The 72,089-nt window shown below is 45.2% G+C and overlaps 1 long non-coding RNA gene and 1 pseudogene across 3 annotated transcripts; both read left to right on the top strand.

Moving 5' to 3' along the window:
- Positions 1-17,410: 17,410 nt before the first annotated feature.
- LOC123105317 (uncharacterized) lies at positions 17,411-25,210 on the top strand. 3 transcript variants are annotated; one of them, XR_006450792.1, is made up of 7 exons: positions 17,411-17,968; positions 18,068-18,113; positions 18,200-18,262; positions 18,442-18,527; positions 23,749-23,902; positions 24,412-24,529; positions 24,650-25,210. It is a non-coding gene; the product is annotated as an uncharacterized lncRNA (long non-coding RNA). The 3 variants fall into 3 exon arrangements; XR_006450791.1 differs by having other exon boundaries at positions 18,200-18,302; XR_006450790.1 differs by having other exon boundaries at positions 18,200-18,527.
- A 1,179-nt stretch (positions 25,211-26,389) lies between these two features.
- On the top strand, positions 26,390-27,228 carry LOC123107950 (dehydrin Rab15-like; annotated as a pseudogene).
- The last annotated feature ends 44,861 nt before the right edge of the window (positions 27,229-72,089 follow it).

Genomic DNA, 72,089 nt, shown 5'->3' with positions numbered 1-72,089 from the left:
ATATCAAAAGTGTTCCGGGTGAAATCGGGATTTTACCGGAGTACCGGGAGGTTACCGGAACCCCCCGGGAGCTATATGGGCCTTAGTGGGCTTTAGTGGAAAGGAGAAAGGGGCAGCCCAAGGTGGCTATGTGCCTCCCCCCTTCCCCTAGTCCTATTAGGACTAGGAGAGGTGGCCGGCCCCCCCTCTCTCTTTCCCCCCTCAAGGAGTCCTATTCCAACTAGGATTGGGGGGGGGGGGGAATCCTACTCCCAGAGGGAGTAGGACTCTCCTGGCGTGCCCTATGTGCCCGGACAGCCTCCTCCCCTTTGGTCCTTTATATACTGAGGTAGAGGCACCCTAGAAAACACAAGTTGATCCACGTGATCTATTCCTTAGCCGTGTGCGGTGCCCCAGCCACCATAGTCCTCGATAATACTGTAGCGGAGTTTAGGCGAAGCCCTGCTGCTGTAGTACATCAAGATCGTCACCACGCCGTCGTGCTGACGGAACTCTTCCCCGACACTTTGCTGGATCGGAGTCCGGGATCGTCATCGAGCTGAATGTGTGCTCGAACTCGGAGGTGCCGTAGTTTCGGTGCTTGATCGGTTGGATCGTGAAGACGTACGACTACTTCCTCTATGTTGTGTCAACGCTTCCACAGTCGGTCTGCGTGGGTACGTAGACAACACTCTCTCCTCTCGTTGCTATGCATCACATGATCTTGCGTGTGCGTAGGAAATTTTTGAAATTACTACGAAACCCAACAGTGGCATCCGAGCCTAGGTTATTTATGTTGATGTTATATGCACGAATAGAACACAAGTGAGTTGTGGGCGATATAAGTCATACTGCCTACCAGCATGTCATACTTTGGTTCGGCGGCATTGTTGGACGAGACGACCCGAACCAACCTTACGCATACGCTTATGCGAGACCGGTTCCCCCGACGTGCTTTGCACACAGGTGGCTTGCGGGCGACTGTCTCTCCAACTTTAGTTGAACCAAGTTTGGCTACGCCCGGTCCTTGTGAAGGTTAAAATGGAGTCTATTTGACAAACTATCGTTGTGGTTTTGATGCGTAGGTGAGATTGGTTCTTGCTTAAGCCCGTAGCAACCACGTAAAACTTGCAACAACAAAGTAGAGGACGTCCAACTTGTTTTTGCAGGGCATGTTGTGATGTGATATGGTCAAGACATGATGCTGAATTTTATTGTATGAGATGATCATGTTTTGTAACCGAGTTATCGGCAACTGGCAGGAGCCATATGGTTGTCGCTTTATTGTATGCAATGCAATCGCGATGTAATGCTTTACTTTATTACTAAGCGGTAGTGATAGTCGTAGAAGCATAAGCTTGGCGAGACGACAATGATGCTACGATGGAGATCAAGGTGTCATGCCGGTGACGATGGTGATCACGATGGTGCTTCGGAGATGGAGATCACAAGCACAAGATGATGATGGCCATATCATATCACTTATATTGATTTCATGTGATGTTTATCCTTTTATGCATCTTATCTTGCTTTGATTGACGGTAGCATTATAAGATGATCTCTCACTAAATTATCAAGAAGTGTTCTCCCTGAGTATGCACCGTTGCGAAAGTTCTTCGTGCTGAGACACCACGTGATGATCGGGTGTGATAGGTTCTACATTCAAATACAACGGGTGCAAAACAGTTGCGCACGCGGAATACTCAGGTTATACTTGACGAGCCAAGCATATACAGATATGGCCTCGGAACACGAAGACCAAAAGGTCGAGCGTGAATCATATGGTAGATATGATCAACATAATGATGTTCACCATTGAAAACTACTCCATCTCACGTGATGATCGGACATGGTTTAGTTGATTTGGATCACGTGATCACTTAGAGGATTAGAGGGATGTCTATCTAAGTGGGAGTTCTTAAGTAATATGATTAATTGAACTTAAATTTATCATGAACTTAGTCCTGGTAGTATTTTGCAAATTATGTTGTAGATCAATAGCTCGCGTTGTTGCTTCCCTGTGTTTATTTTGATATGTTCCTAGAGAAAATTGTGTTGAAAGATGTTAGTAGCAATGATGCGGATTGGATCCGTGATCTGAGGTCTATCCTCATTGCTGCACAGAAGAATTATGTCCTTGATGCACCGCTAGGTGACAGACCTATTGCAGGAGCAAATGCAGACGTTATGAACGTTTGGCTAGCTCAATATGATGACTACTTGATAGTTTAAGTGCACCATGCTTAACGGCTTAGAATCGGGACTTCAAAGACGTTTTGAACGTCATGGACCATATGAGATGTTCCAGGAGTTGAAGTTAATATTTCAAGCAAATACCCGAGTTGAGAGATATGAAGTCTCCAACAAGTTCTATAGCTAAAAGATGGAGGAGAATCGCTCAACTAGTGAGCATGTGCTCAGATTGTCTGGGTACTACAATCGCTTGAATCAAGTGGGAGTTAATCTTCCAGATAAGATAGTGATTGACAGAATTCTCTAGTCACCATCACCAAGTTAGTAGAACTTCGTGATGAACTATGATATGCAAGGGATAACGGAAACGATTCCCAAGCTCTTCGTAATGCGGAAATTGACAAAGGTAGAAATCAAGAAAAACATCAAGTGTTGATGGTAGACAAGACCACTAGTTTCAAGAAAAGGGCAGAGGGAAGAAGGGGAACTTCAAGAAGAACAGCAAGCAAGTTGCTGCTTAAGTGAAGAAGCCCAAGTCTGATCCTAAGCCTGAGACTAAGTGCTTCTACTGCAAAGGGACTGGTCACTGGAAGCGGAACTACCCCAAGTGATTGGCAGATAAGAAGGATGGCAAAGTGAACATAAGTATATTTGATATACATGTTATTGATGTGTACTTTACTAGTGTTTATAGCAACCCCTCAGTATTTGATACTAGTTCAGTTGCTAAGATTAGTAACTCGAAACGGGAGTTGCAGAATAAACAGAGACTAGTTAAAGGTGAAGTGACGATGTGTGTTGGAAGTGGTTCCAAGATTGATATGATCATCATCGCACACCCCTATACTTTCGGGATTAGTGTTGAACCTGAATAAGTGTTATTTGGTGTTTGCGTTAAGCATGAATATGATATGATCATGTTTATTGTAATGGGGTTATTCATTTAAGTAAGAGAATAAATTGTTGTTCTGTTTACATGAATAAAACCTTATATGGTTACACTCCCAATGAAAATAGTTCGTTGGATCTCGATCGTAGTGATACACATAATCATAATATTGAAACCAAAAGATGCAAAGTTAATAATGATAGTGCAACTTATTTGTAGCACTGCCGTTTAGGTCATATTGGCGTAAAGCACATGAAGAAACTCCATGCTGATGGGATTTTGGAATCACTTGATTATGAATCACTTGATGCTTGCGAACCATGCCTTATGGGCAAGATGACTAAAACGCCGTTCTCCGGAACAATGAAGCAAGCAACAGATTTGTTGGAAATCATACATACTGATGTATGTGGTCCGATGAATATTAAGGCTTGCGACAAGTATCATTATTTTCTGATCTTCACAGATGATTTGAGCAGATATGAGTATATCTACTTGATGAAACATAAGTCTGAAACATTTGAAAAGTTCAAAGAATTTCAGAGTGAAGTGAAAAATCATCGTAACAAGAAAATAAAGTTTCTACGATCTGATCGTAGAGAAGAGTATTTGAGTTACGAGTTTGGCCTTCAGTTAAAAACAATGTGAAATAGTTTCACTACTCATGCCACCTGGAACACCACAATGTAATGGTGTGTCCGAACGTCATAACCGTACTTTATTGGATATAGTGCAATCTATGATGTATCTTACCGATCTACCACTATTATTTTGGGGTTATGCATTAGAGACAGCTGCATTCACGTTAAATAGGGCACCATCAAAATCCGTTGAGATGACGCCTTATGAACTGTGGTTTGGCAAGAAACCAGAGTTGTCGTTTCTCAAAGTTTGGGGTTGTGATGCTTATATGAAAAAGTTTCATCCTAATAAACTCAAACCCAAATCGGAGAAATATGTCTTCATAGGATACCCGAAGGAGACTGTTGGGTACACCTTCTATCACAAATCCGAAGGCAAGACTTTTGTTGCTAAATTCGGAGTTTTTCTAGAGAAGGAGTTTCTCTCGAAAGAAGTGAGTGGGAGGAAAGTAGAACTTGATGAGGTAACTACCTGCTCCCTTATTGGAAAGTAGTTCATCACAGAAATCTGTTCCTGTGACTACTACACCAATTAGTGAGAAAGCTAATGATGATGATCATGTAACTTCAGATCAAGTTACTACCAAATCTCGTAGGTAAACCAGAATGAGATCCGCACCAGAGTGGTACGGTAATCCTGTTCTGGAGGTCATGTTCGTAGACCATGACGAACTTGCGAACTATGAGGAAGCGATGATGAGCCTAGATTCCGCGAAATGGTTTGAGGCCATAAAATCTGAGATGGGATCCATGTATGAGAACAAAGTATGGACTTTGGTTGACTTGCCCGATGATCGGCAAGCCATAGAAAATAAATGGATCTTCAAGAGGAAGACGGACGCTGATAGTAGTGTTACTATCTAACAAAAGCTAGAATTGTCGCAAAAGGTTTTTGACAAGTTCAAGGTGTTGACTACGATGAGAGTTTCTCACTCGTATCTATGCTTGAGTCTGTCCGAATCATGTTAGTAATTGCCGCATTTTATGAAATCTGGCAAATAGATAAACAAAACTGCATTCCTTAATGGATTTATTAAAGAAGAGTTGTATATGATGCAACCAGAAGGTTTTGTCAATCCGAAAGGTGCTAACAAATTGTGCAAGCTCCAGCGATCCATCTGTGGACTGGTGCGGGCATCTCAGAGTTGGAATATACGCTTTGATGAGTTGATCAAAGCATATAGTTTTATACATACTTGCGGTGAAGCCTATATTTACAAGAAAGTGAGTGGGAGCACTACAGCATTTTTGATAAGTATATGTGAATGACATATTGTTGATCGGAAATAATCTAGAATTATTCTGTAAAGCATAAAGGAGTGTTTGAACGGAGTTTTTCAAAGAAAGACTCGGTGAAGCTGCTTACATATTGAGCTTCAAGATCTATAGAGATAGATCAAGACGCTTGATAAGTTTTTTCAATGAGTACATACCTTGACAAGATTTTGAAGTAGTTCAAAATGGAGCAGTCAAAGAAAGAGTTCTTGCCTGTATTACAAGGTGTGAAGTTGAGTAAGACTCAAAGCCCGACCACGGCAGAAGATAGAAAGAGAATGAAAGTCATTCCCTATGCCTTGGCCATAGGTTCTATAAAGTATGTCATGCTGTATAGCAGATCTATTGTGTACCCTACACTGATTTGGCAAGGGAGTACAATAGTGATCTAGGAGTAGATCACTGGACAACGGTCAGAATTATCCTTAGTGAAATAAGGCTATGTTTCTCGATTATGGACGTGACAAAAAGGTTCGCCGTAAAGGGTTACGTCGATGCAAGTTTTGACACTGATCTGGATGACTCTAAGTCTCGATCTAGATACATATTGAAAGTGGGAGCAATTAGCTAGAGCAGCTCCATGCAGAGCATTATAGACATAGAAAATTGCAAAATACATAACATATCTGAATGTGAAAGACCGTTGACTAAGATTCTCTCACAAGCAAAACATGATCACACCTTAGTACTCTTTGGGTGTTAATCGCATAGCGATGTGAACTAGATTACCGAATCTAGTAAACCCTTTGGGTGTTGGTCACATGGCGATGTGAACTATGGGTGTTAATCACATGATGATGTGAACTATCGATGTTAATCACATAGTGATGTGATCTAGATTATTGACTCTAGTGCAAGTGGGAGACTGAAGGAAATATGCCCTAGAGGCAATAATAAAGTTATTATTTATTTCCTTATTTCATGATAAATGTTTATTATTCATGCTAGAATTGTATTAACCGGAAACATAATACATGTGTGAATACATAGACAAACAGAGTGTCACTAGTATGCCTCTACTTGACTAGCTCGTTAATCAAAGATGGTTATGTCTCCTAACCATAGACAAAGGAGTTGTTATTTGATTAATGGGATCACATCATTAGTTGAATGATCTGATTAACATGACCCATTCCATTAGCTTAGCACCCGATCGTTTAGTATGTTGCTATTGCTTTCTCATGACTTATACATGTTCCTATGACTATGAGATTATGCAACTCCCGTTTGCCGGAGGAACACTTTGGGTGCTACCAAACGTCACAACGTAACTGGGTGATTATAAAGGAGCATTACAGGTGTCTCCAAAGGTAGATGTTGGGTTGGCGTATTTCGAGATTAGGATTTGTCACTCCAATTGTTGGAGAGGTATCTCTGGGCCCTCTCGGTAATGCACATCACATAAGCCTTGCAAGCATTGCAACTAATGAGTTAGTTGCGGAATGATGTATTACAGAACGAGTAAAGAGACTTGCCGGTAACGAGATTGAACTAGGTATTGGATACCGACGATCGAATCTCGGGCAAGTAACATACTGATGACAAAGGGAACAACGTATGTTGTTATGCAGTCTGACCGATAAAGATCTTCGTAGAATATGTAGGAGCCAGTATGGCATCCAGGTCCCGCTATTGGTTATTGACCGGAGACATGTCTCGGTCATGTCTACATTGTTCTCGAACCCGTAGGGTCCGCACGCTTAAGGTTACGATGACAGTTATATTATGAGTTTATGCATTTTGATGTACCGAAGGTTGTTCGGAGTCCCGGATGTGATCACGGACATGACGAGGAGTCTCGAAATGGTCGAGACATAAAGATTGATATATTGGAAGCCTATGTTTGGATATCGGAAGTATTCCGGGTGAAATCGGGATTTTACCGGAGTACCGGGAGGTTACCGGAACCCCCCGGGAGCTATATGGGCCTTAGTGGGCTTTAGTGGAAAGGAGAAAGGGGCAGCCCAAGGTGGCTGTGCGCCTCCCCCTTCCCCTAGTCCTATTAGGACTAGGAGAGGTGGCCGGCCCCCTCTCTCTCTTTCCCCCCTCAAGGAGTCCTATTCCAACTAGGATTGGGGGGGGGGGGAATCCTACTCCCAGAGGGAGTAGGACTCTCCTGGCGCGCCCTATGTGGCCGGCCAGCCTCCCCCCTTTGGTCCTTTATATACTGAGGTAGAGGCACCCTAGGAAACACAAGTCGATCCACGTGATCTATTCCTTAGCCGTGTGCGGTGCCCCAGCCACCATAGTCCTCAATAATACTGTAGCAGAGTTTAGGCGAAGCCCTGCTGCTGTAGTACATCAAGATCGTCACCACGCTGTCGTGCTGACGGAACTCTTCCCCGACACTTTGCTGGATCAGAGTCCGGGGATCGTCATCGAGCTGAACATGTGCTCGAACTCGGAGGTGCCGTAGTTTCGGTGCTTGATCGGTTGGATCGTGAAGACGTACGACTACTTCCTCTATGTTGTGTCAACGCTTCCGCAGTCGGTCTGCGTGGGTACGTAGACAACACTCTCTCCTCTCGTTGCTATGCATCACACGATCTTGCGTGTGCGTAGGAAATTTTTGAATTACTACGAAACCCAACAGTTCAGACCCGAGTCGACTGCCAGCAGTCGACTGCAGTGTCGGAGACTACACCCAGTGGGTGCACTTAGCGTGCCCCCACCGGTTCAGATCTCATTCGACCGGTCCGCCCGGGTCGAGTGGAAGAAAAGAAAGGAAGGTAGAACTCAGACCCCAGTCGACTGCCAGCAGCTGACTGCGGTCTCGGGGACTACACCCAGTGGGTGCACTTAGCGTGCCCCCACTGGTTCAGATCCCACTCGCCCAGACGGAGTGGAAGAACGCAACTACCAAAGACAACAAAACACCCAGTGGGCGCACTGATTCGATGCAAACAACAGGAGATTATATAGAAGAAAATTTTTCGGGTAGCATATCCTGATAGAACAAGGTCAGTCGAAAAGTCTACTTACCTGGACATTGGCCCGGAGAGCAGCGCTGGCGTCGTAAGCAGCCTGGCTATTCTCATGCACCGTCTTCATCCACTCCATCATCGCGTCAGCCTGTCGGATGGCTTCCGCAGCCGCTTCCGACTGGTTGTCCGGAATGGGGTAGCTGGCGAAAAAGAGGGCAGATGACCCAGGTGTGGTAGCTTGGAGCTCCGTGGCATGGAGTTGGACGACTGAAGGAATCACCGGTGCAGTCGACGGGGCGAAGTGCTCACTCGACAAGGGTGCAGCGAAGGTTACAGAGGCCCCGCCTGCGTCTTCAGATTGACGGACGGGAGGTGTTGTTGTTGGTCCTTGCTGAGACATCCTGCCAGCTGCTACCTTTTTGCTCTTCCTGGGCTTAGGAGCCACATCTTCATCGTCATCTGGGAGATCGATGATGTTGGGTGGAGCTGCAGGGAAGATCAGTCGACCCCAAGTGAACCACTAGAATGCAATCGACCAAGTAATCAAGAACAAGATCATAAGAGTTTTACCTGGGTTGATGGTAACTGCGTCTTCCATCTCCTTGTCTCGGTACTGATAAGAAGAGGTTCCTGATGTAGCAGCACTGCAAATGTCCGCACTCAGTCGGTTACGTTCTGTTGCTCGAATCGACGAAAAGAACAAGTCAAATGATTACCCGGAGATGGTAGGGACGGTCACTTTGATCCTGGGCAAAGCCTTTGGCAGTTTAGAGGAGGTGGCTTTCAGTGCTTTTGGCGCTGGAGGCAGCACAACCTTGAGCTGCTTTGGAGCCTTCTCAATCGGTGCTGGGGAAGACGTCCAGGGCCGCTTCGAAGACTGCCCAATCGGCGCGGTCGCCAGGTCCGGGGTGCTCGCTGGGTCGTGAGTGTGCTTGGATCTTGTCTCTCTGCGAGGAGGTGAGTCGACCTCTTCGTCATGAGTCGAGTCGTCGCTCTCCTTGTCCTCCTCGGCATCCGAGTGCCACTCGCCGCTCTCGCCCCCACTCGCTCCTTCCTCGATATCTTGCCCCTACACTCCATTGGGCATCGAGTGCATGTCAATGAGGGCCTGAAAGGACAATGATCAAAAGAAATTCAGTCGACCATCAACAAGGTGTCACACAAAGAATCAAGAAGATACTCGACAAAGCAGAGTCATACATGTTCCGGCTGGCGCGAGTTGTCAAATGGAATCACCCTCCTAGACCCCGGGGATTGTCTTTGTTGCTGGTGATTCCCTTCAGCCACTTCTCCAAGGTGTCTTCGCTAACGTCCTCCGGGTGGATCCGAGTGGAGTCCTCAAGCCCTGAGTACATCCACATTGGATGGTCACGGGCCTGAAGCGGTTGGATGCGTCGACTGACAAACACCTCCAGCAGGGCCATCCCAGTCACCCTGTCGCGGACAAGTTGGACGAGCCGCTCGACCAACACCTTGACCTGCGCCTTCTCTTCTGGGACCACCTTCAAGGAGGAGGGCTTCTCCACCCGAGCTAGGGAAAAGGGAGGAAGTCCAGTCGACTGGCCCGGAGTCGGCTGGTCCTTACAGTAAAACCAAGTCGACTGCCAGCCTCGGACCGAGTCGAGAAGGATCATCGCTGGGAAGGTGCTCTTGTTCCTCATCTAGATCCCCAGACCCCCGCACATCTGGATCACGTGTGTCCTCTCATCACCCGGATTGGCCTTTTTGACCGACTGGGAGCGGCAGGTGAAGATGTGTTTGAAGAGGCCTCAATGCGGTCGACAGCCCAAGAATTTTTCACACATTGACACAAAAGCAGCCAGATAGACTATGGTGTTTGGAGTGAAGTGGTGGAGCTGAGCCCCAAAGAAGTTCAAAAAGCCCCGAAAGAAAGGATGGGGAGGCAGAGAATATCCGTGATCGACGTGGGTGGCGAGGAGAACGCACTCACCCTCGCTTGGCTGCGGCTCGGTCTCGTTCCCCGGGAGCCGCACCGATTTGTGGGGGATCAGTCCCCCCTCCACCAGGTCGTCAAGGTCGTCCTGGCTGATCGTCAAGCGGATCCAGTCGCCCTGGATCCAGCCCGGCGGCAGGCCGGATCTCGACGAGGATCCGCCATGGCTGGTCCGCTTGCCCTTCGCCTTCGCGGTCGCCTTCTTCGTGCGCTCCAGCGCCATCGTCTTCTCTTTCCCCATGGCGGCGGATTGAGTTCGAGCGAGGGTCCGGCGACGAGAGCAGAAGCGAGCATGGCGGAGAGATCGTAGGAAGAAGAAAAGAGAATGGGAGCACACGGTGCAGAGACCCGGTCCGGCGCCTTTTATAAGGTCATTCCTCGAGTGATTGACTGGTAGGCCCAGACGATCTAAACAAATCCCGCAACAGTCGCGTGCACAGTACGTGGCGAAAAAGGTGGCACGGAGATCGAGGAGACCTGCCTAATCCGTCCCATTACCACGGCCTCGCCCGTCTGGCACGCTTCCCGAAATTCGAATCCCGCGAAATCCGCGGGGAGCAGAGCAACTGGATAGACCGAAAACATCCTCCACATTATCATTCCAAATTCTACCGTGAAAGTTCACTCGACAAAAACTAAGAATGGACCAAGGCGACTGAAAAAGAAGTTGATGTTGCCTCCTCGGTTCATTGTTCCAGAACAAGTTATACCCATAACACAAAGAATGAGTCGGAAGTGTTCCCAACTCCTTCCTCACTCAAACCTTGATCCATTCGGGGGCTAATGATGAAGCTATGTACCTAGGGTAGGGTCATGGATCTGTCCAAGATACCCTCCCCAAGGACATCTCTAAAGGAACCAGAAGCGGTCGAAGCAAAATCATCATCCACTCGACCGTGAAGGTATGTTCCACTCGACAGTATAGAAGACACTCGACTATGTGAACAACCACTCGACGATGCGAGAAACCACTCGGAGTGTAGAAGGCCTAACGTCACTCAGGATGACAACGGTCGGTCATTCACTCTGTAACCTTAAAGATCATTTATATCTCTTTATTACTAGCGTTACCAGTAACGCCCTGCCTTAATGTACATTGAACCCTTTGTAATGTGGGCTGGTTGGGGTCCTGGCGCACTCTATATAAGCCACCCCCTCCTCCGGGACAAGGGTTCGCACCCTTTGTAATTCACACGCATCTATCCAGTCAACCGCCTCCGGGCTCCGAGATGTAGGGTTGTTACTTCCTCCGAGAAGGGCCTGAACTCGTAAAACTCGCGTGTACAACTCCTCCATAGCTAGGATCTTGCCTCTACATTCCTACCCCCTATTGTACTGTCAGGCTTAGAACCACGACACCGGGGTCGGAGCCGGGGCCGGGGTCGGGGTCGGGGCGAGCGCCGGGGTCGGGAGAGAGCGCCGGGGTTGGATCCGAGGCCGAGGTCGGGGTCGGGGGTGAGCACCGGGGGGCGGCGAGGGAAGAGATAGCGGGGATTTGGGGGAAAAGAGGCGGGATGAAGCAGAGAGAGTGAGGATTTTGGGTTAAGTGGACGTAGCAGTAGCGCGTTTAGAGCAAGCACGCTACTACTATTAAAGGCAGCTATAGCGGTTTTATATAGAAACCGCTACTGCTACCTTGACTAGCTGTAGCTCTTTTTTAGTAATGCGCTACTGCTATAACCACTTTCCCTTTTTCTTTTCCTTTATTTTCTCTCACTTTTTTTTCGAGAGAAGGTAGTATCTGTGTCATCATCACATGACAGTCATGGGACTTCATCCCACTGAACCTTTTCTTGTCCATGTCTAGATATCTGCTTATCTTGCCACAGTAACCAGAACTAACTTTGACTCCAGTAAGGCACTTAAAGAATTGACCGATCTTAGCCTGACTTAAGGTGAAGCAAGAAGGGGGGCAATAATCCTCTTTCTTTATTTTCTTGCCCTTCTTCTCCCGTGCCTCTGTCTCCGTCTCTGTCTCATCTGACATTTTACGGGACGGCATGTGCACATGTTCCCCGATTTTCAAATCTTGCAAGTCTTTTCTTGCCTTCGGCCCATCCTTGGTCTTATCCGGCATGTTCATTAGTGTCGCGAGCAAGCTCTCAAGGACATTTTTACAGATATGCATTTGATCAAGGCAATGAGGTTTATCGAGTTTGTGCCAGTACTCCAAGTCCCAGAACACAGACCTCGTCTTCCATACCTTCAGTAGCGGCTCCGGTGCCTTTTTCATCATCCTTCCCGGTGCGGGGCACTCCTTCCAGTTTTTCAATAGCTCATCGATTTCGGCACCGCTCCGGTTACGTGGAGGTCCTCGATGCTCAGTGTGACCATTGAATAGATCTCCACGGTTTCTCCACGGGTCGTCTTATTCGAGCCATCTTCGATGCCCCATGTACATGATTTTCCTAGACCCGTCATCTTTCCTTGACATTAGCTGCTGAGACATCGTATCATCCATGCACCGCGTGCATCCGCAATATCCATGGCACACCTGGCCTGTGACATATCCGTAACCGAGATAGTCGTGCACCATCGTGATCAGCGTGGCTCTCATGTAGAAATACTCGCCTTTGCTGGCGTCCCATGTCTTGGCCGGTGTTTTCCATAACGTGTCTAACTCCTCTTGAAGTAGCCCCAGATACAAATTTATATTATTTCCTGGTTGTTTCGGCCCTTGAATAAGCATTCTCATGTGAATGTACTTCGACTTCATGCACAAACAGGGGGGAGGTTGTATCCATAAAAACACGGGCCATGTGCTATGGTTGCTGTTCTGGTTGCCAAACGGATTCATGCCATCAGTACACACACCGAGCACGATGTTCCTTGCATCACATCTGAAATACCGAAGAAGCTATTCAACGCTCTCCACTGGCTTCCATCCTTCACATGTCTAAGCTTCTGATCATCTCCATCGTCGGGCTTCTTCCTCTCCGCGTACCAGCGCATTAGCTTTGCTTCCTTGGGATCTACAAAATACCGCTGGAGACGGGGAGGATCGGTAAGTACCATACAACTTTCTAGGGACATTTCTTCCTGGCATTCTTGTATCGAGAAGCATTGCACACCAGACAGCTTGTTTTTTCCGCGTGCTCCTTCCGATAAATTATGCAATCGTTGATGCATGCATGGTATCTAACGTGCGACAGATTAAGTGGGCACATGATCTTCTTGGCCTCATCAACACTAGTAGGACATAGATTCCCCGCGGGAAGAACATCCTTTAGGTACTTGAGATGCTCATTGAAGCTAGTGTCGGTCCATTTGTTTTTAGCCTTCGTCTTCAGGAGTTGGAGCGTGAAACTCAAGAGGGTCACCTTAGGATTGCAACCATCTTACAATGGAGTGTTCGAGTCTACCACCAGTTGCTCCAGCTTAGCCTCCTCTCTAGAAGCAGCTCTCTCAGTACTCGTCTCCTTGCGAAGCAGTGCTTGAACATGAGGGTCCCGCACTATTGAACTTAGTACCGACGAACTCTGCTGCGTGGAGTCCACGTCGTTTTCTCTGCCGCCATGTCCGGCCCCTTCTCCTCCGCCATGTCCGGCCCCTTTGTCGCCGCCATGTCCGGCCTCTTCTCCGCTGCCATCATCGATCATCTCTTCATCTTGCCTCATGTCATCATTGCCTGCCCCGTCGGCGTCCTCAACATCGTCATCCTCATCTTCAATTATCCACCGAGTATAGCCATCCATGAAACCAGTCATGAGCATGTGCACTTCGACACGACCATCGTCATTGGGGTCGAGCCAAACTATTCCTTTGCATTTTCAACACGGACATAAAACCTCTGTCCGGTTATTTTCTTTCATGTCCTGCACCGCCGACCGCAACCACCTATCCACCATCGTTCCACTGACCATCATGAACATCTGCACGGTAATAATAAACAAATTGATTATAAAAATGCGTGCATGCATCAAAGTCATACAAAAATTCGGCATGACCTTCCCTAAAAATAGGACATATATAGATCTAGAGTTTGCCCGGAATTCGCTGAAACGGAAATAAATCGACATTTCAGCAAAATATAGGCAACTCAAAAGCACAATTTGGCGTCAACTCATGCCACACACACAATTTCCACCATATTGCCCAATTATCATATCACATACACATATTTCCATTTTGCAAAAGCATGAAGTTTTAATCACCTAGCTATCTCGAGATCAAGCACATGCACGGTGGAGATGATTATGTAGCTAGGGAGATCTAATTAGGAGGCAAATAGGTCACTTGACTAAATTCTACATCTACCTAGCTAGCTAATTTGGGAGGAGACAACTTCAACTAGTGGAGGGGGAAGGAAAAAGATAAAGGAGGTGCATTAATGGAGGTGTGTAGTTCGCTAGGAGTAGTGAAGAGAGAGAAAGGTAGGTAAAAGAGGGAGGGTAATAGGGGGAGAAGTCTTGAGTAAGAAGAAGAGTGAGAGAGGGAGGATGTGGGGGGTAGGGGAAAGGTAGGAGAGGAGATGGGGGAGGGGAGGATGGGTGGGGAAAGGTAGTGGGGTATAGTGCGCCTTAGCAGTAGCGCGGGTGGCAAAGCGCGCTACTGCTAAGGATGTAGCAGCAACGCGCTACTGCTAAACGGGCCAACCGTGTGGACAATTTCAAAAATAGCAGCAGCGACGTGACTAAAAAGCGCGCTACTACTACTTCATTAGCAGTAGCGCGCATTATGACACCACGCTGCTAGTAAACTTAGGTTGGTGGGTACTGGTGGTGGATTTTTGTAGCAGCGCGGTTTCGACAACACGCGCTACTGCTAAATTTACGTCAGTAGCGTGGTTTCCTTATCCTCGCTACTGCTAATTAGCAGTAGCGCCTCTTTTTGTGCCGCGCTGCTGCTAAGATTCTGTGTATAAGATTTTCTCTAGTAGTGTTAGTATGGAATTGTTACTTCTGGAATGTACTTAAGTAATATATGCTTAAGGAAGCTGGTCGATTATCAGTGGAATACAATATACTATTTATATTGGAAAGACTACTCGGATACACTGATAATTGGAAGGAGCTAGATCGTATAATTAGATTACAGCCCTAATGTTGATCTACATAATTAGAGGAATTTACACACTATTATGACGCGTTGCTCACAAGTGCGTGCTCCGGGACATAATGGGTAGAATCCATTAACAGACAAATATGATCGTGGTTGGTAATTTGATCTGGACTCTATCCCGAAAACTAGTGGAAAAATTAAGAATCTTATATCTGTATAAGAGATGGACTCTTTGAAAAGACAGTATAAGAAGGTTCCTACCCCCTAGTCTCAGACATGCGAATTGTGAGCGGCACCACAGATAAGCGCAGAGAAATAGAGGGTTGACCACAAACCCTAAATTTTTAACAGTTACAACATCCCCGAGATAGTTTCGTAGGAGGCTACAACATGTCCGAGTGTTTGACCGATCGAGAGAAAGCAGACTAGCAAAAAGCTTGAGTTTGTTTCATAGTTTCGTAGGCATTTGGTGATGTGAGTAGCAATATAGACGTCATCGCATGGATGGCAATCAAGAAGATGTGAGTAGCTAGATCGACACCACTGAGTGGAGGGGCAACCAAGGAGATTTTACCATGGATGGGGTGTAGTCCTTGAATCAGTTCTCCGTCATCATAAACCGTCTTTCATCTTCTTTGAACTACTAGTAAGCGTGCACGTGCAACGCATGTATCCCAATAAACCACAATAAAAATATGAAATTTGTCTTGTGTTTTACCAGAACATTTAAATGCGTGTCACGCCCAATGATTTCATTGCAGTAATTTATTTTAGACTAAGTCATAGGTCTTGTTTGACCGGTGAAAGACTTCCATTGTTGAAATGTTGTGATCCCAAAATTCCAAAAACAAAATGAAAAAACTCGTGCATGTAACACACGACCAATACACATGTGTTCACATAAAACTAATGATCACATAAATGTATTGTAATTGTTACTTATTACAAAAAATACTTAAAAATAACAACTAAGGAACATTATCTAGTAATCATTATTTGATGATGATCCTCTCTGGAAGGTTCATCTTTCGATCCGATTTATGATGCTTCGTTCTAAGACTGGGATATTGTTTAGAACTTCATTCTCTTCATACATCAAAATATGAACCAAAAATCGCTTCCTCAATTCAAAATCATCCTACATATGTATTATATAACATTGTTATAAAAAAACATGTGTAACGTGTGTAGAAATGAGCATGGTGTCAATACTTACCTTGGGTACTGGAAAATGTAGCGTCCCATCGTGCCATGAGTGCATTAAATTGAAAACCAAATAACCAGGCAGGGGGCTGTATGTATGAAATGTTACATGCGAGTTGAATGAATCAATTAAAATTGTAATGTATTGACAAGATTCGTACCCGTATGAATTTGTGGAACAGCAGGAACTTTGCATCCCCATAACAAAATGTCATCCTTGAAGGCAGGGTTTGCAGCTTGAAGTGCAAGGTTTAGATCGTTGGCCATAGTTTCAAGTATATGCTTTCCGAAAGTGGGTATTGAAAGCGGGTCCAAAATAGAAACAACTTTTTTATGTTGGTCGAAGACAAACAATTAAAATAACCCAAGAATATCACAAGGCAATAAAATCTACAATGATACATGGATTTAGAAATATATCAATCATTATCATTCATTAAGACCAAATAAACAATGAATTTAAATTTAAATCTTACCATATCACATTCTGAGATATGATACTCATTGCTGTCAGGCCAGCTATCAAACAGTTGTGCCAACATAGCAATGTCCATACCGTCATCATGACTTGGGACTCGTGCATAGTGGGTCATGGACTACAATATTGTAAGAAAATATGAGGCAAAATGTAAAATGTGATTAAAATAACTTACACAGAATCATCTCCCGCGATTAAAATAATGATATAACACGAAATAATTAGTATCATGATACGATGCAAAATATACCTGTTCGGGAGTGTCGGACAAACCATCTCCCGTGAAGTACTCCATGTAATTTAACATCCAGAGACCACAAGATGACCTTGATGATAAAGAAATTTTGTTATGCTTAATAACAAAAATATTAATAAAAATAGTATCATAAACTGATGATGACTGAACCACACTGTCATACCGGACACGGTCGATAAAAAAAGAATTGAACAATGCTTGCCGCTAATATAAATCAAATGATTTGAATTTCTGAACGCGTATTTTTTATATAAATCAAATGAACAAAAGGGTTATCAATAAAAAATGAATTTTGTCAATGCATGATTATTTTGAGAGGAACCCAGATAATTATTACTTCACCAAATAGGTTGTCGGTCATAGATATAAAAAACAAAACAAAAGAGACACACCCGATAATCCATTTGGTCAATGATCCGTTTAATCTGGGTGGCGTAATTAGGCCATAGAAAAGCAACCAGAGTGCAAAAAAAAAGCAACCAAAGGAACACTAATAAGGAGCAGCTGGTGAAAAGTAAAAAAAAAAAGAGAAAGAGCAGCAGGATGTAACCCGTCACACTTGGTTTTCTCGATCTCTCCAATGATAGTGTCTCACGCACAGATCACCACTTTCTCGGCCTCTCTAGTGAAAGTAGAGGCAGCTGACTCTCTCCACTCACTTTCTTCCTCCGCCAGCCACCTCCTCAGTAGCACGGCGCCTCCTCTACAGCATGCTGCATCCTCTACCGCCACGACGTCGCCCGGCGCCCCCGCCCACGCCGCCACCACCACCACGACGGCCTTGCGCCGTCTCCTCCGATCCCCAGCAAGGCCTCGCCCCGCTGGCCTTATCCCCAGCACAGCCTCGCCCCATCCCCTCCTCTCACCACAGTGGCCTTGCCTCGCCGCCAACCCCGGGGATCTTCCCTAGATCGACTCTGCCGCCTTTATCCTACTGTTCCAGAGGAGATCGAGATGCGGGGGCGGGCATATCGAATTGAATCGAGATCCAGTGTGTCGACGTGCCCGCCGTAGTCATCGCCCCCCGTTCTTGGCTCAGATAGTCGCTCTGGGAAGGAGTTCGCAGCTCGCGTACGTGCTCTACAGGATCAACATGATCTCTCTGTCGCCGCTGTTGTCATAAAGGCTCGCAGTCGACCAGACTATTTGCAGATGACACTTGAATCTATCCTCAAGTAGGCTTTGTCTCCATTCCTCTGTTTTTTATGTAGCTTCAGTTTGTACACTTAGTAGAACACACTTCCTGACCAAATGATGGACAATAACTCTTCCAGGTATCACAAAGCGGTTGCTTCATAGTTCCCACTATTTATATTACAGGTAATGCTAATAGCAATTTCAGTTCTTGTTCTTGATCTCTTTAAGTGTGTAGAATGATATTTTTACATTGCATCTTCCAATTGCAGGATGGTACAAATGGAGAAGTAAAAAATAAGGCCTGGAGTTATACCCAAATAACATTTGTGCAGGTGTGGAAAGAAACACTTGCTCTATGCTCATTGCCTAATGGTATAACAGAACACGCTCTGCTTCTCCCGTAATATTGCTAGCATAGTTGATACTACAAGTTAATGCGTGGCTGCTTACACTAAGTAGGCATATGAGTGCATAAAAAGATTGAAAATCGTAACACATTTTTTATATGCAGCCCAATGAAATGTATCGCCTTGAGCTCCATTATTTAGGTCAGATCTCATGAGAGGTGTTGTTTCAATTGCATTGCCATACAATAAGGTAAAGAATTACATTGGCATAGCAAATCTCTTGATCAAATGTACTTCAGGAATGCTATGCAGTGATAGAATAAACATAATAGCATACCAAATGTGCCCTGTTAAGCATAAATGCTCTGAGTTATATTAGGAGGCGTACCCATCTGTCTGAAGACTGCTCTTAATATATTCTTCTCTTTTCCATGTTGTAACATCTAGATCAATTCACTTATTGGATTTTAATTCCATGTGCTTGGATGCATATTTGAATAAATCCTCCAGTCCTTCTAGATGTTGTACCAACAAATGAGAAAAGTATAAGCATCACAAGCGAGAAATAAGAAAAAAAAGCTTCTTAGAAAAGATGGGGCAGTAGGACTAAGTACTAACCATATCAGTGAGGTCCTTGCGGCTCATGTATGGGCCTAGCGAGTCGAGCACTTGAACATATTGTTTTCTGGCATTTATAACACATAGGTACCAGTGAACGTCGTCCATGTTTATTGGAATGTATATATGAAGAAAATGATTATTTTAGGATGAATCGGTCGTTCTCGCTGTAATTCATAGAAATTTGTAGAAAACTAAGACTAACCATATCATTTTCCAAATACGCTTTGGCTCTATTTAATACCCATGCTGGTGCAGAATCCATGTCATCTGAGGGCAGATAGTTACCGATCTTCATCATCGTAGAGATGCATGCATTCTCTAAGAACACACTTCCACCTGACCTTACTTGTAGATGCTCCGTAGCAACCATGCCTTGTGGAGAAAGAACATGGTCTTGTGCCTTCTTAGGCTTGTTATGCCGTCATATATGTTTCTTTATATGCACGGGCATTGTTAGCTCATCCTCTATTGTTTGAAGCCCTTCCGTGCCGGGTGTTTGTGCCAATTTCTTGTCCTCAGTTGCCACCATTGGCTTGTTTCGTTGTGGGTTAATTTCTGAGAACAATATTAAAAGAATTACCCGTATGTAGGATATAATATAATTAGAATGGTTTTGGAAGAAATGGCTGGAACAGGAAAGTCACCTGTGTATGTTCAGAATCTTTGGCTTCTCTGTTTGCTATGTTTTCTTCAAGAATAGGTGTATATTCTGGGCTCTCTGTGCAATTATTTTCCTCCACTTCATTATAGTTGAGTATTTCACTTGATTCATCATTGCTCGGTAGCTGAAACACATGGTATTATAATATTATAACAGAGAGAATATATTTTTGATATGATATTGTACTAAAAAATTACAAACCGGTCTGTGGCATTAGAATTAGAATAGCAATGACATGTGGAAAGAAAACTTGCCTCTGTCGATTCGGGGATTGTATCTCCGTCCTTGGTTATCATAGCATCAACAAGAGGCGTCCAATTTGATTATGAAGACAATTCTGCACACACCGTTGGTAAGTCGCTTGGGCACTCTTCAGCCCAAAAGGCATAGACACATAGCAGAAAGCTCCAAAAGGAGTGATAAAAGTCATCTTCTCCTGATCTTTGACTGCCATCTTGATCTGATGATAACCAGAATACTCATTCAAAAAACTCAAACGTGCACAACCCGCCATACCATCAATGATCTGATCAATACGGGGAAGGGCAAAAGGATCAGCCGGACAAGCCTTGTTCAGATCAGTGTAATCCACACATATACGCCAAGTGACCCGGATTATCGATCCGGGGTGGGTGATCCTCTCTGCTCCACACAATAGGCTGCTCTGACCAACGTAAGTAACGTGGAACCGCCGGCTCAACAGCATTGACCGCTCTCTTATGAAGTTTTTGGTCCCTTTTGCATAAACTGATGGTGAACACATGATACTGCCCACTACTTAGCTGCTTCGGATTGCTCTGATATCCGGACTGTTGTTACTGATTACCTTGACTGGGTTGCGGATTATACCCTCCTTGGTTACCAGGATGACCCTGACCGTGGAATCCTCCTCCACCTAAGCCGGCGCCCGGGCCTTGGAAACCGCCTCCACCTGAGCCGCTACCTGGGCCGTGACCTCCATCAAACGCGTTTGAATTTTTAAACGCCTTCATGATCGTACAATCTTTCCACAGGTGGGTGGCTGGCTTCTCCCGGGTGTCATGTCTTGGACAAGGCTCATTCAATAATTGCTCAAGGGTGGGACCTGAGCCGCCCGACCGAGGGGGCTGTCCGCCCTTACGCCGTTGATTTCCGCCCTGTGCATTGGTGTTAGCAACAAACTCATCAGCCTTACGTTTATTACCTCCTTGATTTGCCGGGTTATGCTGGTGACCCTTGCTGTTGCCGTTCTTCTTTCCCTTCGTTGCCTTTTCTTCGTCAGACCCCGGGTCCTTGGTAGTATCAGAATCAGCATACTTGACGAGAGCCTCCATTAACGTTCCCATGTTATTATAGTCACGCTTGAGCCACCCCAGCTTCTGCTTCAGAGGTTTGAAACGGCAATTTTTATCCAATATTAATACTGCTAAGCCGGCATCCATCTTATCAGATGAATGTATTATCTCCTTGACCCGGCGTACCCAATGGGTTGTGGATTCACCATCCTCTTGATTGCAATTGGTCAGGTCCACAATCGACATAGGCTTCTTACATGTGTCTTTAAAGTTCTAGATGAACCGGGCCTTCAACTCCGCCCATGAGCCGATAGAATTGGGTGGCAATCCCTTCAACCAAGTACGAGTTGTTCCATCTAACATCATAGTGAAATACTTGGCCATTGCTGCATCGCTGACCTCCAATAACTCCATAGCCATCTCATAACTCTCAATCCAAGCCCCGGGCTGTAAGTCAGCCGTGTAATTAGGTACCTTACGAGGCCCCTTAAAGTCCTTTGGCAAACGCTCATTACGTATGGCCGGCACCAAGCAAGGAAAGCCTCCGGTTCTTGTGGCCACTCCTGCCTCGACCGAGGATGCTGGATAAGCCGGAAAAGTTTGATGAGCCGCCTGATCTGCTGCCATTTGAACTCCTCGCCCTACCTCTTGACGAATCCTCTCCTGATCCGCCAAGTTAAGGGCTCCAGCCCGCACCGACTCATGCCTGTATGGCCGGTTGTGGCGTTGAGCATTGCTTGACATATCTGCGGATTCCATATGCCTACTGTAACTCGGGCTCCGGCTTGGGCGAGGAGTTGAATGGATCCTATCTCGACTGTAGGAGTATGCATCCTGCTGCGCCAGAGCTGTTTGAAGAAGTTCTCTTACCCTCCGTGTTTCAATTGCCGCTGGCGAGTCACCTTCCATCGGAAGAGCCGCCAGACGAGCCGATGCTGCGACGAGGTTTTCCAAAGGGTTGGAGAAGTGACCCGGTGGCGTTGGGATGTAATGAGGCGGAGCGGTAATTATACGAGGTGGATCCATGGCACGCGGCTGGACCGGTGCGTCGGGTGTTGTAATCCGGGGTGCCTTCGGTGGGTTACTTCCTCCAGCTCCGGGTGTGTGAAAAAGATTCCTAGGATCGAGCGCAGAGGCAGACGTGATTGGGTTTTCTGATGCCTCCTCCTCATGACCTTGTTCGACGCGTTCAGATCCACTGAGAGCCGGAAGGTCTCCGCTTGAAGCTGTTGAGCACGAACGTCCAAAGCCGCCCGCTCTGCTGCCATCCTGACTTCCTCTGCGGCTAGATTTTCCTTAGATTGCACCATCTCTTCGCGTACGCATACCACCTCTGCGTCATGCTGGGCTTTATCCGCCGGCTCTACCATGGCAGTCAATAGAGTCGTCAGTTTATCCATGAGGTCCATCAAGATCTGAGCCGGGGGGCGCGCGGGGTCTCCTAACCCGGCTGCAGCCGACCCAGTAGCTGTTGCCACCGCTGTTGTGGAGTTCTGCCTGGGCTGTGTCCCTGCCATGAAGACTCCGGCCCAATTCGGCGGCTCAAGAGGGTCCGGAATACTGCTGCCATCGGAACAGCCCCCGAGCATGCCGTCCTTTAGCTGGTACAAAGAGCCCGTCTCGCCCGTTGATGATGCAATGTCAGAACAGACGACCGTCTCACCGCCCTCCACCGATCCTTCAGAGTATTCACCGCCGTGGATGCAGCCTACGAAAGCATGCTTCACGGCAGATTGAACACAGGCAGTCCTCACGCGCCGAGCCGTTTCGATGAGGTCGGTGTGGACGTCCGGCTCAGGACCTGACTCGCCGATCCGGCCGATGAAGACGTGAATTTCGCCGAAGGGGACCCGGTACCCGTACTCAATTGAGCTGGCCTCGGGGCCCCAGCCTTTGTCGTTGATGTAGAGCTTGCCGCGACGACTCTTGGTCATCCGGCCCATAGCGTATCCCTTGAGCCCTTCGAAGCTGCCCTTCAAGAACTCAAATCCACCGTGCGCTGGCCCCACGGTGGGCGCCAACTGTCGTGGAATTGTCACGGCAGATGTCCTAGAGCAAGGACTTAGTCCTAGGGCCATCGCACTAGGAAGCTTAAAGGGGTTAGTCGGGACAAAGGACATGAGAGGGTTTTATACTAGTTCAGCCCCTTACGATGAAGGTAAAAGCCTACGTCTAGTTGGGATTGTTATTGCTGGGGTTTCGATCACCAAGAGGCTCAACTCGCCGTCTTGGTTATCGACTTGTTGTTTCTCACCCTAAGTCGCCACCAGGTCGTCCCCTTATATACATGGGTTGACGCCTGGTGGCCTACAGAGTCCCGGCCGGTTCATAATTGTGTCCAGCTCGGTGACTTCCTTTACATGTCTTTCTTTACAAGTCTTTCCTTACATACGGCGGTTCACAATATCAGGCCTTAAACCGCCTTCAGGCCTTTGGGCCTTCTATAAGACTTAATAAACTATAATCTTGAATGTTTACTGGGCTTCTTGTGTAACCCGCCATTGGGACTGACCCGGCCCCTCCTGGGCGGGTCATAACTGATAGTAATATCCCCAACACTCCGTAATGGACTCTTGTGTAGCCTTTGTGGACTCGGGATATGTATCCTCATGTACGGTTATCACCTCATCAATCTGCATATTCTCTGTATCCTCTGTAGTAGATTCTTCTTCTATCACCTCTGCCGACTCAGTGTCTGTATCCTTGCCTTTCTTTATTCTTTATCACGTCTTCAACCTGCATATTATGTATATCCTCATCCTTTGCTACCTTGTTGATGTCATTCTGAAAACCAAAGCATGACAATTTAGATAGGAAACCTTGCATAGGAAGAAGAGAGATATAATATGTCTTTACTCTGTATGGTAGTTAATATGAGCCATAATTGATTACCATATGAACTGCTGCCTCTGTAGGATTTATGTAGCGGTGGTAACACAGTCAGTTGGGAGGACCCAATGGCAGAGTCGATATTATTGACATTTTCCTTGTTAGAAACAGCAGTATCTGGTGTTCTTAATGAATTTGGACCATCAAGTGGAGTCTGATCACTCATTATCACATCAACAGGTATGCCTGCATCATAATTGTATGTACAATGTCAGCTGTTGACACACTAATGCCGGTATTATGGTTGGATGTAGGAGAACGCATGACCTTCGGTAGCTGATGTGTGTCGTTGCTGGGTGACAGTAGACTGCGTACTAGGCCTCTCCATAGTGTCAAAACCTGTCCAAAAGAACACTTAATTAACATGATTTTACATGTGATTAATGAAATGCATGAGAAAAACAGAGAAAATGGAGTAACCAGGCGACATGGCCATGTGTGGCTTAGACGGAGTGTTGATTCCATTTAGAATAGCACCCGTAGCTTTCTTACGATCCCTTGCCTCCTGTCTTTTCTTTAATATTGCATCCCTGTTTAGTGCATACCTCTCCCTTTCCCTCTGTTTCTTCAGCTCTTTTGGATTTATTTTTTGACCTGCGACACAATGACATATTCTGGATCTACAAGATCTAAGTAGGTAAGAGTAGGTGATATATGTATTTACCTGAACTGTTGTTGTTGTTTGTCAGGTCCTGAAAGGGAGTACGTACCCCACTACGTTGAGAGGATGCCATATTGTCTTCTCAATGGTTTTTTTGTGAAACACTTATTCAACCCTTCATCAACTCAGTTTGTTCATGATGTACTGTAAGTATCAAATTTCACAGTACAAATTTCAGACTGTCAGATTCAAAGAGCAATTTCCTTTGTCTTCTGTCAGATCATAAGACGTGCAGTATAAATTGATCTAACATGTGGTACTGGCAGGTCGAGATGTTGCTGCCCACATGGGGTGATGACACCGGAGGTAGGGCAGCGCGCTGGGTCGAGGACGTCGTGGACAGGGTGAGAGCGGCGTGGTGGGGACGGCGGGCGAGGGGAGGTAGGGAAGCAAGGTGGGTCGAGGATGTCGTGGACACCAGGGGCGAGGGCGGCTGGCCGAGGCAAGGTTCGTGGCGTGATGGCAGCGTTGATGGTGGAGGATCGTGGCGTGGTGGCGGCTTTGATCACGGAGGTTCTATTTAATTCCCGGGGGGTGTCATCGCTGGGCTATGTCAAATCCTGAACGGGGGAGTCTGCCGGCAGAACATTTGTTTTGAACCGTAGATCTGTTTGTAGTATGGTGGATGTAACATGGACCGTTGGATGCAACTATGTGGGTTTGATCGAACGTTTGGGGTTATCCTGTGTGCACTTTCTGGGGTGCACATAGGGGAAGTCATGTTTGATTTTTTTAATAGTAGTATAGATGCATCACTAGTAAGGTACACTTGTATTGCATGTATTAGATTTGACAAGCAAATTAGGAATAAATACCACACTATAGTATATAAGTTTTGAGTGATATGTGTATGATGTAGATGTTCGTTTAATTCTTATAGTTTATCTCATTCAAAATCGATTAGTTTTATAGAAAAAAGTTAATCTATTTTAAGATTCATGGAATTGTACATTGTAAAACATAAAGTAAAAAACAAAAATGGCAATTCATTTAAAAAAATGGGCAATTATGATACGGAAGATTTTAGAACAAAAAAGAAGTGTTTGTGGTTTGAGGTTTGTGCATTATGCTTAATTTCAATCACGGAGTCTTCTAGATTCTACATGTGGTAAAATCTGATGGAATGTACTTCCTCCGTTCCTAAATATATGTCTTTTTAGAGATTTCAAATCGTAAAAAAAAAAGTACCTCAAGAAGAACCAATGGAGTAGCGACACAAAGCACACCGTCCTGGGAAAATACACAGGAGCTTCTGTGTGCTCCACACCCCTATACAAATATTAATTGTAAAAATACTATTTTTAAACTGAAATTTGGGGATATCAAATGTGTGTTCTCAATCTATATCCGTGTGAAATTTCGTGAACAAATACCAGGAAACGTAGCGAAGGAAATACTGTCCAAACAAAAATTCATCCAAACATTTTTTTCTTTATACATAGAATTTTTTTGTCTTTTTGCCGCAAATACGTTTTCTAGTATTTTTTCATGAAATCTCACGCATAATATTTTTTCACACATAAGTAGATCAGGACCTAGGTTTGGTATCTCAAAATCTCAAATATATTTTCAAATTTCTTAATATTTTTTAAATTTAATGTTCGTACAGAGGTATGGAGCACCCGGTGTTACAAATCCGCTTCCCACCGTCTTGTAACTTTTTTGTTCATCTTCAAACTCACCGTCCTGTAATAATTATAAACTGTAACATCAACATAGAACGACGAGCTAATCTGTCAAGTCACCCTTCCAGAACAGTCGAATGCGTACGTGGCCTCCTGCAAAAAAAAAAGAATGCGTACGTGGCGCCACCGACACGTTCCGCTTTGCGACGCGTGCACACGCCCCGGCTATCCCTGTGCCCGCGGCGACCACTTTGCGCCTCCCGACTCACCATGCGTGCACACGTACCCCCTGCGATAGCCACCTGGCCTGCCAAATTCCTTTACGACCCCGGCCTGTCGCTACGGTATAAATATCAACCTGGCAATCCACTTCTCTGCGCACAGCGACGACTCACGAGCTTTCTGTCATCCAAACTTACAAAGACCAAAAGCTAAAGCCACAACCGTTTTAGCAAGAGGCAAAGGATGGAGTTCCAAGGGCAGCACGACAACCCCGCCAACCGCGTGGACGAGCACGGCAACCCGTTCCCGCTGGCCGGCGGCGTCGGGGGAGCGCAGGCCGCTCCCGGCACCGGCGGGCAGTTCCAGGCCCGCAGGGAGGAGCACAAGACCGGTGGGATCCTGCATCGCTCCGGCAGCTCCAGCTCCAGCTCGGTATGATTCTCTGTCGACACACACATGTACACATTCATCTGCTTCTGTATATGTCTAGATGTTCATTTCCGTGGCTGTACAGTCTTCAGAGGACGACGGCATGGGCGGGAGGAGGAAGAAGGGCATGAAAGAGAAGATCAAGGAGAAGCTCCCCGGCGGCCACAAGGACAACCAGCAGCGCATGGCGATGGGAACAGGGACTGGAGGAGCCTACGGGTCGGGAACATGAACTGGTGGAGCCTACGGGCAGCAAGGCCACGCAGGAATGGCCGGCGCCGGCACTGGCACCGGCGAGAAGAAGGGGATCATGGACAAGATTAAGGAGAAGCTGCCGGGACAGCACTGAGGTGCCGGCTCCGGCCGGCTGCTACACGCGTCAAAGCCTTCAAGTTCCGCGTGATCTTTGTTTAATAATAATAAGATGAAGCTGAACGAAAGCTTGTCTCTGATATCATCTGCGTCAGGGACACCTTTCTGTATACAGCGTGCGTTGTGTTTGCGTTGTGTTTGTTATGTTTTGTGTGTTGTGTCTTCATGTTGAAACAAATTTAGTGCTTGTTTCTCTATATGAGGGTCCTTTTTTACCTTTTTTTACTGGTCAATGAGCCTTTGAGCTAAGGATTAAAATGACACTTTTTCCAGTTATAATGATTATCATGTTTTCAGCAACGATAGTTATAAATTAAATCATATGAACACAAATTAACATTATGTTTTTCATTTTATAGAGCCCACATTCAATGGGTCTTCAATTCAATTAAAATTCAGCACCCGATTTCGACCGATGAACAATTTTGAACGCTCACTCATTCAATACTTTTATAACACTAGTAATAGTGTATGTACAATGCACGTTTATATTAGATAGGATATTAGTGGCACGTTATATTAGATAAAATATACCTAATTACATGACAGGAATAGCGTTGAGTCAAAACACGTTTATAACCAATTGTAATAATGGATAATTATAGCGTTAAAAGTGTTTGGCGTTCAACATTAAAGCGATTTGAACCGCTAAATAACATGATTTAACGGTCGAGATAGTTTGGATCCGTCCATCTGATTCTCTTTATATTGGTATAGATATACTACTATGTTTTTTAATTTTTAAGGTCTCATAATTAATTGAATTCTTTAATTTAGAATTAGCATCTGATTTTAATTTTATAAGAAGCTTCCCAATTCAATTCTTTTAATTCTCTAGGTTTCTTAATTTTGAAGCTCTTTTATTTAATTGAGATATTCAATTTTAAATTTGATTTACGATTTTTCTTTCTTAAGAAGCTCCTCAATTCAATTCTTTTAATTCCTGAAGTTTCCAAATTTTGAAATGCTTTCATTTAACTGAGATATTCAATTTCAAATTTGATTTTTATTCAATTGACAATTTAATTTTAAATATGGTTTTCATTTAATTAAAAATTTTAATTTCAAATTTGGTTTATGATTTTGTTAAGTCAACGATTTTTCTAATCAATCAGCAGCAGTCAGCCTATAAGGCCTATAAAAACATATCAGTACTACATTGCCCAGAAAAAAAACATCCTCCCACCACCTAGAATAAAAAATATCACGTGACACTGTTGCACCAATATAGTAAATACACAGATATAGTAAATGTAGCAAATCAATCAGCAATAGTCGGCATATAAAAACATACCAGTACGACGTATCATTTCGCCGACCAGAAAAAAAACCATCCTCCCGCCACCTAGAAAAAGAAATCATAATGTGTCACTGTTGCATCAATATAATAAATGCATCGATATAGTAAATGTAGGAACGTCAAAATTTTCTCATATAAATATGTCGATTAGCGGATAGCAGAAAATCACAATGAAAAGCCTATCAAATCATTCCATTATAAATAAACATAAAATACACTGCATCATCTTCCTCACCCGCAAAACTAAATATTCCACGGTAAATATAAGGGGTATTAACTTTTGAAAAGACAAATTTCTTTAACTTTGACCAAGTTCAGAGGAAGATATTCACAATATTAAACAAAAAAAGTATAAAATTTCATTCAACGACGAATCTAATCATACCGACTTGATATTATAGATTTTAATATATTTTCTACAAGTTTGATCAAACTTAGAAGGATTGACCTTAAAAAGTAATTACCTTATATTTTTTTTAAAAGCCCAACAACACCAACAACGCAGCAAAAGCGTGCCTAACCATTCTAGTACAATACACTATGCTTTGTAGTTTTTAAGGCCTCACAATCAACTCATGTCTCCAACTAAAATTTGGTCACCGGATTTGTCCAGGTCAAAAAATTCTCAAGGATATCTCCCATTTAATTAGTTTAATTCACTATGTTTCCTAATTTCAAAGCTCTTTCATTCGATTGATGTATTCAGTTTTGTATTTTGGTTTACGATGCTACAAATCAATTGCAACAACAGACATATAAAAACATATCAACCCCGCCCACCCTACCACCTCCTAGAAAAATGAAGCATCATCATGTGATACTATATCATCAATATAGTAGATGCAACCATCAAGAGAAATTTCGCCACACAAATATGGTTTAATTAGCGGATAACATAGAATCACACCGCAAAAGGCACACCAAATAACCCCATTATAAATAAACATAAACACACTTCATCATCTCTCCCACCCGCCAAACTAAATATTCTATCAGTACCAAAATAATCCGTCATCCCCCCACCCGCAAATTTACTTTTTGGAAAGTCAAATTTCTTTAACTTTGACCAAGTTCAAAGCCAAAAATATCGACATCCACAAGCTTAAAAAAATGAAAATCCATTTCATGACGAATCTAATGACACCGATTTGATAATATGAATTTTGATATATTTCTCAACAAATTTGATCGAACTTAAAGAAGTTTGACTTTGCAAAAAAAGTAATGCACCTTATATTTTGAAATAGAGTGAGTAATAAAATTTAAGAATCTCAATAACACCAACGGCGCAGCAAAGCACGCCTAGCCCTTCTAGTATACCTGATAGTCGAATGAGAAGAACCCGTGTATTTTTTAATAAAGGCAAAAGATTTGCCCCATTCAATAATTAAGACAAAGAGAGTTGCCTAGTTAATTTACAAAAAACTGGACAAAACTATCACAAACCGCTATGCCACACACACAAGATATCCTACACACATCACTCTGAATAAAGTCTCGTCGAGGTAGCACATAAGCGCTAATGTCATCACTTCTTCTCGAGCACACATCAATATCATTCCTTTTCCCTGAGCAAGCGAGTTCGACTTCACCACAGATGACCATTGACCCAACCCACGTCATAGAGGTCATGCAAAACTACAATAAGATACATGCCAATCACTCGGCCAACAGGGACAACGCAACTCTGACAATTAAGGAGAGCTACAAATAAGAAATATGCAAGGTTGGCACCATAGAAAATCGTTGAAGAGCCCATCCACATATCATTGTTACCACCCGTCCCCACCGCCACAACTCCTATTTCACACACAAACAAAAGGCAAACCCATGAACATGTTGGAGAAGAGCCGGCTATCACAACCATTGCCACTTGCGTCGGTCACCCTCATCATCCTCGCCACAAAATCCCTGACGCCATCTCCACATGTCGTTGCCATGACTATAGCCTCCACCAACCTCACGCATCAGTTGGTCCCCCAACCAACATCCACTCCAAGAACGATGCCCCCAAGAGGGAAACAAGACTCATAAACACCACTGTCGTTTATCTCGAGGGTATATGGTTTTCGCTGGAGTGTACTATGGTAGAAGGTGATCACAACCCCTCCACGACGTCTCAAGGAGAAGATCGGCACTGATGCGGTCGTCGAGCCGCAATGGTGCGAGTTTGAAACTTGCTTTTGACTAGTATGAACCTTAAAGCTTAAAATGAAGATAATAATGCCAGGAATTTTTTTTGTCATTTTTTTCCTTCTGAACAAACAAGGGGTGCTCAAGGCGCAATTCATTTTGCTTTGGGGATATGAATGCATGCACATCTGCGAGTAGGTGATACGTCTCAAATATATCTACAATATTTTTAAGTATTCATACTATAATCACATAATTTTATATGCTTTTGCACAATTTTATATCATATTAATTTGGACTAACATATTAACCCAGTGCCAAAGGCGAGTTCTTGTTTTCTAGTGTTTTGGCATTTTAGTTTTATGGAACGAAAAAACCTAAAAAAATATCAGAAACTCTTTTATGCCAAAAGACTCCCGCAGCGGAACCTTGGGGTCCACCAGTTGCATGCGGGGCCCCTGGCCACACGGTGGGGCCGCACGGAGGTTCCTTAAGTCGGTTGGGGCCCTAATTTACTGCAAGAAAGCTATAACAATAGTAAAAACTCAGTAAAAATGGCCAGAATTGCAGATCTCCGGTTATTTAAGATATGGTGTTTCGGGGCAGAAGAGTACCAAAAGTTGGAGACAAAAAACAAAGATCCCATCTAGGGGAGTGCTCCCTCTCTCTCTGGAGGGTCAAGGAAGAAGAAAGGAGGGCGCCCCTTTCCCCTCTCCTTAGGTGGCGCCGGAATGCCGCTGAGGACATGCATATATGCCCCCCATCTTCATCACCATCACCAACAACTTCTTCCTCTATTCTCATGGTGATGTGCTATTAGTTCATCCTCGGGGCTGAGAGTACGTACTAGTAGATATGTGTTTGATATATCTCTCACATGTTCTTTAAAGTTTCTGATCTTAATTGTATCATGAGTTTAATTAATATAGTTGGATCTGTAGGGATCTATGGTAGGGTGCATCGACTGCAAATTAAAATTTCCTACGCGTAGAACAACCAAGAACATGCTACGGGAGATGGATCATAGTTCGTTACCACTAGACGCGCAGTGCCGTGCAACAGAAGAAGAGTTGGGGCAGCGCGTCCGCGTTGATCGTCTCCTCCTCGTCCGATCTCCCTCGAACAGCCGGTCGTCGGTTCCCACATACAAGTTCGTCGGAGCGGCGCAAGTGCACCGCCTCTAACGGTATCCACGCGTGCAGGAGGAACGTCGTGCGGCGGACTGCTAGGTCCGATCACACAACCGACGGTGAGTGGAGGTGTCTATTCGCAACACATGCAAACCCTAGTGACAGCGATGAAGTGATCAACCGCATCAGTGTGTTGCACCCCACTTTATATAGGCGTCCGTCGCGGGCTCAACATTTGGGCCTCGCACGGACCCTAAGGTACATAAGTCTAGTCGGCCACAATATGAATATAGCTCGGATCACATACGACTAGTGTCCTCGGATCCGACCTCGTAGGTTCCTTCCCTTAAGCGCGGGACCCCTTAGGTTCAAGCCGGCTCGGTCGCAGTTCGGATCACCTCCGAACTACTGTTGGGGATCGTAGCAGAAATTTAAAATTTTCTACGCGTCACCAAGTCTATGGAGTAATCTAGCAACGAGGGGAAGGAGAGTGCATCTACATACCCTTGTAGATCGCTAAGCGGAACCGTTGCAAGAACGCGGATGAATGAGTCGTACTCGTAGCGATTCAGATCGCGGTTGATTCTGATCTAAGCGCCGAACAACGGCGCCTCCGCGTCGTGCAGCCCGGTGACGTCGCCTACGCCTTGATCCAGCAAGGGGAGAAGGAGAGGTTGGGGAAGACTCCGTCCAGCAGCAGCACAATGGCATGGTGGTGGTGGAGGAGCGCGGGACTCCAGCAGGGCTTCGCCAAGCACTACAAGAGATGAGGAGGGAGAGAGGTAGGGCTGTGCCAACAGGGGAAGAACTTCGTGTGTTGGGCTGCCCCTTTGCCTCCACTATATATAGGGGGAGAGGGAGGGCTGCGCCCCCACCTAGGGTTCCCACCCCAAGGGGTGCGGCAGCCCTAGATCCCATCTAGGGTGGCGGCCACAAGGGGGAGAGGGGGAAGCGCACTTGGGGTGGGCCTTAGGGCCCATCTGCCCTAGGGTTTGCCCCCTTCCCCTCTAGGAGGCGCCTTGGGCCTTGGTGGGAGGCGCCTCAGCCCACCTAGGGGCTGGTCCCTTCCCAGTATTGGCCCATGTAGGCCTCCGGGGCCCGTGGCCCCTCCCGGTGGACCCCCGGACCCCTCCGGTGGTCCCGGTACACTACCACTGATGCCCGGAACACTTCTGGTGGCCAAAACCATACTTCATATATATATCAATCTTTACCTCCGAACCATTCCAGAACTCCTCGTGACGTCCGGGATCTCATCCGGGACTCCGAACAACATTCGTTAACCGCGTACATACTTTCCCTATAACCCTAGCGTCATCGAACCTTAAGTGTGTAGACCCTACGGGCTCGGGAGTCACGCAGACATGGCCGAGACAACTCTCTGGTCAATAACCAACAGCGGGATCTGGATACCCATGTTGGCTCCCACATGCTCCACGATGATCTCATCGGATGAACCACGATATCAAGGATTCAATCAATCCCGTATACAATTCCCTTTGTCTATCAGTACGATACTTGCCCGAGATTCGATCGTCGGTATCCCGATACCTTGTTCAATCTCGTTACCGGCAAGTCTCTTTACTCGTTCCATAACACATCATCCCGTGATCAACTCCTTGGTCACATTGTGCACATTATGATAATGTCCTACCAAGTGGGCCCAGAGATACCTCTCTGTTACACGGAGTGACAAATCCCAGTCTCGATTCGTGCCAACCCAACAGACACTTTCGAAGATACCTGTAGTGAACCTTTATAGCCACCCAGTTACGTTGTGATGTTTGGCACACCCAAAGCACTCCTACGGTATCCGGGAGTTGCACAATCTCATGGTCTAAGGAATTGATACTTGACATTAGAAAAGCTTTAGCAAACAAACTACACGATCTTGTGCTAGGCTTAGGATTGGGTCTTGTCCATCACATCATTCTCCTAATGATGTGATCCCGTTATCAACGACATCCAATGTCCATGGTCAGGAAACCGTAACCATCTATTGATCAACGAGCTAGTCAACTAGAGGCTTACTAGGGACATGGTGTTGTCTATGTATCCACACATGTATCTGAGTTTCCTATCAATACAATTCTAGCATGGATAATAAACGATTATCATGAACAAGGAAATATAATAATAACCAATTTATTATTGCCTCTAGGGCATATTTCCAACAGTCTCCCACTTGCACTAGAGTCAATAATCTAGTTCACATCGCCATGTGATTAACACTCACAGGTCACATCGCCATGTGACCAACATCCAAGAATCTACTAGACTCAATGATCTAGTTCACATCACTATGTGATAAACACTCAAAGAGTTCTGGGTTTGATCATGTTATGCTTGTGAGAGAGGTTGTAGTCAATGGGTCTTGCCATATTCAGATCCCTATGTATTTCGCAAAACTTTATGTCATATCGTAGATGCTGCTACCACGTTCCACTTGGAGCTATTCCAAATTGTTGCTCCATTATACGTATCCGGTATCTCTACTCAGAGCTATCCGGATAGGTGTTAAGCTTGCATCGACGTAACTCTTTACGTCAAACTCTTTATCACCTCCATAACCGAGAAACATTTCCTTATTCCTCTAAGGATAACCGAGAAAAGAGGAACAAGGAAGAACAACTTCGGGCAGCACTTCGACTGAAAAGAAAAGGAATTGAATAAGAACTTGGTAAGATGAGAAGATACTTGATGAAATCACAACACACTGCCTCTGGAACTATTGAATGAATGGAACGAAGGGTAAGAAAAATCTCAAACAGCACTCCGGTTGAAAAGAGATGCAAGGCTTGATAAGACAAAAAGAACTTGAGCAGAATGGCACCACACTCCGGTTAAATGGGTAGGCATGAAAAGAACATGATCTTGACACACCAGATGATGGATTGAAGAGAGCAACATCACCGTGCCTCAGGAACAAAAGAATAGACGATAAATAATTGAGATAAAAGAATGGAGAAGCAAATGCCAACTTCTGTCACAAAAAGAGTTTGCGAAGGCATCCTTAGGAGAAGGGTCGAACGGAGTTATTGGAAAAACCAACAACGAAAAGAACAAGGTTGTAGTGGGCTTATGGAGAACATCTCAAACTATGAGGTGAAATTGTGCCACTAACAGAAACGATATATTAGATTGATAACAACAAGGAGATGAGAAGCTTATTTCACCGGGGGGGGGTAGATGAAGAACTTGGGTCAATTATAAGCACCATAAAACGACAATCCTTAGGGAAGGCTTTTGGTGAAGTATAACCCAAGATAACTCCAAGGAAGAAGGTGATGGGTTTAAAATATCTCATACTTGATAACTTGTGAATCATGAAAACAAGAACTCAAATTATCGAGAATGACATAATACCACCTCTATTGATACGGACGGAAGAATTACACTCTGGATTGCAAGATGAAGAATGCTTGAAGTCATCTGAAAAGAATCTCGATGAACACTTCGAAAAGGAAATAAATCCTCTATGAACCAACAAGTAGAACCTCCATGAAGAACTCCGGTAACCAAAGGATAACGAGAAGAAAGGGAAGTTGAAAACACAAGGTAAAACCTTGTAATGATTTAGATGGATCTCCGTGAAGATATAATTGAGAGAACTTGGAACTCTGGGAAAAAGATAAAATGAAACAAATGAAACCGAGAATTTGAAGGGCCTCTAGAATAAAGAATTAATCATTAGGATGAAACAAGAATAAGAATTATGTTATGCGTATCCTTCAACAATTTAATTGCTGACAAGCAACGTATTTGGCATACTACTTATGCTCGTAGAAAGATTAAGATAGATGTAGCGCAAACTTGAGAAAGTCTTCAACGATCCACCGGTAGAATTTGAAAAGCACGAATGCATAGATATGATACACGAAGGAAGAAAACTCTTGAACGAACCACTGTAAGAATTGAAAAGAAAGATTAAAACATGAAGACACACCAGGAAGAATTAGCAATTAAATGAAGATGCTTGAGAGAATTTAGATACAAGAGGACAAATAGGTCACGAGCTTAATAGAGAATATTTGAATGATGTACCGGTAAGATTTGGGGAACGAGAGCTGAAAGCTGAGAATGAATAATCCCAAAATGATGGCCTTCGGAGAATCAAACTTAGCAGAATCTCGAATTGTTCCGGATAGGTGAGAAGAATTGCCACATTCAAAACAATTATGAGGGGATGACATGTAGCTAGAACCATGAATCTCTGAGAGAGTGGATAGAATAAGGAGGGAAAATTCTTCTTCGGTCTTCAAATGTTGAGAATGACGACGAGAAGCACCACCAAGAATTATTTAGACACTCTGGAAGAATCAAAACGAAGAGGTTGAGCCAACAATGAAAAAGAAAAAAAATTGACAGATCTTGGAGAAATACATATGACTGATGATAACTCATTCTTACGTCAAACTTCAAAAGAATTTAGGATAGCTCCGGGAAAATAAGAAGAGTCAAGTAAGATCCTGGAAAAGACCTGTGGGTTAGGGCCCACTGAAAAGAAACACCGTTGAACGATTCAAAAGAGAGAAAGCACCGGTTGAATTAAATGACTTGAATGAGGGAACATCCTCAAAAGAGTTTGAACGAAAACAGAATGTAAGCACGAATCTTCGAGATATCTTGAGCACTCCGGAATAAATGAATAGCGAGAAATGAATGGTTATGAGGTGCACTGGCAAGAGAAGGCATTTGAAACGAGGAAAACGGATATGATCAACACCAAAAGCTTGATTTGAAACCATCAGAGAAGACAAGAATGAAGAAAGATGAACTTGAAGCTCCCTTAGCATCTTCGTGAGAATCACCGGATAAGAACATTGACGGAAAAGAATGGAAAGACTTCACATCAATAAGATGGATACTTGATTAAGAAAACTGAGTCCTCGAAGAAAAAGGGTGGGTGGGTGGGAAAACAAAGACAACTTGGAGACGGATGAAACAAACACCGTTGAGAAGAACTGATACTTGATCAAGCGGATGTTGAAACGAACGGATTCACTTGAAGAGAAACACACCAGTTGAAAAGGATTGACAAGACAATCTCGATGATCAAGAAGGATTGGTATTCACATCGGAGTATGAGAACACCATTTGGGGAAAGGTATGGAATCAACACTTGACTTTGAAGCAACTCGAATACCACAACTCAAAACAAAAACAAAGGGTTGGCTTGCAGAATAAGTCGGAACAAACATATGATAGAGATTTCGTCCGAAGTTTTCGTGGTGGGGCCTACATGGGCTCGATCGTACAGCACCATCATGTACAAGGCAGTGCACATGACATACGAAGCGTCCCCGAGTCAGCATAGCCAAGGACTCTTTAAGACACAACGAGACCACTGTAAAACCGACCATGAATAGGCAGACCACTAGACGTCGAACCCCAATTTCATATCATACATCTGTCGGAAAGATATCCAAAGAGCTACTTGAATTCCCACTTATAAACTCCTGAAACTTTCCGGTTATGCAAGCAGGTGTTGGGGATACAGAGGAAGCATAATATCTCACCCAAAACTAGCAAATCCTACATCCAGCTGTATCCATCCTTCAACACATAACCAAGAAACCTTCAGAAATCATCTACCTCAACCTTCGAAAAGCATTTGTTATACAAGTTATGGCAATATTCCTGAACTCCCGCCCCAATACTTGGAGGCGTCGAGGTTATCTCACCAACGAACTGCATAAAAGAGATTTTCGATGTCGGCATACTAAACTCAGGTATTCCAGAACTGCAACGATAAAATTATGAAGACAACACCTCGGAGCTCAACTCCCTGGGACACTTCCACAAAACCCCTGACAGGAGGCACCAAGACAATGTTCTCGTCACAAAACCATCGGAACGATTCCAAGATACCCGCGTGATCCTAAAAAAATTAGTGAAATTTGAGAAAAGAAGAGTCAAAACTCTACATCAGGATGCCTTACCAGAGCGATGAGGAGACTGGGAAGTAAAAAGAATTCCTAAACTCTCCGATATATAATTCCTAATTGACTCAAAACATTTTTCTAGACACAACTCGGCCGCTAATAACGATCAAGCAATGGGGCTCCTAAGGTCGGGGAAGGGCTCTGATTACCAACTTGTAACAACCTCGATGCGGCTATATCTCCCATGTGTCGAAGCACGACTTAGAGGCATAACCGCATTGAAAGCAATGTCGCAAGTGAGGTAATCTTCACAAAACCCATGTAATACATAAGGAAAAGAGATACATAGTTGGCTTACAATCGCCACTTCACACAATTACATGAATAAAGCATTACAACATCCAAATACAATCAAGGTCCGACTACGGAACCAAAATAAAAGAAGAACCCCAAATGCGACAAGGTCCCCGATCGACCCCAACTGGGCTCCACTACTGATCGACTGAAACGAAACAACACAAAGGACAAGATCTTCATTGAGCTCCTCCTTGAGCTTGGTTGCGTCATCTGCATGGTCTCATCGGCACCTGCAAGCTGGTTTTGTAAGTATCTGTGAGCCACAGAGACTCAGCAATCTCGCACCCTCGCGATCAAGACTATTTAAGCTTATGGGTAAGGTAAAGGTATGAGGTGGAGCTGCAGCAAGTGACTAGCGTATATGGTGGCTAACATACACAAAAGAGAGCGAGAAGAGAAGGCAAAGCACGGTCGAGAAACTATGATCAAGAAGTGATCCTAGAACAACCTACGTCAAGCATAACTCCAACACCGTGTTCACTTCCCGGACTCCGCCGGAAATAGACCATCACGGTTACACACGCTGTTGATATATTTTAAATTAAGGTTAACTTCAGGTTTTCTACAACCGGACGTTAACAAATTCCCATCTTCCCATAACCGCGGGCACGGCTTTCGAAAGTTCAAATCCCTGCAGGGGTGTCCCAACTTAGCCCATGACAAGCTCTCATGGTCAACGAAGGAATAGACCTCCTCCCGAGACATTCCGATCAGACTCGGTATCCCGGTTCTACAAGACATCCTCGACAATGGTAAAACAAGTCCAGCAAGACCGCCCGATGCGCCGACATCCTGATAGCAGCTGCACATATCTCGTTCTCAGGGCAACACTGGATGAACACTACGTACAGCTAAAACCAGCCCTCAAGTTTCCCCGAGGTGGCGCCGCAAGTGGCTCTAGTTTGGACCAACAGTTAGACAAGCACTGGCCCGGGGGGGTTAAAATAAAGATGACCCTCGGGGTGCGCAACTCCCAAGGGAAAAAGGCTAGGTGGCGAATGGTAAAACCAAGGTTGGGCCTTACTGGAGGAGTTTTATTCAAAGCGAATTGTCAAGGGGTTCCCATTATAACCCAACCGCGTGAGGAACGCAAAATCCGGGAACATAACACCGATATGACGGAAACTAGGGCGGCAAGAGTGGAACAAAACACCAGGCATAAGGCCGAGCCTTCCACCCTTTACCAAGTATATAGATGCATTAATTAAATAAGATATATAGTGATATCCCAACAAGTAAACATGTTCCAACAAGGAACAACATCTCCATGTTCCAACAAGGAACAAACTTCAATCTTCACTTGCAACTAACAACGCTATAAGAGGGGCTAAGCAAAGCGGTAACATAGCCAAACAACGGTTTGCTAGGACAAGGTGGGTTAGAGGCTTGGTTCAACAATATGGGAGGCATGATAAGCAAGTGGTAGGTATCGCGGCATAGGCATAGCAAAAGAGCGAGCAACTAGCAAGCAAAGATAGAAGTGATTTCGAGGGTATGATCATCTTGCCTGAAATCCCGCAAGGAAGAAGAACGAGTCCATGAAGAAGACAAACGGACGTAGTCGAACGGGTCCTCACAAACACGATGTTATCGGAACCAACCCGAAGAAGCAACACCGGAAAGAAGCAAACAACATAGTAAACAACCACCACATAAGCATGGCATGATGCACAACCAAGTATGATGCATGTCTGGTTTAAATATGCATGGCATGGCAAAGTGCACAAGCAATCCTACAAATTAAGTGGAGCTCAATATGCAACGAGTTGCATGTTGACGGAACACCACATCAATTATTTAGTTCTCTCTCGTTAGGTACTCAACAATATTAAATGTTGTGTAAACATGGCAAGAGGTGAAGCATAACAAAACTATATCATCTAAACAATTTAAATGGGGCTGGACATAACAAACAACAAATCCGGTAAATCCCCATATGCATTAGTAAATTAATGCAAACAACAATTTAAACCATATTAATGTTGTTAACATGATGCGGATGGCATGTTCAAGTTTATGCATTTTATTAAAAGTTGATAAGAGCATTAAGAAGCATTTGTCATCGTGGCGGAAACAAAAGGGGTGCCACGGCAACGATAACAGAAAACGGTGCCACGGCAACGATAACGAAAAACGGTGCCACGACAACATTCCGGTTCCCGGTAACTCGATTGAGATACCGATGCAAAGGAGAAGTGTGCGGATGCGTGCAAAAGATGGTGGGGCACTCCCAGATTCCGGGTGTCCCACGAGTTGGCGACAAGGAAACGAGTGACAATTTGAATAGGGTGCAAAACCCGAGCATCTCAAGCATCGCAAACATACGTTCACAGACGTCGTCTCGAGGTTATACCTTTGAAGCGTGCGGTATTGCGGCGGTTCGAGTTCGTAGTGGAAGTAGTGGTACTCGCGGATCGTAGTGGAAGTAGAGGTTCACGAGTCGAAGAGGAAGTAGACGTTCATGAGGTCGTCGTGGAAAGTAGCGGTTCACGCGACGGTAGTTGAACTTGACGTTTGCGTTACACGGGTCTTTGGCGACGGTCGTCGTACATGGTTCGGAGTGGTACTTGCATCTTCGGACTTGTCGGTCTCGTCATCTCGAAGGGGTGCTAGACGGTCTTCGCGATGCCGAAGGCGACGGTAGAGGTACAAACGTTCTCGCGGTACTTGGGTCGTCATGGAACTTGGCGCTTGCGGTATTGATAGCTCGAAGGGGTACTTGGCGGGTCTGAGGTCTCCGGCCGTAGTGGTTCTTGATGATACGGGTAGTCGAACTTGACGAAAAACGGGTCTCCTCGGGGGCTTGATGCATCTGAATTCTTCGAGTTTGTAGTGGTACTTGGCGTTCTGGTTCGGTGGTGAAGCATGTACTTGGCAGCAAAACAGAGACGAGCAAGAGAAGGAGGGACGACGCGGTGGAGGCAAGATCGCTGGACGAGGTCGAGGTACGGAGCAGGGCGCCGAGTGGCACGACACGGTGCAGCTCGAGCACGAGTAGAAGCATAGGAGGCCCGATGAGGAAGGGGCTTGCTGGCTTGGAGGCTCTGGTGGCCGGCGCCATGACGACTGGGGCCACCGGCCTACGCCGAGAGCAGCAAGGAGAAGGCCGGGATGGGCAATGCTTGACGTTGGCGGGCGGCGGCCTCACCGGAGTGGGGAAGGCGGCAACACTGGTGGGAGAAGGAGGCGGGGGTGCAGGCTCGCGCATGTTGATGGCCCCGTGGGCGCATCGGCGGCGAGGAGGCCGACGTGGCTCTGACCTGGTTCCTTGGATCAAAGGAGGAGGGTGGATGAGGGGAGCCGTAGGGAGATCGAGAGGGGGTTCGAGCAGCTGGGGATGGGGATCGGACTGCGAGGGAAAGATGGGGTCGGGCACGAGAGAGAGAGATCGAGGGAAGGAGGAGGTCGAGCGAGGGAGATGGCTTCTAGCGGCGGTGAGGGAATGAGGGAACGAGCAATCAAGGGGAGTGGGGTTCAGTCGGGCCTAGGGTTGCAGGCACTAGTGGGAGGCGGCTGAGCCTAGCAGGCCATGAAGCAGGAGGAGCCGACCTGGCTAATGGACTTGTGGGGAACGATGGCCTGGGTGGGCCAGCTTGGTGGGAGGCCCAAATAGGCAGCAGTGCATGCTCTCTCTCTCCCTCATGTTTCCTTTTGCAGAAAAGAAAAGAAAGAAAAAAAGAGAGGTTAGGAAAAGATTTATGCATGGGGTAATTTCTCCCGGTCTCATAAAAATGAGCTTAAACCCAGAAAAATGGAGTGGGCAAGAATGCAAGATCTAAATTCAAAATCATTTGAATTTAATCCAAAAGGTTTGAACAAGGGCTAGGAAATGAAGGTGTCCAAAAATGTTCGAATTTTTGGGAGAGCTCCGAAAATGACGAAAGAATTTATGGACTAAGTTCGAGGCCAAGGGTTGTGATAACAAAGCCATTATGATTTGCAAGTGGGTTATAGTGAATTTAAAATTAAAGAAATATTGAATATATCTCCCTATTGTCGGGAGGATATGTTATAAATAGAATCACCATGTGAATTCCCTCGATTTAAATGGATCAAAGATCCATGCAATTTTATTTAAGTGAGTTTTAAAACGGGTTGCATGATGACATGATGCAATGCACATGATGCAAAGATGAATGCAAAGAACCAAACAAAACACACGACGAAACCCTGGAAACCCTAGAAGGCAACTGAAGCTCCGGTCTTGGGGCGTCACAGCATAACCTCAAAATAATAGCGGTAGATCAGTAAGAGACATCATAGATCACATCATATCTCATAAGGTTCGATTATGACGTCCGGATAGACCATTACGCTGTGGTGTTCCAGGTGGCTTCAACTGCGAAACAATTCCACAATGTCTTAAGTGATTGCCAAACTCATAACTCAGAAATTCTCATCGATCAGATCGTAGGAATTTGATCTTCTTGTTATGATGGTTCTTAACTTCACTCTGAAACCGCTTGAACTTTTCAAATGTTTCAGACTTGTGCTTCATTAAGTAAATATACCTATATCTACTCAAATCGTCAGTGAATATGAGAAAATAGTGATATCCACCGCACGCTTCAATTCTCATTGGATCACACGCATCAGCATGTATGATTTCCAACAAGTCACTTGCCCATTTCATTGTGCCTGAAAATGGGGTCTTAGTCATCCTGCCCATGAGGCATGGCTCGCATGTGTCAAGCAATTCAAAAACAAGTGACTCCAAACATCCATCGACATGGAGTTTCTTAATGCATCTTACGCCAATATGACCTAAGCGGCAGTGCCACAAGAAAGTGGTACTATCGTTATTAACTCTACATCTTTTGGCGTGAACATGTGTATTACTACGACCGAGATTCAATGAACCATTCACATAAGGTGCATGACCATGAAAGGTATTATTCATATAAACAGAATAACCATTATTCTCTAACTTAAATGAATAACCGTATTGCAATGAACATGATCTAATCATATTCATGCTCAACGTAGACACCTGTTAATATTTATCTAGGTTCAATACTAATCCCGAAGGAAGATGGAGCGTGCGATGGTGATCTCATCAACTTTGAAAACACTTCCAACACACATCGTCACCTTGCCCTTAGCCAGTCTCTGTTTAGTCCGTAGCTTTTGCTTCAAGTCACCAATAATAGTAACTGAACCGGTATCCAATACCCAGGTGCTACTAGGAGTACTAGTGAGGTACACATTAATAACACGTATATACTTTGTTGAAGTTTCTAGCCTTCTTATCTACCAAGCATTTGGGATAATTCCGCTACCAGTGACCGTTCCCCTTACAATAGAAGCACTTAGTCTTGGGTTTGGGTTCAACCTTGGGTTCCTTAACTGGAGCGGCAACTGGTTTGCCATCCATGAAGTTTCCCTTCTAGCCCTTGCCCTTCTTGAAACCAGTGGTCTTGTTAAACCATCAACACTTGATGCTCCTTCTTGATTTCTACCTGTTGCGGTCTTAAGCACCGCGAACAGCTCCGGGATCATCTCCATCCCTTGCATGTCATAGTTCATCACGAAGATCTAGTAGCTTAGTGATAGTGACTAGAGAACTCTATCAATCACTATCTTATCTGGAAGTTTAACTCCCACTTGATTTAAGTGATTGTAGCACCCAGACATTTTGAGCACATGCTCACTAGCTGAGCTATTCTCCTCCATCTTGTTGGCAAAAGAACTTGTCAGAGGTCTCATACCTCTCAACACGGGCATGAGCCTGAAATACCAATTTCAGCTCTTGGAACATCTCATATGTCTTATGGCGTTCAAAACATCATTGGAATCCCGATTCTAAGCCGTAAAGTATGGTGCACTAAACTATCAAGTAGTCATCAGGATGTGTCTGTCAGGTGTTCACAACATCCACAGATGATGTTGTAGGGGTTTGCACATCGAGGGATGCATCAAAGATGTAAGCCTTCTGTGTAGCAGCGAGGACACTCCTCGGACTACGGACCCAGTCCACATCATTGCTTACAATATCTTTCAACTTGGTCTTTCTCTAGGAACATATTGAAACAGGGAGCTACAACATGAGCTATTTATCTACAACATATTTGCAAAGACAATTTAGACTATGTTCATGATAATTAAGTTCATCTAATCAAATTATTTAATGAACTCCCACTCAGATAGACATCCCTCTAGTCATCTAAGTGAAACATGATCCGAGTCAACTAGGCCATGTCCGATCATCATGTGAGACGGACTAGTCAACATCGGTGAACATCTTCATGTTGATCGTATCTTCTATACGACTCATGCTCGACCTTTCGGTCTTCCGTGTTCCGAGGCCATGTCTGTACATGCTAGGCTCATCAAGTCAACCTAAGTGTTTCGCATGTGTTCCGAGGCCATGTCTGTACATGCTAGGCTCGTCAACACCCGTTGTATTCGAACGTTAGAATCTATCACACCCGATCATCACGTGGTGCTTCGAAACAACGAACCTTCGCAACGGTGCACAGTTAGGGGGAACACTTTTCTTGAAATTTTAGTGAGGGATCATCTTATTTAAGCTACCGTCGTTCTAAGCAAATAAGATGTAAAACATGATAAACATCACATGCAATCAAATAGTGACATGATATGGCCAATATCATTTTGCTCCTTTTGATCTCCATCTTCGGGGCTCCATGATCATTATTGTCACCGACATGACGCCATGATCTCCATCATCGTGTCTTCTTGAAGTTGTCTCATCATCTATTACTTCTACTACTATGGCTAACACTTTAGCAATAAAATAAAGTAATTACATGATGTTTAAGTTGACACGCAGGTCATAAATAAATTAAGACAACTCCTATGGCTCCTGCCGGTTGTCATACTCATCGACATGCAAGTCGTGATTCCTATTACAAGAACATGATCAATCTCATACATCACATATATCATTCATCACATCCTTTTGGCCATATCACATCACACGGTACATGCTGCAAAAACAAGTTAGACGTCCTCTAATTGTTGTTGCAAGTTTTTACATGGCTGCTATAGGTTTCTAGCAAGAACATTTTTTACCTATGCCAAAACCACAACGTGATATGCCAATTTCTATTTACCCTTCATAAGGACCCTTTTCATCGAATCCGATCCGACTAAAGTGGGAGAGACAGACACCCGCTAGCCACCTTATGCAACTATTGCATGTCAGTTGGTGGAACCTGTCTCACGTAAGAGTACGTGTAAGGTCGGTCCGGGCCGCTTCATCCCACGATGCCGGCGAGTCAAGATAAGACTAGTAACGGCAAGTAAATTGACAAAATCGACACCCAAAACAACTTGTGTTCTACTCGCGCATAGAAACTACGCATAGACCTAGCTCATGATGCCACTGTTGGGGATCGTAGCAGAAATTTAAAATTTTCTACGCATCACCAAGATCAATCTATGGACTAATCTAGCAACGAGGGGAAGGAGAGTGCATCTACATACCCTTGTAGATCGCTAAGCCGAAGCTTTGCAAGAACGCGGATGAAGGAGTCGTACTCGTAGTGATTCAGATCGCGGTTGATTCCGATCTAAGCGCCGAACAACGGCGCCTCCGCGTTCAACACACGTGCAGCCCGGTGACGTCTCCTACGCCTTGATCCAGCAAGGGGAGAAGGAGAGGTTGGGGAAGACTCCGTCCAGCAACAGCATGACGGCGTGGTGGTGGTGGAGGAGCGCGGGACTCCAGTAGGGCTTCGGCAAGCACTACGAGAGACGAGGAGGGAGAGAGGTAGGGTTGCGCCAACAGGGGAAGAACTTCGTGTGTTGGGCTGCCCCTTTGCCTCCACTATATATAGGGGGAGAGGGAGGGCTGCGCCCCCACCTAGGGTTCCCACCCCAAGGGGTGCGGCAGCCCTAGATCCCATCTAGGGTGGCGGCCACAAGGGGGAGAGGGGGAGGCGCACCTAGGGTGGGCCTTAGGGCCCATTTGCCCTAGGGTTTGCCCCCTTCCCCTCTAGGAGGCGCCTTGGGCCTTGGTGGGAGGTGCCCCAGCCCACCTAGGGGCTGGTCCCTTCCCACTATTGGCCCATGTAGGCCTCCGGGGTCCGTGGCCCCTCCCGGTGGACCCTCGGACCCCTCCGGTGGTCCCGGTACACTACCGCTGATGCCCGGAACACTTCCGGTGGACAAAACCATACTTCCTATATATCAATCTTTACCTGCGGACCATTCCGGAACTCCTCTTGACGTCAGGGATCTCATCCGGGACTCCGAAAACATTTGGTAACCGCGTACATACTTTCCCTATAACCCTAGCGTCATCGAACCTTAAGTGTGTAGACCCTACGGGCTCAGGAGTCATGCAGACATGGCCGAGACAACTCTCTGGTCAATAACCAATAGCGGGATCTGGATACTCATGTTGGCTCCCACATGCTCCATGATGATCTCATCAGATGAACCACGATGTCAAGGATTCAATCAATCCCGTATACAATTCCCTTTGTCTATCGGTACGATACTTGCCCGAGATTCGATCGTCGGTATCCCGATACCTTGTTCAATCTCGTTACCGGCAAGTCTCTTTACTTGTTCCGTAACACATCATCCCGTGATCAACTCCTTGGTCACATTGTGCACATTATGATAATATCCTACCGAATGGGCCCAGAGATATCTCTCCGTTACACGGAGTGACAAATCCCAGTCTCGATTCGTGCCAACCCAACAGACACTTTTGGAGATACTTGTAGTGAACCTTTATAGCCACCCAGTTACGTTGTGATGTTTGGCACACCCAAAGCACTCCTACGGTATCTGGGAGTTGCACAATCTCATGGTCTAAGGAAATGATACTTGACATTAGAAAAGCTTTAGCAAACGAACTACACGATCTTGTGCTAGGCTTAGGATTGGGTCTTGTCCATCACATCATTCTCCTAATGATGTGATCCCGTTATCAACGACATCCAATGTCCATGGTCAGGAAACCGTAACCATCTATTGATCAACGAGCTAGTCAACTAGAGGCTTACTAGGGACATGGTGTTGTCTATGTATCCACACATGTATATGAGTTTCCTATCAATACAATTCTTGCATGGATAATAAATGATTATCATGAACAAGGAAATATAATAATAACCAATTTATTATTGCCTCTAGGGCATATTTCCAACAGTCTCCCACTTGCACTAGAGTCAATAATCTAGTTCACATCGCCATGTGATTAACACTCACAGGTCACATCGCCATGTGACCAACATCCAAGAGTCTACTAGACTCAATGATCTAGTTCACATCACTATGTGATAAACACTCAAAGAGTTCTGGGTTTGATCATGTTATGCTTGTGAGAGAGGTTGTAGTCAATGGGTCTTGCCATATTCAGATCCCTATGTATTTCGCAAAACTTTATGTCATATCATAGATGCTACTACCACGTTCCACTTGGAGCTATTCCAAATTGTTGCTCCATTATACGTATCCGGTATCTCTACTCAGAGCTATCCGGATAGGTGTTAAGCTTGCATCGACGTAACTCTTTACGTCAAACTCTTTATCACCTCCATAACCGAGAAACATTTCCTTGTTCCTCTAAGGATAATTTTGACCGCTATCTGGTGATCCACTCCTAGATCACCATTATACCCTCTTGCCAGACATGTGGCAAGGCACACATCAGGTGCGGTACTCAGAATGGCATACCGTATAGAGCCTATGAAAAAAGCATAGGGGACGACCTTTGTCCTTCCTCTGTCTTCTGCCGTGGTCAAGCTTTGAGTCTTACTCAACTTCACACCTTACAACTCAGGTAAGAACCCCTTCTTTGACTGATCTATTTTGAACTCCTTCAAAAACATGTCAAGGTGTGCGTTCTTTGAAAGTATCATCAGGCGTCTTGATATATCTCTATAGATCTTGATGCCTAATATGTAAGCAGCTTTATCCAGGTCTTCCTTTGAAAAAAACACTCTTCAAACAACCGTTTATGCTTTCCAGAAATTCTACATTATTTCGGATCAACAATATGTCATCCACATATACTTATCAAAAATGTTGTAATGCTCCCACTCACTTTCTGGTAAATACAAGTTTCTAGCAAACATTGTATAAACCTAAAAGCTTTGATCACTCCATCAAAGAATATATTCTGACTCCGAGATGCTTGCTCCAGTCCATAGAAGGATTGCTGAAGCCAACATACCTTTTAGCATCCTTAGGATCGACAAAACCTTTTATTGTATCTCATACAACTTTTTCTTACGAAAACTGGTAAGAAAACTTGTTTTCACATCCATCTGTCAGATTTCATAATCAAAAAATACAGCTAATGCTAACATGATTCCTACGGACTTAAGCATCGCTACGGGTGAGAAATTCTCATCGTAGTAAACTCCTTGAACTTGTGAAAAGACTCTTTCCCACAAGTCGAGCTTCATAGATGGTAACATTACCGCCCACGTCCGTCTTCTTCTTAAAGATCCATTTATCTCAATGGCTTGCCGATCATTGGGCAAGTCCACCAAAGTCCATACTTTGTTCTGATACATGGATCCTATCTCGGATTTCATGGATTCTAACCATTTGTCGGAATACGGGCCCACCATCGCTTCTCCATAGCTCGTAGGTTCATTGTTGTCTAACAACATGATATCTAAGACAGGATTACCGTACCACTCAGGAGTAGTACATATCCTTGTCGACCTATGAGGTTCTATAGCAACTTGATCCGAAGCTTCATGATCACTATCATTAACTTCCTCTTCAACAGACGTAGGCGCCACAGGAAACATTTTTCTGTGTTGCATCACTCTCTGGATGAAATATAGGTTTGACAACCTCATCAAGTTCTATCTTCCTCCCACTCAATTCTTTCGAGAGAAACTCCTTCTCGAGAAAGGACCCGTTCTTAGCGACAAACAATTTGCCCTCGGATCTGAGATAGAAGGTATACCCAACCGTCATCTTTGGGTATCCTATGAAGATGTGTTTGTCCGCTTTTGTGTTCGAGCTTCTCCGGCTGAAGCCTTAAGCATCGCAGCCCCAAACATTAAGAAACAACAATTTTGGTTTCTTGCCAAACCAATGTTCACACGACGTCGTCTCAACGGACTTAGATGGTGTCCTTTCTAAAGTGAATGCAGCTGTCTCTAATGCATAACCTCAAAATAATAGCGGTAGATCAGTAAGAGACATCATAGATCACATCATATCTCATAAGGTTCGATTATGATGTCCAGACACACCATTACGCTGTGGTGTTCCAGGTGGCTTCAACTGCGAAACAATTCCACAATGTCTTAAGTGATTTCCAAACTCATGACTCAGAAATTCTCATCGATTAGATCGTAGGAATTTGATCTTCTTGTTATGATGGTTCTTAACTTCACTCTGAAACCGCTTGAACTTTTCAAATGTTTCAGACTTGTGCTTCATTAAGTAAATATACCTATATCTACTCAAATCGTCGGTGAAGATGAGAAAATAGTGATATCCACCGCACGCTTCAATTCTCATTGGATCACACGCATCAGCATGTATGATTTCCAACAAGTCACTTGCCCGTTTCATTGTGCCTGAAAACGGGGTCTTAGTCATCCTGCCCGTGAGGCATGTCTCGCATGTGTCAAGCGATTCAAAAACAAGTGACTCCAAACATCCATTGAAATGGAGTTTCTTCATGCATCTTACGCCAATATGACCTAAGCGGCAGTGCCACAAGAAAGTGGTACTATCATTATTAACTCTACATCTTTTGGCGTGAACATGTGTATTACCACGACCGAGATTCAATGAACCATTCACATAGGGTGCATGACCATGAAAGGTATTATTCATGTAAACAGAATAACCATTATTCTCTAACTTAAATGAATAACCGTATTGCAATGAACATGATCTAATCATATTCATGCTCAATGTAGACACCTGATAACATTTATCTAGGTTCAATACTAATCCCAAAGGCAGATGGAGCGTGCGATGGTGATCTCATCAACTTTGGAAACACTTCCAACACACATCGTCACCTCGCCCTTAGCAAGTCTCCGTTTAGTCTGTAGCTTTTGCTTCAAGTCACCAATAATAGTAACTGAACCGGTATCCAATACCCAGGTGCTACCAGGAGTACTAGTGAGGTACACATTAATAACACGTATATACTTTGTTGAAGTTTCCAGCCTTCTTATCTACCAAGCATTTGGGGTAATTCCGCTACCAGTGATCGTTCCCCTTACAATAAAAGCACTTAGTCTCGGGTTTGGGTTCAACCTTGGGTTCCTTCACTGGAGCGGCAATTGGTTTGCCAACCATGAAGTTTCCCTTCTAGCCCTTGCCCTTCTTGAAACCAGTGGTCTTGTTAAACCATCAACACTTGATGCTCCTTCTTGATTCTACCTGTTGCGGTCTTAAGCACCGCGAATAGCTCCGAGATCATCTCCATCCCTTGCATGTCATAGTTCATCATGAATATCTAGTAGCTTAGTGATAGTGACTAGAGAACTCTATCAATCACTATCTTATCTGGAAGTTTAACTCCCACTTGATTTAAGTGATTGTAGCACCCAGACATTCTGAGCACATGCTCACTAGCTGAGCTATTCTCCTCCATCTTATTGGCAAAAGAACTTGTCAGAGGTCTCATACCTCTCAACACGGGCAGGAGCTTGAAATCCCAATTTCAGCTCTTGGAACATCTCATATGTCTTATGGCGTTCAAAACGTCATTGGAATCCTGATTCTAAGCCGTAAAGTATGGTGCACTAAACTATCAAGTAGTCATCAGGATGTGTCTGTCAGGTGTTCACAACATCCACAGACGACGTTGTAGGGGTTTGCACATCGAGCGGTGCATCAAAGATGTAAACCTTCTGTGTAGCAGCGAGGACACTCCTCGGACTACGGACCCAGTCCGCATCATTGCTTACAATATATTTCAACTTGGTCTTTATCTAGGAACGTATTGAAACAAGGAGCTACAACGTGAGCTATTTATCTACAACATATTTTCAAAGACAATTTAGACTATGTTCATGATAATTAAGTTCATCTAATCAAATTATTTAATGAACTCCCACTCAGATAGAATGTATGTTGTACTAGAGACTCACAGATGACATATCGCTGCGTCTCATAGTTGGGTCTGTCCGACTCGGACCTTATCTCAACTCGGATCCGACTACGTCGAATCCGACCATATCCTTTCGAGTCCATATTATCCGGTTAGCATCCAATGCTCCATGGCTACTGAGACCAAGCCATCGACCGTGTCATATGCTAGTCTAATCGGCTGCACGTCCACACAGCCCTTTCAACCAGGGATCTTTGCTACCTCTTGAGCACTGCGTTGGTTTTCCCCGAAGAGGAAGGGATGATGCAGCAAAGTAGCATAAGTATTTCCCTCAGTTTTTGAGAACCAAGGTATCAATCCAGTAGGAGGCTACGCGCGAGTCCCTTGTACCTGCACAAAACAAATAAATCCTCGCAACCAACACAAATAGGGGTTGTCAATCCCTATAAGGCCACTTACGAGAGTGAGATCTGATAGATATGATAAGGTGATATTTTTGGTATTTTTATGATAAAGATGCAAAGTAAAATAAAGGTAAAGTAAATAGCAAAGGAAATAACTAAGTAGTAGGAGATCAATATGATAAAGATAGACCCGGGGGCCATAGGTTTCACTAGTGGCTTCTCTCAAGAGCATAAGTATTCTACGGTGGGTGAACAAATTACTGTTGAGCAATTGACAGAATTGAGCATAGTTATGAGAATATCTAGGTATGATCATGTATATAGGCATCACGTCCGAGATAAGTAGACCGACTCCTGCCTGCATCTACTACTATTACTCCACTCATCGACCGCTATCCAGCATGCATCTAGAGTATTATGTTAAAAACAGAGTAACGCCTTAAGCAAGATGACATGATGTAGAGGGATAGACTCATGCAATATGAAGAAAACCCAATCTTGTTATCCTCGATGGCAACAATACAATACATGCCTTGCTGCCCCTACTGTCACTGGAAAGGACACCGCAAGATTGAACCCAAAGCTAAGCACTTCTCTCATTGCAAGAAAGATCAATCTAGTAGGCCAAACCAAACTGATAATTCGAAGAGACTTGCAAAGATAACCAATCATACATAAAAGAATTCAGAGAAGATTCAAATATTATTCATAGATAGACTTGATCATAAACCCACAATTCATCGTTCTCAACAAACACACCGCAAAAAGAAGATTACATCGAATAGATCTCCACAAGAGAGGGGGAGAACATTGTATTGAGATCCAAAAAGAGAGAAGAAGCCATCTAGCTACTAACTATGGACCCGTAGGTCTGAGGTAAACTACTCACACTTCATCGGAGGGGCTATGGTGTTGATGTAGAAGCCCTCCGTGATCGATGCCCCCTCCAGCGGAGCTCCGGAACAGGCCCCAAGATGGGATCTCGTGGATACAGAAAGTTGCGGCGATGGTATTAGGGTTTTGGCTCCGTATCTGATCGTTTGAGGGTACGTAGGTATATATAGGAGGAAGGAGTACGTCGGTGGAGCAACAGGAGGCCCACGAGGGTGGAGGGCGCGCCTGGGGGGAGGTAGGCGCCCCCCTACCTCGTGGCCTCCTGTTTCCTTTCTTGACGTAGGGTCCAAGTCTCCTGGGTCTTGTTCGTTGAGAAAATCACGTTCCCGAAGGTTTCATTCCATTTGGACTCTGTTTGATATTCATTTTCTTTGAAACCCTAAAACAGGCAAAAAAACAGCAATTCTGGGCTGGGCCTCCGGTTAATAGGTTAGTCCCAAAAATAATATAAACGTGGATAATAAAGCCCAATAATGTCCAAAACAGTAGATAATATAGCATGGAGCAATCAAAAATTATAGATACGTTGGAGACGTATCAACCTTTTAGCACAGTCGTCATACAATGCATAGTCCCACAAACAAGTCACGTACTTACTAATACACATCATTGATAATGTCCAAGGACTATCTTTATTCATAAACACATAGGAAATATCATCATACATGATTGCCTCTAGGGCATATCTCCAACAGTCTCCCACTTGCACTAGAGTCTATCAAATAGACATCGAATGCCCATAGCTCTAACATGCCCCTCATGCTTGGATTGTGGAAGCGGCTTAGTCAAGGGATCTGCAACATTTGCATCCGTGTGAATTTTGCATAACTCAACAATCACCATTCTTTATGATCTTTCATATTAGGTGATATTTCCAATCTATGTGTCTGGTCTTGTGGTGATCCCTCGGCTCCTTCGCTTGTGCGATGGCACCAGAATTATCACAATAAAGGTCCAATGGTTTTACCGAGGCTGGGAAAATACCAAGATCATCCAGAAAGTTCCGGATACAAACACCTTCCTTTGCAGCTTCACAAGCCGCAATGTATTCGGCTTCTGTCGTAGAATCAGCCACCGTATCGTGCTTGGAACTCATCCAGCTCACTGCTCCTCTGTTCATGACATACACGAATCCGGACTGTGATCGGCAATCATCTCTGTTGGTTTGGAAACTAGCATCGGCATATCCTCGTACGACGAGCTTTTGCTCACCTCCATAAACTAGGAACATCTCTTTAGTCCTTTTCAGGTACTTCAAAATAGTCTTTGCCGCTGCCCAGTGACTCTCACCTGGGTTGTCTTGGTATCTACTTGTTAGGCTTATTGCAAAAGCAACAACATCAGGTCGTGTACATATCATGGCATACATGATCGATCCAATTGCCGAGGCATACGGAATCCGACTCATCCTGCTTCGCTCATCAGATGTCGAAGGACTCTAAGTCTCGCTTAGCCTTATACCATGTGAGACAGGCAATAACACTGTCTTGGCCTCACTTATGTTGAACCGCTTCAACACTTTATCTATGTACGTGCTTTGGCTCAAGCCGAGCAGCCTCCTCGATCTATCTCTATAGATCTTGATGCCTAAAATGTAAACCGCCTCACCAAGGTCCTTCATTCAATGATTCCTTGACTATTTAAGCTTATAGGAAGGGTAAAAGGTATGAGGTGGAGCTGCAGCAAGCAACTAGCATATTTGGTGGCTAACAATACGCAAATGAGAGCGAGAAGAGAAGGCAAAAGCACGGTCGAGAATCTATGATCAAGAAATGATCCTAGAACAACCTACGTCAAGCATAACTCCAACATCGTGTTCACTTCCCGGACACCGCCAGAAAGAGACCATCACGGTAACACACGCGGTTGATGCATTAGCTAAGATAAGTTTCAGGTTCTCTACAACCGGACATTAACAAATTCCCATCTGCCCATAACCACGGGCACGACTTTTGAAAGTTCAAATCCCTGCAGGGGTGTCCCAACTTGGCCCATCACAAGCTCTCACGGTCAACGAAGGATATTCCTTCTCCCAGGAAGACCCGATCAGGCTTGGAATCCAGGTTACAAGATATTTCGACAATGATAAAACAAGACCAGCAAAGCCGCCCGAATGTGCCGACAAATCCCGATAGGAGCTGCACATATCTCATTCTCAGGGCACACTCAGATAAGACATCCTACGAGTAAAACCAACCCTCAAGTTGCCTCGAGGTGGCCCCGCGGTCTACTCGGTCGGACCAACACTTAAAGGAGCACTGGCCCAGGGGGTTTAAATAAAGATGACCCTTGGGCAGGCCTACCCAAGGGAAAGAAAAGGCTAGGTGGCGAATGATAAACCAATGTTGGGCCTTGCTGAAGGAGTTTTATTCAAGGCGAACTGTCAAGGGGTTCCCATTATAACCCAACCGCGTAAGGAACGCAAAATCCGGGAACATAACACCGATATGACGGAAACTAGGGCGGCAAGAGTGGAACAAAACACCAGGCATAAGGCCGAGCCTTCCACCCTTTACCAAGTATATAGATGCATTAATTAGAAAAGAGATATTGTGATATCCCAACAAAATATCCATGTTCCAACAACAAACTCCAATCTTTACCTGCAACTACCAATGCTATAAGAAGGGCTGAGCAAAGCGGTAACATAGCCAAACAACGGTTTGCTAGGACAAGGTGGGTTAGAGGCTTGGCTCAACAATATGGGAGGCATGATAAGCAAGTGGTAGGTATCGCGGCATAGGCATAGCAAAAGAGCGAGCAACTAGTAAGGCATGATAAGCAAGTGGTAGGTATCGTGGCATAGGCATAGCAAAAGAGCGAGCAACTAGTAAGCAAAGATAGAAGTGATTTCGAGGGTATGGTCATCTTGCCTGAAATCCCGCAAGAAAGAAGAACGAGTCCATGAAGAAGGCAAACAGAGGTAGTCGAACAGATCCTCACAAACGCAACATTATCGGAACCAACCCGAAGAAGCAACACCAGAAAGAAGCACACAACATAGTAAACAACCAACACATAACCAAGGCATGATGCACAATCAAGTATGATGCATTTCCGGTTTAATGAGGCATGGCATGGCAAAGTGCACAAGCAATCCTACAAATTAAGTGGAGCTCAATATGCAACGAGTTGCATATTGACGAAACACCACATGACTTATTTAGTTCTCTCTCGGTTATGTACCCAACAATATTAAATGTTGTTAAACATGGCAAGAGGTGAGGCATAACAAAACTACACCATCTAAAACAATTTAAATGGGGCCGGATATAACAAATAACGGATCCGGTAAATCCCCATATGCCTTAGTAATTTAATGCAACAACAATTTTAAACATTTTAATTGTTGTTATCATGATGCGGATGACATGAGCAAGTTTTATGCAATATTTACGAAAAAGTTGTCATGATAAGATATGAGGCATTTGTCATCGTGGCGGAAATGAAAGGGGTGCCACGACAACGACAACGGAAATGGTGCCATGGCAACATTCCGGTTCCGGTAACTCGATTGAGATACCGATGCAAAGGAGAAGTGTGCGGATGCGTGCAAAAGATGGTGGGGCACTCCCGGATACCAGGTGTCCCATGAGTCGACGATGGTGACAAGGCAAAAGAGGGGCAACGTGCACCGACAATTCGAGCACGGAGCAAGCACGAGCATCTCATACAAGATGCATTTATTCGTTCATGGGCGTCGTTCTCGGCGGTTATACCTTCGAAGCATGCGTTCGGGACGGTTCGGGTTCGACGAGGGAAGTAAAGGAAGTAGTCGTTCCGCGACGGTAGTCGAAGTAGTGGTTCTATCGGTCTTCGATGGTAGTGGTAACCGTTCGTTTTTAAAGAGGTACTTGACGCATCCGAGGTTTCCGGAGGCGGCGGTAGTCGAACTTGCTGATCCGAGGGGGGGGGGGGATATTTGGCAGTCTTGTTCTTGCGACGGTAGTCGTTCACGTTCGTTCGGAGAGGTACTTGATGACTCCAGCGTTTTCAGGGCGACGGTAGTTGTACATGGTACACGAGACGTCGATCGTTCAGGGTGCGACTTGCGGGTCTTGCCGACATGAGACGTTTTTGTGTAGACGAACTTGGCACATCCAAAGGGTCACACTTGTCGTCGTGGGAACTAGGTGAATCCGAGGTCTTCAAGATCGACGGTAGTTGTTCTCGTATCGTTGTGGTACTTGACGATTTCGGAGACGGGTGAGGACGAACTTGGGGGTCCTCGTAGAACTAGTACTTTGGCGTATCCTTCGTCCTTCGGGTTCGGTCTTCACGATTTCGTAGATGGTACACGGGGTACTGGATAGTTCACGCACTTGGCAAAATCCTGTGATGGTGTAACATGATCTAGGTTTGGGATTTGGCGTCGTTCAACAGGGTACTTCTCGGGACAACCGACAAAAACGGAGAAGCACGAGGGGCACCGGTCAGCATGGAGCTCAGATCCTTAGCAAAGAAGAGACGCAGGGGTTCGAACGGAGCCTGTCGAAGCAGGGAATGACGAGTGAGAAACCGACAGAGGAGCTGCAAGAGTGGCACTCATGGGAGAAGGCAAGGCGGTGCGGCGCTGGATGAACAGGAGCGTCGAGGAGGGCAGGGCGGCACAGGTGCAAATGAGGGAGGCAGCCATGGCGCACAGGGGCCCGGCTTCCTGGTGATACCCCGGCGAAAACGACCGGAGCGGCGGTGAACGACGTGCGCGACGGCGCTCGAGGGCGCCATGGAGCACGCGGGAACGGGGTAGCCGAGGACGCGGGCGAGGCGGAGGAAGGCGGGCGCCGGTGCTCCTGCTCTGCTGTTGCGGGCATCGGGACGAGGAGGTGGAGCTCGGGCGGTGAGGTTGCTAGGTGGAAGGAGGGGAAGGGAGACGAGCGAGAGGAGGAGGATCGAGCGCTTCCCCTGTGAGCGATGTGGGAGAAGGGATCGAGCGAGGCAGGCGCTCTGCCTCCTGGCGGCGCGAGGGGAAGACGAGAAAGAGCATGGCGCGGCGTACGGGAGAGATAGGATCGAGGGAAGGGAGTGGCTGCGAGGGAGAGATGGGATCGAGGCCCCTGGCGGCGCGAGGGGAGAGGAACGAAGGAAGAGGGATCGGGCCAGGGGTGCTAGGGTTAGGTTAGGTGGGCCTGGAGGCCGGCCCAGTGGGGAGGGCGCCGGCTGGGCCTTAGAAGGCTGTGGGTTTGCTGGGTTGCGCGCTGCTGGGCATGCTCTCTGCTGCGCTGAGCTGCTGCTCTTTTTTTTCTGAATTCCTTCAAACAGGAAAAAGATACAGAAAAGCACAGAGAGCATGGAGAAGGTAGAAGCAAGGATGAGAATCAAAATGAGCTCTTGGAGATATGCACTATTTGAATAAATTGCTTTGGCCATTTTTAGAGGTAGAAAAATAAACCAAGTTTGAATTAACTTCAAACTTGAGTCATTTTTGAAGTGAACTAAATCATCTTCAATAGAGCTGAAACTTGACAGAAAGGTTAAATGAAACGTGTTGGATTTATAGGGAAAGAGTGAACATCATTTGAGGCAGGAAAAATGTCACTCGAGTAAATGGCTAGAATTTAGAAGAAAGGAAGAAGGAGATGGGGTTTGCTTGGAGATGGACTAACTTGAAGGGGTGAAGATGCCAAAAGCAATGGAGAAGAAGAGAAAGAGATCACACCAAGACATACACAAATAAAATGCACATGCACCAACAAGCAAGAAGATCATGATACAATGCAAAATATGACAAAGGCATTCGACATGATCATGGCAAGACATACCAGAATGAAATATGCAAAAATAAATATGATAAAGCAACAAACATAAAAAAACACATCAACAACTAAAATAAAAGGAAGGGCAACTGAGCGTCGGTCTCAGGGCGTCACAACACTCCACCACTACGAGAGGATCTCGTCCCGAGATCTAGAATGGCGCCGGAGGGAAAATGAAAGAGAAAGAGAAGAGGTAAAACTAAGTTGCTTCTTTGACAAACGAGTGAAACCAAAGAACCTTGAGAGGTTAAGCCATTTCGAGAAAAGAATACAACGGAGATAAAAGAAGTTGACCATCTCCGTCAGAAAAGAGGAACAAGGAAGAACAAATTCGGACAGCACTCCGATTGAAAAGAGATGCAAGACTTGATACGATGCAAATAACTTGAGCAGAGGACAAGACACTCCGGTTTAAAGGATAAGCACGAGAAGAACACGATCCTCACCATTCGAGATGATGAGAGAAAAGAGCAACATCACAATGCCTCCGGAAGAAATGAAAGAATAGAAGAAAGTTGATTGAAATAAAAGAATGGAGAAGAAAAATGCCAACTTCTGTCACAAAAGAGCTTGAAAAGGCATCCTTAGGAGAAGGGTCGAATGGAGTTGTTGGAAAACCAACAACGAAAAGAGTAAGCTTGTAGTGGGCTTATGGGGAACATCTCAAAATTAAGGTGTGAAATTCCGCCACTAACGAAAAACAATAGATTGGATTTATATCAACAAGGAGACGAGAAGCTTATTTCATCGGGAGGATAAATGAAGAACTTGGGTCATTTATAAGCACCATAGATAGCAACAATCCTTAAGGAAGGCTTTAGGTGAAATATAACCCAAGATAATTCCAAAGAAGAGATTGATGTATTTAAAATATCTCATACTTGATAACTTGTGAATCACGAAGCACGAAGGGAAATTATCAACAATGACATAACACCACCTCAAAAGATAAGGGAGAACAATTGCACTCCGGATTGCAAGATGAAGAAAACTTGAGCTCCTCTGAAAAGAATCTCAATGAACACTTCAAGAAGGAATTAAATCCTTGATTAACCATCATGTAGAGCCTCCATGAAAAACTCCGGTAAACAAAAGGATAACGAAAAGAAAGAGAAGTTGAAAACACAAGGTGAAACCTTGTAATGATTTAGATGGATCTCCGTGATAATTAGAGCTTGGAACTCCGAGAAAGAAAAGATGAACAAAAGAAAATCAAGAATTTATTTATCATGGACAAACTCCGAAGGAAGGAATTGATCAATTGGATGAAACAAGAATAAGAATTATGTTATGCGTATCCTTCACCAATTTAAATTGATGACAAGCAACGGATTTGGCATACTACTTATTCCCATTGGAAAGGATTGATGAGAGATATAGCGTAAACTTTAGAAGGTATTGATGGAACCACCGGTAGGATTTAACCAACGAATGAATTGATATGATAACCATGGCAAAGAAATGTTGAACGAACCACCGTAAGAATTGAAAATGAAAGTAGCAAAGGCACAATTCACCGGGGAGAATATGAAGAACGAATGAAGATACTTGAGGGGATTTAGATACAAGTGAACGAAGAGATGACGAGCTGATTATAGAATATTAGAATGATGCACCGGTAAGATGTGGAGAACAAAAGCTGAAAGCTGAGAATGAATAAACCTAAAATGATGGCCTTCGGAGAATCAAACTGAAAAGACTACTGAATAGCTCCGGGTGAGTGAAAAGAATTCGCACAATCGAAAATAATTATGAGAGGATGGCAGCAAGCTAGCACCCTGAATCTTGAAGAGAATGGAGCAAGATATGGAAGAAAACTCTTCTTCGGTCTTCAAAATCTGAGAGTGACGACGCGAAACGCCACCATGAATTGTTGAGGCACTCTGGAATGAAAATTAGAAAGGTTGAACCAACAATGAAAAGAATTGAAAGATCTTGGAGAGACACGTATGACTGATGACAAAACATTCTTACGTCAAACTTGGAAAGAATTTGAGAATAGCTCCAGAAAAATAGAAGAGTCAGGTAAGATCCTGGGAAAAGACCTGTGGGTTAGGGCCCAATCAAAAGAAACACCGTTGAAAATTGAAGGAGAGATTGCATCGGTTGAATTAAATGACTTGAATGAGATAACATCCTCGAAAGAGCTTGAACGAATGTAGAGTGGAAACACGGATCTTCGAGATATCTTGAGCACTCCGGAACAATTGAATAGTGAGAAGTGGATGAATATGAGGTGCACCGGTATGAAAAACATTGAAACGAGTTAAAGGATATGATCAACACCAAAAGCTTGAATTGGATCCACCGTAGAAGAAAAGAGAACGAAGAATGATAAACTAGAAGCTCCGTTAGAATCTTCTTCCAAATCACCGGATAAGAACATTGATGGAAACAAAGGAGAGGCTTCCCATCAATAAAAGGATACTTGAATAAGAAATCTGAGTCCTTGAAGAAACAAGGGTGGGAGGGCAGGAAAAACAAAGGCAGCTTGGAAAGGATGAAACAAACACCGTTGAGAGAGCTTAGAATAGATCTTGCTTTTGTTGAAATGATCGGATCCACTTGAAGAGAGGCACGCCGGTTGAAAAGAATTGACATGACAATCTTAATAGACGAGAAGGGTTAGTATTCACATAGGAGTATGAGAACACCGCTTAGGAAAGGTATGGAATCAACACATGACATCGAGGCAACTCGAATACCACAACTCAAAACAAAACAAAGGTTTGGCTTGCAGAATAAGCCGGAACAAACATATGATAGAGATTTTGTCCGAAGTTTTTGTGGTGGGGCCTACACGGGCTCGATCGTACATCACCATCATGTACAAGGCAGTGGACATGACATACGAAGCGTCCCCGAGTCAGCATAGCCAAGGACTCTTTAAGACACAACGATACCACTGTAAAACCAACCATGGATAGGCGGACCACTAGACGTCGAACCCCAATTTCATATCATACATCTGTCGGAAAGATATCCTAAGAGCTACTTGAATTCCCACCTATAAACTCCCGAAATTCTCCCGGTTATGCAATCAGGTGTTGGGGATACAGGGGAAGCATAATATCTCACCCAAAACTAACAAAACCTACATCCAGCTATATCCATCCTTCAACACATAACCAAGAAACCTTCGGAAATCATTTACCTCAACCTTCGAAAAGCATCCGTTATACGAGTTATGGCAATAATCCCGAACTCCCGCCCTAGTACTGGGTGGCATCGAGGTTATCTCACCAACAACTGCATAAAAGAGATTTTTGATGTCGGCGAAACTCAGGTATTCCAGAATCTCAACGATAAAATTGTGACGACAACACCTCCGAGCTCAACTCCCCGAGACACTGCCACAACCCCTAAATGTCGAAGGCACGAAGAACAATGTTCTCGTCACAAAACCATCGGAACGATTCCAAGATACCTGCGTGATCTTGAAAAAAAAATTACTGAAATTTGAGAAGAGAAGAGTCAAAACTCTACGTCAGGATGCCTCACCAGAGCGACGAAGGGACTGAGGAGTAAAACGAAGTCCTACTCTCCGATATATATAAATCCTAAATGACTCAAAACATTTTTCTAGACTCAACAACGCCAACGATTCGATCAAGCAGGGGGCTCCTAAGGTCAGGGAAGGCTCTGATTACCAACTTGTAACGCCCTCGATGCGGCTATTTCTCCCACGTGTCGAAGCACGACTTAGAGGCATAACCGCATTGAAAGCAATGTCGCAAGTGAGGTAATCTTCACTACAACCCATGTAAATAAATAAAGGGGAAAGGTACATAGTTGACTTACAATCGCCACATCACACAATACATGAATAAGGCATTACATCATCCAGATACAATCAAGGTTCGACTACGGAACCAAAATAAAAGAAGACTACCCCAAATGCTACACAGATCCCCGATCATCCCAACTGGGCTCCACTACTGATCAACTGGAAACGGAACAACATAACGAACGCGGTCTTCATCGAGCTCCTCCTTGAGCTCAGTTGCGTCACCTGCGTGGTTCAACGGCACCTGCAAACTGGTTTTGGAAGTATCTGTGAGTCACGGGGACTCGGCAATCTCACACCCTCGCGATCAAGACTATGTAAGCTTATAGGAAGGGTAAAAGGTATGAGGTGGAGCTGCAGCAAGCGACTAGAATATTTGGTGGCTAACAATACGCAAATGAGAGCGAGAAGAGAAGGAAAAAGCACGGTCGAGAATCTATGATCAAGAAATGATCCTAGAACAACCTACGTCAAGCATAACTCCAACACCGTGTTCACTTCCCGGACACCGCCGGAAAGAGACCATCATGGTAACGCACGCGGTTGATGCATTTTAATTAAGATAAGTTTCAGGTTCTCTACAACCGGACATTAACAAATTGCCATCTGCCCATAACCGCGGGCACGGCTTTCGAAAGTTCAAATCCCTGCAGGGGTGTCCCAACTTAGCCCATCACAAGCTCTCACGGTCAACAAAGGATATTCCTTCTCCCAGGAAGACCCGATCAGGCTCGGAATCCAGGTTACAAGACATTTCGAGAATGGTAAATCAAGACCAGCAAAGCCGCCCCAATGTGCCGACAAATCCCGATAGGAGCTGCACATATCTCGTTCTCAGGGCACACTCAGATGAGACATCCTACGAGTAAAACCAACCCTCAAGTTGCCCCAAGGTGGCCCCGCAGTCTACTCGGTCGGACCAACACTCAGAGGAGCACTGGCCCAGGGGGTTTAAATAAAGATGACCCTTGGGTAGGCCTACCCAAGGGAAAGAAAAGGCTAGGCGACGAATGGTAAAACCAATGTTGGGCCTTGCTAGAGGAGTTTTATTCAAGACGAACTGTCAAGGGGTTCCCATTATAACCCAACCGCGTCAGGAACGCAAAATCCGGGAACATAACACCGATATGAAGGAAACTAGGGCGGCAAGAGTGGAACAAAACACCAGGCATAAGGCCGAGCCTTCCACCCTTTACCAAGTATATAGATGCATTAATTAGAAAAGAGATATTGTGATATCCCAACAAAATATCCATGTTCCAACAAGGAACAAACTCCAATCTTCACCTGCAACTACCAAAGCTATAAGAAGGGCCGAGCAAAGCGGTAACATAGCCAAACAACGGTTTGCTAGGACAAGGTGGGTTAGAGGCTTGGCTCAACAATATGGGAGGCATGATAAGCAAGTGGTAGGTATCGCGGCATAGGCATAGCAAAAGAGTGAGCAACTAGCAAGCAAAGATAGAAGTGATTTCGAGGGTATGGTCATCTTGCCTGAAATCCCACAAGGAAGAAGAACGAGTCCATGAAGAAGGCAAACGGACGTAGTCGAACGGATCCTCACAAACGCAACATTATTGGAACCAACCCGAAGAAGCAACACCAGAAAGAATCACACAACATAGTAAACAACCAACACATAACCAAGGCATGATGCACAATCAAGTATGATGCATGTCCGGTTTAATGAGGCATGGCATGGCAAAGTGCACAAGCAATCCTACAAATTAAGTGGAGCTCAATATGCAACGAGTTGCATATTGACGAAACACCACATGACTTATTTAGTTCTCTCTCGTTTATGTACCCAACAATATTAAATGTTGTTAAAGATGGCAAGAGCTGAGGCATAACAAAACTACACCATCTAAAACAATTTAATGGGGCCGGATATAACAAATAACGAATCCGGTAAATCCCCATATGCCTTAGTAATTTAATGCAACAACAATTTTAAACATTTTAATTGTTGTTATCATGATGCGGATGACATGAGCAAGTTTTATGCAATATTTATGAAAAAGTTGGCATGATAAGATATCAGGCATTTGTCATCGTGGCGGAAACGAAAGGGGTGCCACGACAACGACAACGAAAATGGTGCCATGGCAACATTCCAGTTCTGGTAACTCGATTGAGATACCGATGCAAAGGAGAAGTGTGCGGATGCATGCAAAAGATGGTGGGGCACTCTCGAATACCGGGTGTCCCATGAGTCGACGATGGTGACAAGGCAAAAGAGGGGCAACATGCACCGACAATTCGAGCACGGAGCAAGCACGGGCATCTCATACAAGATGCATTCATTCATTCACGGGCGTTGTTCTCGGCGGTTATACCTTCGAAGCATGCGTTCGGGACGTTTCGGGTTCGACGAGGGAAGTAGAGGAAGTAGTCATTCCGCGACGGTAGTCGAAGTAGTGGATCTATCGGTCTTCGACGGTAGTGGTAACCGTTCATTTTTAAAAAGGTACTTGACGCATCCAAGGTTTCCGGAGGCGGCGGTAGTCGAACTTGCTGATCCGAGGGGGGGTATTTGGCAGTCTTGTTCTTGCGACGGTGGTCGTTCACGTTCGTTTGGAGAGGTACTTGATGACTCCAACGTCTTCGGGGCGACGGTAGTTGTACATGGTTCACGAGACGTCGATCGTTCGGGGTCCGACTTGCAGGTCTTGCCGACATGAGGCGTTTTTGTGTAGACAAACTTGGCGCATCCGAAGGGTCACACTTGTCGTCGTGGGAACTTGGTGAATCCGAGGTCTTCGAGGTTGACGGTAGTTGTTCTAGTATCATCGTGGTACTTGGCGATTTAGAAGACGGGGTAGGACGAACTTGGCGGTCCTCGTAGAACTAGTACTTTGCATATCCTTGGTCCTTCGGGTTCGGTCTTGACGATTTCATAGATGGTAGAAGGGGTACCGGATAGTTCGGGCACTTGGCAAAATCCTGTGATGGTGTAACATGATCTAGGTTTGGGATTTGGCGTCGTTCAACAGGGTACTTCTCGGGACAACCGACAAAAACAGAGAAGCACGAGGGGAACCGGTCAGGATGGAGCTCAGATCCTTAGCAAAGAAGAGACGCAGTGGTTCGAACGGAGCCGAGGCTAGGCCTATCGAAGCAGGGAATGACGAGTGAGAAACTGACAGAGGAGCTGCAAGAGTGGCGCTCAATTGGAGAAGGCAAGGCGGTGCGGCGCTGGACGAACAGGAGCGTCGAGGAGGGCAGGGCGGCACAGGTGCAAAGGAGGGAGGCAGCCATGGCGCACAGGGGCCCGGCTTCCTGGTGGTACCCTGGCGAAAACGACTGGAGCGGCGGTGGACGACGTGCGCGACGGCACTGGAGGGCACCACGGAGCACGCGGGAACGGGGTAGCCGAGGACACGGGCGAGGCGGAGGAAGGCGGGCGCCAGTGCTCCTGCTCTGCTGTTATGGGCATGGGGATGAGGAGGTGGAGCTCGGGCGGTGAGGTCGCTAGGTGGAAGGAGGGGAAGGGAGACGAGCGAGAGGATGAGGATCGAGCGCTTCCCCTGTGAGCAATGTGGGAGAAGGGATCGAGCGAGGCAGGCGCTCTGCCTCCTGGCGGCGCGAGGGGAAGACGAGAGAGAGCGTGGCACGACGTACGGGAGAGATAGTATTGAGGAAAGGGAGTGGCTGCGAGGGACAGATGGGATCGAGGCCCCTGGCGACGCGAGGGGAGAGGAACGATGGAAGAGGGATCAGGCCAGGGGTGCTAGGGTTAGGTTAGGTGGGCCTAGAGGCCGGCCCAGTGGGGAGGGCACCGGGTGGTCCTTAGAAGGCTGTGGGTTTGCTGGGCTACGCGCTGCTGGGCCTGCTCTTTGCTGCGCTGAGCTGCTGCTCTCTTTTTTCTGAATTCCTTCAGACAGGAAAAAGATACAGAAAAGCACAGAGAGCATGGAGAAGGTAGAAGCAAGGATGAGAATTAAAATGAGCTCTTGGAGATATGCACTATTTGAATAAATTTCTTTGGCCATTTTTAGAGGTAGAAAAATAAACCAAGTTTGAATTAACTTCAAACTTGAGTCATTTTTGAACCGAACCAAATCATCTTCAAAAGAGGTGAAACTTGACAGAAAGGTTAAATGAAACATGTTGGATTTACAGGGAGAGAGTGAACATTATTTGAGGCAGGAAAAATGTCACTCGAGTAAATGGCTAGAATTTAGAAGAAAGGAAGAAGGAGATGGGGTTTGCTTGGAGATGGACTAACTTGAAGGGGTGAAGATGCCAAAAGCAATGGAGAAGAAGAGAAAGAGATCACACCAAGACATACACAAATAAAATGCACATGCAACAACAAGCAAGAAGATCATGATACAATGCAAAATATGACAAAGGCATTCGACATGATCATGGCTAGAAATACAGGAATGAAATATGCAAAAATAAATATGATAAAGCAACAAACATAAAAAACACACATCAACAACTAAAATAAAAGGAAGGGCAACTGAGCATCGGTCTCGGGGCGTCACAACGGGGTATGAGATACCTACCCGACCAACAGGAGTCGTATAGAGATACAATTAGCAAGGAGTAGCTTACCGGATAGGCATGTTGTCTAGCAGTGATGCTAAAGCTCACTAGTCGCATGTGCTAGTCGGATCCTGAATCACTGAGAGTTTGCGGAGGGATGCTGACTTCAGTGGGAGTATTTCTGTTTAAGGCTAGAATTACTCTACATAAACACAGTGCTTAGTGATTGCATATTTTTCTGATGTAGATCAATGGCACCACCTGCTCAACTGAACTTTGCATTGAAATCAATTTTGGAAAAGGATAAGCTGAATGGAACAAACTTTACTACCTGGTATAGAAATTTGATAATTGTTCTCAAGCATGATTAAAAGGAACATGTTCTAGAGGATCCGCTTCAAGAGGAACCTGCCGATAATGCTAGTACCACTACCAAGAATGGCTATCAGAAACTCGTTGATGAATCAGCTACCTCATGCTGGCTTGTATGGAGCCCAATCTGCAGCAACATTTCAAAGACGTTGGGCTTTCGATATGATCGAGAGTCTCAAGAGCATGTTTCAGGTGCAGGCTAGGACCGAAAGGTTCAACGTCTGGCGATCCTTGATGGATTGTAAGCTGAAGGAAGGTGATCCACTGAGCCCGCATGTGATCAAGATGATCGGATATGTGCAAGCTTTGGATCGGTTGGGCTTCCCGCTCTTGGATGAGCTGGCTACTGATGCAGTTCTGGGTTCTCTTCCGCCCAGCTATAGGACGTTCATCTCGAACTATCATATGCATGGCATGGATAAGAAGCTCACTGAATTGCATGGGATGCTCAATGTGGCAGAGCAAGATATTAAGAAAGGCACGCATCAAGTGTTGATGGTGCAGAAATTGGCTAAGTTCAAGAAGAGTTGGTCCAAGAAAAAGGCTAAGGCAAAGGGCACGGAGACGGTAACCTCCGCCGCTGCGCTGAAGTCTGGACCGGACTCAAAGACCATTTGCTATCATTGCAAGGAAACTGGTCACTAGAAGAGGAACTGTAGCAAGTGGCTTGTAGAGCATGGCAAGAAGGCCGGGAATGCTGCTTCAGGCAAAGGTACACTTGTTGCATATGTTATAGACATTTACCTTGCTGACATATTTGATACTGGATCAGTTGTTCACATTTGCAACTCGATACAGGGGCTGGTAAGAACTAGGCGTGTGGTGCAAGGGGAGATTAACATCAGGGTCGGCAACAAAGCAAGAGTTGTTGCGTTGGAGGTCGGCACGACGCAGCTCCAGCTTCCTTCTGGATTTATTTTGGAGTTGAATAATTGTTATTACATTCCTGAACTTAGTCGGAACATTATTTCTGCCTCATGCTTGATGAGTCAGGGTTATGAATTCAGTTTAAAGGACAATGTTTGTTCGATTTATTTGAATGGTATGTTCCACGGCTATGCACCCATTGTTGATGGGTTATTTATATTGAATCTAGAACGAGAACCGGTCTATAACGTGAATGTCAAGAGGCATAAGCCTAATGAGATAAATCCGTCATATTTCTGGCATTGCCGGCTTGGACACATTAGTCTGAAACGCATGAAGAAGCTCCATGATGATGGACTCCTAACTTTGACCAACTTTGGGTCATTCGAGACATGAGAATCATGCTTGCTCGGCAAGATGACTAAGTCCCCTTTCGCAAAGAGTTGTGAGAGGGCATCCGAGCTGTTGGAACTGATACACAGTGATGTGTGTGGACCAATGAGCACAACTGCCAGAGGCGGCTATCAGTACTTCGTGACTTTTACCGACAACTTGAGTAGATATGGATATATCTATTTGATGAGGCACAAGTTGGAAACGTTTGAAAAGTTCAAAGAGTTTCAAAACAAGGTTGAGAATCAGCTCGGCAAGACTATAAAACTTCTACGATCTGATCATGGAGGTGAGTACATGAGCCAGGAGTTTGATGATCATCTGAAAAGCCGAGGTATAGTACCTCAGCTCACACCTCTAGGTACGCCACAGAGAAATGGCGTGTCGGAACGAAGGAATAGGACCTTGTTGGACATGGTCCGGTCTATGATCAGAAAATCGGATTTACCCATGTCCTTCTAGGGATACGCTCTAGAAACTGCAGCTTTCACACTTAACAGGGTACCATCAAAATCCATAGACAAGACACCACACGAGATGTGGACCGGGAAGAGTCCTAGTTTGTCTTTTCTAAAGATTTGGGGTTGTGAAGCATTTGTCAAGAAACTTATGTCAGACAAGCTTACACCCAAGTCGGATAAATGCATATTCATGGGATATCGGAGGGAAACCTTGGGATATAGCTTCTACAACCGGGAAGAGAACAAAGTGTTTGTTGCTCGGAACGGGGTTTTCCTGGAGAAAGAGTTTCTCAGTCGGGAGGCCAGTGGGAGGACGGTCCGACTTGAAGAAATTCGAGGACCACTCGGGGACGGCTCGGCTGGTGATGAGATCATACCGGAGTCAGTCAGGGAACCCGTAGTGGAAGCGGCACCGGAACCACGGAGGTCGGAAAGATTGCACAGAGTGTGTGATGTATTGTTGCTAGAAAGCGACAAGCCGGCCATGTATGCGGAAGCGATGGTGAGCCCAGATTCTGAGGCATGGCTGGAGGCCATGAGATCTGAGTTAAAGTCCATGGATGAGAATCAAGTCTGGGAGTTGGTTGATCTACCGCTTGGCGTAACAGCCATTGGTTGCAAATGGGTCTTTAAGAAGAAAACCGTTCAAATCCACAAAGCTCGGCTTGTCGCTAAGGGTTATGGACAAGTTCAACGAATTGACTAGACGAGACTTACTTGCCAGTAGTGATGCTGAAGTCAATGAGGATTGTCCTAGCTATAGCTGCATATTTTGATTACGAGATATGGCAGATGGATGTCAAGACGGCTTTCCTTCATGGAAATTTAACCGAGGACGTGTATATGATACAGCCCAAGGGTTTTGTCGATCCGACTAGCACTAGTAAAGTATGCAAGCTCAAGAGATCCATTTATGGGTTGAGGCAAGCATCTCGGAGCTGGAACATTCGTTTTGATGAGGTTGTCACTGGTTTCGGCTTCATCAAAAGTGAAGAGGACTCTTGTTTATACAAGAATTTAAGTGGGAGCTCGATAGTGTTTTTGATCTTGTATGTGGATGACATACTACTGATCAGAAATGATATTTCGATGCTGAACTCAGTCAAGGAATCATTGAATGGCAAGTTTTCGATGAAGGACCTTGGTGAGGCTATGTGCATTTTAGGCATTAAGATCTATAGAGATAGATCAAGGAGGCTACTCGGCTTAAGCCAGAGCACGTACATAGATAAAGTGTTGAAGTGATTCAACATAAGTGAGGCAAAGAAAGGGTTCTTGCCACTCTCACATGGTATAAGGCTAAGCGAGACTCAGAGTCCTTCGACATCTGATGAGCGAAGCAGGATGAGTAGGATTCCGTATGCCTCGGCAATCGGATCCATCATATATGCCATGACATGTACGTGGCCTGATGTTGCTTTTGTAATAAGACTAGCAAGTAGATACCAGGCCAACCCAGGTGAGAGTCACTGGGCAGCGGTAAAGACTATTTTGATGTACCTGAAAAGGACTAAAGAGATGTTCCTAGTTTATGGAGGTGAGGAAGAGCTCGTCGTAAGGGGTTACGCCGATGCTAGTTTCCAAACCGACAAAGATGATTGTCGATCACAGTCCGGATTTGTGTACGTCATGAATGGAGGAGCAGTGAGCTAGATGAGTTCGAAGCAAGATACGGTGGCCGATTCTACTACAGAAGCCGAATACATTGCGGCTTGTGAAGCTGCAAAGGAAGGTATTTGGATCCAGAACTTTCTGGATGATCTTGGTATTTTTCCCAGCCTCGGTAAAACTGTTGGACCTTTATTGTGATAATTCTGGTGCCATCGCACAAGCCAAGGAGCCGAGGAATCACCAGAAGGTCAGACACATAGATCGGAAATATCACCTGATACGAAAGATCATAAAGAGTGGTGATGTAGAGTTATGCAAAATTCACACGGATGCAAATGTTGCAGATCCGTTGACTAAGCCGCTTCCACAACCCAAGCATGAGGGGCACGTTAGAGCTATGGGCATTCGATGTCTATTTGATGGACTCTAGTGCAAGTGGGAGACTGTTGGAGATATGCCCTAGAGGCAATCATGTATGATGATATTTCCTATGTGTTTATGAATAAAGATAGTCCTTGGACATTATCAATGATGTGTATCAGCAAGTACGTGACTTGTTTGTGGGACTATGCATTGTATGATGACTGTCCTAAAAGGTCCCTAGTAAAAAGGGCTATGTGGACGTGCAACCAACAAGACTAGCATATGACACGGTCGATGGCTTGGTCTCACTAGCCATGGAGCATTGGATGCTAACCGGATAATATGGACTTGGAAGGATCTGGTCGGATTCGACGTAGTCGGATCCGAGTCGAGATAAGGTCCGAGTCGGACAGACCCAACTATGAGACGTAGCGATATGTCATCTGTGAGTCTCGAGTACAACATATGTTCTATGTCCTAAGACCTAAGCTGACGCATGTACTCGGGATGGTGACAGGCTTGGTTTGGGACGACCAAACGCTACTCCGTAACTGGGTAGTTATAAAGGTAGGTTTTAGGTTTGTCCAAAACCATGCCGCGAGACGTGGTCGAGCAAGATGGGATTTGCCCCTCCAGTCAGGAGAGATATACTCTAGGCCCCTCATGTGATCCGACCAGGATAAGCATGGCCATGCGACAAGGATTATGAGATAATCCAATTTGTGGTTGGCATCACTGGAACGAGAAAGAGGTTGGGCTGGCACAAGGATGACAGACTCGCCTTGAGCCCGACAGCATATATCGTATGGCAAAAGGAATGGAAGTATGATGTACAGGTTCGCCTAACCACCTTCATAGTCTGTTTGGTGTTAGGCATGCCTTGCTAGAGGCCGCTACCAACTGTGCAGTTTGGAGGTGATCCGAACTACGACCAAGCCGGCTTGAACCTAAGGGGTCGCGCGCTTAAGGGAAGGAACCTACGAGATTGGATCCGTGGACACTTGTCGGATGTGATCCGAGCTTGATTCGAATTGTGGCCGAGTAGACTTATGGGCTTTAGGGTCCGTGCAAGGCCCTAGTGTTGAGCCCGCGATGGACGCCTATATAAAGTGGAGGTGCCACACACTCACGCGAAGGATCGCTTAGGTGTTGTCACTAGGGTTTGCATGTGTTGCGAATAGACACCTCCACTCACCGCCGGCTGTGTGATCGGACCTAACAGTCCGCCGCACGATGTTCCTCCTGCACGCGTGGATACCGTTAGAGGCGGTGCACTTGCGCCGCTCCGGCGAACCTGTACGTGGGAACCGATGACCGGCTGTACGAGGGAGATCGGACAAGGAGGAGATGATCCACGCGGACACACTGCCCCAACTCCTCTTCCGCCACACGGAACTGCGTGTCTAGTGGTAACAAACTATGATCCATCTCCCGTAGCATGTTCTTGGTTGTTCTACGTGTAGGAAATTTTAATTTGCAGTCGACGCACCCTACCGTAGAACCCTACTCTACAGGTATCTCTGAAGGTGTTTGTTGGGTTGGCATAGATTGAGATTAGGATTTGTCACTCCGAGTATCGGAGAGGTATCTCTGGGCTCTCTCGGTAATGCACACCATAATAAGCCTTGCAAGCAATGTGACTAATGAGTTAGTTGCAGGATGATGTATTACGGAATGAGTAAAGAGACTTGTCAGTAACGAGATTGAACTAGGTATGTAGATACCGACGATCGAATCTCAAGCAAGTAACATACCGATGACAAAGGGAATAAAGTATGTTGTCATTATGGTACGGCGATAAAGATCTTCATAGAATATGTGGGAATCAAT

The sequence above is a fragment of the Triticum aestivum genome, chromosome 5A, assembly GCF_018294505.1.
Source record: "Triticum aestivum cultivar Chinese Spring chromosome 5A, IWGSC CS RefSeq v2.1, whole genome shotgun sequence".
Lineage (NCBI taxonomy): Eukaryota > Viridiplantae > Streptophyta > Magnoliopsida > Poales > Poaceae > Triticum > Triticum aestivum.
This window is presented reverse-complemented; position numbering and strand designations above follow the sequence as displayed.